We start from the raw sequence: 72,089 nt of genomic DNA, 5'->3' as shown, positions 1-72,089 counted from the left end.
ATTTAATAGGCCTAAGTAGTGTGCATGTTTTATCCTCTAACATCCAACCAAGGTGCTACTCTTTAGAAGGAATTATAGATTTACCAGGGAGTTCAAGTAAAGAGGTCTCCACTGTTTTCCATCAATCTGTATTGAACATAGAAGGACAAAATAATAAACAATTTTTAGAGTCTGAGACCAAACAGGAATCCATAATGCGTCTTCATTCAGAGAAAAGTATTCAAAAGCCACGCAGTGTTGGTTTTAAGAAAACCTCTACTATGACTGTTCAAGATCAAGAGGAGTTATATAATGGGAAAAGCAAGTCAAGACAGCTTTGTAGATCTCAGAGTTTACTTTTAAGAAGTAGTACAAGGAAGAATAGTTATATCAACATGCCAGTGGCTGAAATTATCATGAAACCAAATCTTGGACAAGGCAACACAAGTGTACAAACAGCTGTGGAAGATGAACTCGGAGAGTCTAGTACCACAATCAATAAAAGACTCTGCAAAAGTACAATAGAACTTTCAGAAAATTCTTTGCCTTCAGCCTCTTCTATGTTGACTGGCACACAAAGTAAGGTTGTTGCTTTCCATGCATGTCATACTAACTTTTAGTGTTTACTAACTGTTTTTGCTCACATGGCTTTTCTTCTCTGAAATTGCTTTCTCCACCCCCTTCATACAGAAAGTTCTTACTGTAAAAGACTCTTGGCATGGCATGACCAAGAATTATTTTACTTACCTAAAGCACTTTCTTTTCCTTCAAGTTGACTTATTCTGATTCACTTTATTTGTAGTAAGTATAGGATGTTAATACTCAAATAAGTTGTGAAGAAATTAATGAGAATCTTACCATGCTTTTGAGAAATGTGGGAATTTCTAAGAATAGATTAAATGAAATACTAAAATATTATTTTGTGTTCCTTATATAACCATATGCTGATAGTATGAAAGCAACTAAAGTCACTGATGATATTTTTTGGGGGGTGGGGAACTTTGCCTTCCAGGTTTGCTGCAGCCTCATTTAGAGAGGGTCGCCATCAATGCACTACAGTTATGTTGTTTGTTACTCCCCCCACCAAACCGTAGAAAGCTTCAACTTCTAATGCGCATGATTTCTCGAATAAGTCAAAATGTTGATATGCCCCAACTTCATGATGCAATGGGTACAAGATCACTGGTAAGTTGATTTCTTAAGGAAAGAATAAGCCCTTGTACATAAACCAAAAAAGGAAAACTGAACCATCTAAAAGTACTATTAGAGTGATGTTGTGGTCTTAAAGTCCTAGTTTCTTGGCTTAGAAAGGCTCTTAAAAATCTAACCTTTCCTAGAAACAAAATGTTGTATATTAATCCATCTGGATCTTTATCTTGTCTGAGGACTGTGCCTCTTCACTCATCCTATATCACCACATAGTCAGACCTTATATTGCCCTGGGTCAATTCCGTTTGGTGGGGAAGGAACAGGATATGTAGACACTGTTCAAAGGTAAAGGGCACTAACTCTGAATTAACTAACCACTAACCACAGAATTAATGGAAATGTATGTATAGTGAGAGTGTTTCAGAGATTGTGGTAAGCTTTATTTCATGAATTGTGTGAATTAGGATGACACATCATTGTGGACAAGGAGTTAGAAGAAACTACTATAAAGCGGTCTCATGTTCTATATGAGGATGAGGGCAGAGGTGTTTATGTGCAGAACTGATTGGAAGTGAACTCTTGAGTATAGTATCTCTTTTCTCCTCCTCCTCTTCCTTCTCCTTTCTTCCTCCTTCCTCCCTCCTCCTTCCCCTCTTTCTCTCTCTCTCTCTCAAAAGCTACCTTTTCCTCACAATTCAGCTTCAATTTACAAGAGATTTTTGTAGCCGGGAATTAAGCTCTATTTTTCCTCTTATTAAGGACAGTTCTTTACCAAAACAAACCCAATATAAAGAGGAAGAATTATTCTTAAGTAATTGTAGCACCACATAAAAGCGTAGGGAAGTAACATATTTTGAGAAACATGAGTAAGAAGGATATAAGTTTGGTGTTTACACTTTCTGAGTTCAAGGTTATAGGACATCCAAGAGAAATTTATTGAATATAATGTTGGAAATGTGAGTCCAGTGAAGAAAGGTCAGGGCAGAAGGCAGATTCGGGGGGCAGGTGTTAGTTGGGACCTGAGAGTAAATGAGCTCTGTGAAGCTGAGAAAGCAGAAGAAAAAGCTGAAGACTAAGCTTTGGAAGGAGATAGGAAAACCTGCCTGACGTGCAGGAATAAAACCGAAAATAATTCAGTATGCTTATTATATATTATGTAAAATGCTTAAATAGAATTTTGATAGTCTAATTATTTTAGAATGAGGTAGGTGTGTATGGGTGTTTTACGTAGTTAGTGAGTTATATGGATATGAATGAGAGTAAATGAACTTTGAAACATAAAATTTACCCCCGAGTTTGAAGACTCCTTGTAACCACTAACATTTATGTGTTATATATGCTTCCGGTTTGTGTTTTTGTGGGATTAATTTAATAGTCTCTAATAGTTGCTCTCTAATAGTCTTTAAACAGCATATCAGTATGGTATTAATGAAACCTGTGGCATTTGCTGATGAAATAGTGACAAAATTAAAGAAAAGTCTCTCTTTTATATCCTTTGAAATTATACCAAGGAGCCCTGGCTGGTGTAGCTCAGTGGATTGAGCGCGGGCCTGCGAACCACATGATTGAGGTTCGATTCCCAGTCAGGGCACATGCCTGGGTTGCAGGCCAGTTCCCTGCAAGCCAGTTCCCAGCAGGGGATGCATGAAAGGCAACCATACATTGATGTTTCTCTCCCTCTCTCCTTCCCTTCCCCTCTAAAGATAAATAAATAAACTCTTAAAAAAAAAAGAAAAGAAAAGAAATTATACCAAGGAAATACTTAATACTTCAAAAACAATAATAGACATTCTTACCCCTCTAATATAATAAATTATTTTTCTCATTTTTAAGCTGAGCCTGCTTATCATTTTATCTCAATACTTAAGCATAATGCCACTCAGAAATTACTGATACCCTAATTTACATAAATCTTAGGTTTTTAAATTCCCATCTTTTGACATGTTTTTAGATGCTACACACTTTTTCCCGGTGTGTGCTGTGCTGTGCTGAAGAAGTGGATCTCGATGAACTTCTTGCTGCAAGATTAGTTTCTTTCTTAATGGACCATCATCAGGAAATTCTTCAAGTGCCCTCTTACTTACAGGCTGCTGTGGAGAAGCATCTTGACTACTTTAAAAGGGGCCATGTATGTATTAAGTTCTGAAATTCTCTGCACTTTTCAAGTGGTAAACTCATTTCTAGCCTAGTCAGAAAGGGACACTTGATCAGTTCACATAAATAATCTCTAAAAAGTTACAGACAGAATCTGGGGACTCATATAGCAAAAGGACTGTTTTCATTCCTCCATCTCTTATTTCCAGTTTAGTCCTGTATTTGTCAAATGGCCCTTCACATGACAGAAATATGGCTGATTAAAGCTCTTGAGATACAGACTTAATGTTTGCAATCCAAGGGGGAAAAGGAGCCATCCCTCTACCTCCAGTTTGAAAAGTTCTTAGTATGGACTCTGATTGGCCCAATGTAGATTAAATGTACAACTTTGTTTTTCAAAAAAGGCCAGGATGGGGGAGTTATAATGGGAAGGAACTGTTACAAGGAGAGGAGGAATACTGAACATATACAGCCAGCACATATATTCATGTTTTTTCCACATACACCATTCTAATATTGCCCTGGCTTATAATTATAACTATCCCCTATCATTTCTTTCCCTGAGCAAGAGATGTTATACGCTAAGGCCATGACCCTGCACCTCAAAACAGTAGAAGACTTTAACTGTTACTGTGTTAGAACATTCATGTCTGAAGATGAATTAGAATACCACTTCCGTTTTTATTCTTTTGTAGTTAAAATAATAAGATCCATGATTAATAGTAATGATGATGATAGCTATTGTTATTTAATGCTTTTTGTGTGCTAAGCACTATATACATTATTTCATGTTACCCTGGGACATTTTACAGACCAAGAAAAGTTCAATGATTTATTGAATCAAGACTACTAGTTTGTGTGGAGCTGGAATTTAGACCCTTCTTAAAGTGTTGAGTGTTTGGTGGCAAAATAATAGGTACCAAAACTCATCAAAAGAATACTTTGCCAGGTGCGTACATGACCAGAATTAGTAACTTGGACTATATTATTTTGTTCACTACAGATTAAAAATCTTGGAGATGGACTGATTGTTCCTTTGCCAACATATTCATACTGTAAGCAGATCAGTGCTCAGGAGTTTGAGGAACAAAAAGTTTCTACCTCTCAAGATGCAATTTCTGAACTTTTAGAGAATATTATTAAAAACAAGAATTTGCCTCTAAAGGAGAAAAGGAAAAAACTAAAACAGGTAAGAGAAGGAGCAAGTTCTCATTATGTAAATATTTCCTAATATGTTGTTGCTGAATATTATTTCATAACACTTAGAATTTAATTTCTCATTATAACATTTTGGGTTTTAAATATTGGATATGTAAGCTACCTATGACTACCTGCCTGATTTTACTCTTTACCCTTAAATTTTCATAATAATAACAGGTACAATCCTTTACTTCTGGTGTTCTGTAGGATTACAGTTTGGATTAGAATGGTAAAACAGTCACAAAATTTGAATTATATCACATACCTTTTAGTGACTTATGATTACCATTTAGAAATTTTAGCTCTACATCAAAAATCAATAGCCACATCATTCTGGTAAGTCTAATTTCAGGTCTGAGACACTCCAAGAAATATAAAACATATATACTTGATCTCTTTGACCTCTAGGCTTTACCGGTGGGAAAGGAGAAGATCTGGGATTTGGGGGCAGATTTAGCAGGAGAGAATCCTAGAAGGTTAGTGCTGAGATCTAAGAAACATTACAGGGTACTTTTTATAAATGAGAAAGCAGAGGGAGTGCCAAGCATGAACTGAAAGGATACTCATCTTTATAATGCGTCTTTGAGAAAGGCACTGAATTCTTTTAAAATATTCTGCACTTGCTTCAGCTAGGATAATAATGTTCAGTACCCTCTAAGTCCTCATCTTACTTTTAAGTTTCAGAAGGAATATCCGCTGATATATCAGAAAAGATTTCCAACCACAGAGAGTGAAGCAGCACTTTTTGGTGACAAACCTACCATCAAGCAACCAATGTTAATTTTAAGAAAACCAAAGTAGTATAAGATACGAACTGAATTACAAATTATATTATACTTGTAGTACTTTAGTAAATGAAAACATATCTAAGAATTCCACAACTTTTAAAAAAATAAGTCTGTTTATTAATTAGTTTTTTCTAAATGAAACACATTATATAAGGAGGTGCCAAAATAGTTTTTATTGATGTGAGACTGCTAAGAAACTAGTGGATCCCAACTGAGAGAAAATTACAATAGGTGTTACCAGATATTTTAATCAGAAACAATCATTGGTTTGTTGTACAACTATCTGGAAAAAGCTGTCATGTGTGAACTAAAATTGTATTTACTTGAACTTTGAAAACTGACACGTATTCAGCAAGATTAAGCTATAATTCTGTTTTTGAAAGAAGACATCAGCATGTGTACTTATGTATATTAGCTTAAAGAATTCATTGTTTAGGGTTACTTTTGTGTCTAAGGATAAGAATGTGAAGAATATTTGAAAACTCAGTGAATTTTCAACAGCTAAATATTGCACTCTTGTATATTGTTTGTACTTTTGGTCTATTTATATATGTTTGTGTTTTTTAAGTGTGTATATATAATACTTTGGTTTACTTTAAGAATTTAACGTAACTACTTCATTCTTTTTTTTTCAATGAATATATAAGTATAAGGCAATCATGTGTTCATTCAAAAGATATTTATTTGGCAACAACCTTTCATTATTTTAGTTATGGAGAGACAATGATAAATAACACAAAATCTCTTCCCTAAAAGTATTTATTTTCTAATCATGGGAGATACACCCAACAGATACTTAATAACAATACACCCCCCTGATATCAGGTCAGCTGAAGACTGACCACTGTGACTATGGAACAATTCTCCGGCTATGGTTTTCAAACTGTTGTTTATTAGAATCACCTGAAGAGTTTTTACATACACGCTAAGGCCCTACCTTATACCAATTAAATCCAAATTTTGACAGATGGTATATAGCAGTATTTTCAACCTTTTTCATCTCATGGCATGCGTAACTAATTACTACAATAAAATTCTGCGGCACACCAAAAAAATATATAGTTTGCTGATCTGACAGGAAAAAAAGGTATAATTTTGATTCATTCACACCTGACAGCTATTGTTGTGTTGGCTATTGTCATTTTTTTTAAATTTCACAATCTAAAGGAAGATAAATCAGTGTCCCTAACTAAATAATCAGGTGTTTCATGTTTGGAAAATTCTTGCAGCACGCCCATTGAAAATCACCAGTATGTAGACATCAGTATTTTTCAAACTTTCTCTGTGATTCCAATATTCAACCAGCTTAGAGAATCAGTGCCCAAAACATTTTTTATAAAATAAATGGCAAGATGGTGGCACACTGGCTTTTTTATCAGAAGAAAATACCAGTATAAATGCCTCTTACCCTAATACAGGGTTCTTCTAGTTTAGGTTTGATTGATTTGGCACAAAATTGAAGTCTTTTTTTTCTCCCTTTTACTCCAAGATTGTTTAATACTCATTTCTTAAATATACAGACACACATGATGCCTGGGAGGTGGTAAACACTGTCCAGTGCCAGCTCTGGTTTTTCAGGGTACTGTCACACTATAAAATGATAATGTTCCATTTGAAATTACGGTGTTTCATTAAAAATTTGACATAAAATGATAATTATATTTTGCCCAGAAACCTTAGCTATCAAAGTATTGGACCATATTAGGATTCTTTCCAAGGTGTTTGTGTGTTAAAACTTCTGTTTAAAGGTGTTTAAGAATGTGAATTATGTTGCATGTTGAGAAAAAATTATTATGGGTTTTGTAACAACTTAATTTTGTTTTTATATTTATTGATATTAAATATAACTATTATAAAGACATGGTAAATTTTCATCTGCATTAGTCTTGAGATTACAAAATAAATATGGTATAACACTTTAATAATGTGAACTCTGAAGTCAGTTTTGAATCCTACACAATTTACTATGTAACCTGAGACAAGTTAGTTTCTTTCTATGTCCCAGTTTTCTTATCTGTAAAACAGATGATAATAGTACCTCTCTTTTCAGGATTGCTGTGAGAATTAACTAGAATAATGCATGTGAAGTGTTTTTAGGACAGTGTCTAGTATAGACTAAGTACTCTATAAATATTAAGTTATTAAAATCAGCTAAAATTAAAGTACTATATGAGATCCAGAAAAATACATAGTACTCTCAATTGCTTTGGGTAGAAATGAACCAAAATATAATTGTAAATAGTTGGTTCATTCACAGATAAAGAACAAACATTTCAGAAGTTCATATGGAACCATAAATGACCCCAAATAGCTGCAGCAATTTTGAGAAAGAAAAACAAAGTAGGAGGGATCACAATACCTGATACCAAACTGTATGACAAGGCCACTGTAATCAAAACAGCCTGGTACTGGCATGAAAACAGACATATAGACCAATGGAACAGAACAGAGAGGCCAGAAATAAATCCAAGTCACTATGGTCAATTAATATTTGACAAAGGAGGAAGAAGCATAAAATGGAGTAAAAATAGCCTCTTCAACAAATGGTGTTGTGAGATCTGGACAGGTACATGCAAAAAAATGAAACTCAACCACCAACTTACACCATACACAAAAATAAATTCAGGGTGGATAAAAGACTTAAATATAAGCCGCCACACCATAAAAGTACTAGAGGAAAACATCGGCAGGAAAATCTCAGACATTCCACGCAGCAACATCTTCAGTGATAAGTCACCTAAAGCAAGGGACATAAAGGAAAGAATAAACAAATGGGACCTCATCAAATTAAAAAGCTTTTGCATGGTTAAAGAAAACAGCATTAAAATGAAAAGTGAACCAACTATATGGGAAAACATTTGCCAATGATACCTTGGACAAGGGTTTGATCTCCAAAATATATAAAGAATTCACACAACTCCACTCCAGGCAGACAGCCCAATTAAGGAATGGGCAAAGTCTTGAACAGACACTTTTTCAAAGAGGGCATAAGAGGGCCCAGAGACATAGAAAAAGATGCTCAACATCACTAGCCATCAGAGAGATACAAATTAAAACCACTTCACACCAGTCAGAATGACCATCATAAACAAAGCAACAAATAAGTGTTGGAGAGGATGCAGAGAAAAGGGAACCCTAGTGCACTGTTGGTGGGAATGAAGACTGGTGCAGTCACTGTAGAAAACAGTATGGAATTTCCTCAGAAAACTAAAAATGGATCTACCTTTTGACCCAGCAATTCCACTGCTAGGATTATACTCTAAGAACCCTGACACAACAATCCAAAAGAACCTATGCACCCCAATGTTCATAGCAGCACAATTTACGGTAGTCAAGTGCTGGAAGCAACCTAGGTGCCCATCGGTAAATGAGTGGGTCAAAAAACTATGGTACAATTACACAATGGAATTCTACATAGCAGAGAGAAAGAAAAAGCTCCTACCCTTTGCAACAACATGCATGGAACTGGAAAGCATTATGCTAAATGAAATAAGCCAGGTGGTAAAGGACAAATACCATATGATCTCACCTTTAACTGGAACATAATTAAGAAAAGAAAAAAGCAAACAAAATATAACCAGAGACATTGAAATTAAGGACAATCTAACAATAGCCAGAGGGGAGTAGGGAGGGGATAGTGGAGGGAAGGGTTTTCAGGAACTACTATAAAGGACATGGGGACAAAACCAAGGGGGAGGGTGGAAGCAAGGGAGGGAGGTGGGATTGGCTGGGGTGGGGTGGGGAGTGGTGAGGGGAAAAGGCAGACAACTGTAATTGAACAACAATAAAGTAATTAAATAAAATTACATATGTGGCTCACAAAAAAAAGTTGGTTCAGAGATTTCTTATTAAACCATTTCTTAGTTTAATATGGTCTGATTGTACACTCTGGTTGAAAAATTGATCTACTATAAAGGGAAAATTTGATGAGTCAAGAAAGTGTGTCTCCTTACAATCAATATCCTTGAGTATGTGAAAACATGGAATGCAGCACACAAGTAGAGGGCTTGGCCTTCAACTGGAGATGGCCAGGTTCCATTCCATCAGAAAAAGAGGCAGAGCCGTTAAGCTCAACTATAGAGGGGTCGATTGGTTGCTTTGATGTTGAGTGTTTATAGAAATTCTCTTCTAATTGTTTTTACTTTTCAGCAAATAAGAGTCAAAGTCAACTACTGAGAGGAAAGTGGGATGAGGAGGATATTATTGCATGTTTGAAGAAAAAAGGTGTGAAATAGTCTAGCAAACTTATGGGAATGCACAGGTTACACCAGATCAGATGATATGTTATTGTAACACTTGTGTTTCTGATCCCAGAATAAATTACCATCAAGGATCCCCAATAGCTTCTGCTAATTGTTGTCATATAATGAGCCACCCTTCCTACATACGCAACTCCTCTGACATATGCAGTTGTATGGCGTTTGGTACTGGAGAGTACATGGAATTTTCTATTGACTATCATTCTGTCCTTGGTAAACTTGAACTCTGAGTTTCCTGATCTATAAATATGAGTAATAACATCTACTAACCAAGTTGTTGCAGTAATCTACAGGCAATATATTTAAATTTAGAGTTTAGCAAGCCCATGCTTAATGTCTAAGTTCTTTCCTCTTTTGTTATATTGAGCCTAACAACATCTCTGCTGATTAAAATCCCTTTCCTACCAAATTTCTGTTCTCATATCTCACAATATATTTTCTATTTTATCAATGGTGATATTTTTCATTTCATGTTTGGTAGAATTAATGGTATTTCTGCATTTTATATCCTGATAATTTGCGTATCTCTCTACCAAATGTATCACCCTTTGATTTTGAAGGTAAAGTATGTGTGTGTGTACATGTGTATGCATGTGATGTTATTGTTGAAGTCAAAAATTCCTAGGGAAGAAATGAAGGATTGCCAGATTTGATATTAAACTTAAAATTGACAGAAATAAGATGTCATTTCACCAAAAAATTTAATAGTTCTGAATGTAATAAGGTACAGCAACTAAAAATCTTTTAAAAATTTTTTCCTTATTTAATTATTGTTCAAATACAGTTTTTTGTCTTTTACTAAAAATCTTATTAACTGTTAGATTTTATATTAAATGTTAGCTTTTCTTTTTAATTTAATTTATTTATCTTAAGAGGGGAAAGGAAGGAGAAAGGGAGAGAAATATCAATGTATGGTTGCCTCTCATGTGTCCCCTAATGAGAACTGGCCTGCAACCCAGGCATGTGCCCTGACTGAGAATCGAACCACGATCCTTTGGTTCGCAGGCCCACACTCAATCCACTGAGCTACACCAGCCAGGCCAATATTAACTGTTAGCTTTTACATTAACTAAGAATTTCATTTACTTAGAACTGAAAAAAAAATAGCTATTTTTTTTATTTTCCAAAAAACCTCTCAGAATGCGTACTGAAGAAACACTGAATATCTAAGGGAAGCACAAAAAGTGTTGACTCTTCCTTGTTTTAAGAACAATTTTCGTGTCGAAGCCTAGCCTCAAATACATCACTTGATCTCTGAATTTCCCTTTCTTCCATTAGAAACTGGAAAACCAAAGTATATGAAACAACTGTTTATAGACATTAGACTGAAGATTACGAGGGATTGTGATTCCTGAGAAAAGCAATACTCCTTTGTATTGCTTTCAGACTGTTTCAGTGAGTTTCAGACTGTTCCCAGATTACTGCCTAGAGGCAGTTGCCAGGCCATACTGCAAGGAGGAAAATAAAAATAAAGTCCAGTGTCTCACTGCATTAAACAGCTAAAGATCAGTGTTCAGAATCACTGAGGGAGCTACAAAACAAAACACCTCCAGAGATCTGCAACGTAGGCTAGAGTTTTTTGTCGAGTACTAATTGGCATAAGGTAGGGTGAGGAAGTACTTACTAATCTGCAAGGCTGAGGAAAGAGTGATGGGGGAAAACAAAAAAAACAAATAATTGCTGGACCTCAGAGAGCTGGAAGTAATTCATGTTTCCACCAACCAGCATTGAGAGAGCTTCTAATACTTGAGGCATTGGGTAATATCTTTAGAAGAGCTGAGTTGTGCTTTTGTAGTGGGACCAAATTAGCCCTAAAATAAAAACCGCTGTGCATTCACCCTAAGAAATCATTAAAAATGAGCCTCAAAATGTTCATATGGTAACTTCCTATGATGTGCCAGAACAAAGTTCAATACTTTAAAGAAATACAACAAAATTCAGCATTCAACAAAGTAAAAATCACAATGTTTAGCACCCAATCAAAAATTACCAGACATGAAGAGAAACAAAAAATATAACTCATAACCAGGATTTTTAACAGAGTTATAAAATATATATCCTAGGATATAAAGAAAATCATGAACATAGTGATAGAAATGGAAGAGATAAAAAAGATGTAAATAGAAATCTAGAAATGAAAAATGTAATACCTAAAATGAAAAATATGTGAAATGAAATTTAGAGCAAATTTGATAACAGCAGAAGAAAAGATCTGTGAACTTGAAAACAGCAATAGGAACTATCCAAAATAAAGTATGGAGGCCAAGAAACTGGAGGAAAAAAACTGACCCTCAGTTAGCTATGTGAAAATATGAAACTGGGCAACATGCGCAATAGGAGCCTAGGAATGAGAGAAGAAAAGGAGAGGATATAAAATTTATTGGCCAAAACTAATGGCTGGATTTTTTTCTAAATGTGATAAAGACCATAAATCGATAGAAGCTCAAGTAACCCTTCAACAAAAGAAACATAAAATCTCACCAAGGCAAGTATAATTAAGTTGCTGAAAACAATCGATTAAGAAAAAAACTTAAATGCATCCAGAGAAAAAGCATTTTATACAAAGAAACAAAAATAAGAATTATAGTAGACTTGTAAAAATCGGTTATCCAGAAAAAAATGAGTGCTATTATTTTACATGACTCTCTTGACTGAGTGTTGGTGCCAGTTCACCACCAATAAAAGTTTTGGCAGGGACTATTGTTTCTCTACCAGCCATCAGCGATCATTCCCTTGTTACGAGGCAGCCATTAACTGATCGAGCTACAAAATTTTAGTCAGCTTCCTAGGACTAATCTTAGTTCTGTCCTACAGCACATTCCCCACAATGTTCAGACAAATATTCGTGTATTAGATCTTACTGTGAAGTACACTTGAGAACAATACTGATAAATGATGAAGGTAGGATGGGACTAGAAAGTTGAACAGCCTTGTAATGTCACCAGAGGCCGCAGCTGGCCTCATAGAGGACTCTGCTGGGAGTCCATCCCAGGAGCTGGGATGGTCCTTCAGAATTGTCTCAAATTAAGGGGAGGGGCTGGGCCTTTTATTTCATATAAGCCAATCATTTATTATGGGTTGATTCTATGGAGCGGTGTAACCTTGAGCAAGGCAACCCTCTTCAGCCAGCTGAGCACAGTGCCTGAAGATGCAGCCAATATTACTAGTAGCTGGGCCAGTGAATTAATTACTCAGCTCCCTATGTGCACTACAAGGAATCCCTAGTATTAAAATGAATAAAGAACAACAAAACAGGTTTGTGTTTGTATGAGAGAGAGGGGGGTTATGAGAATGTTTTGGATTATTTTTTACTTTAGTATTTATTGATTTCTGTTCATTAAAAGTAATGTCTATTATAGATGATTTGGAAATGAAAGTTTAAATCACCTATAATCTTACTAATCACCAACAAGCTTATAAAAATTTTGGAGCATTCTGTGTCCAGAACTATATGCCTCCTTAAAGACCCAAGAGAACGTAGCTGTGCTTGTCTATGAATAGAGATTAGCAACAATTTTTCTTAAAAATTCATAATGATGCCCCAGCTGGTGCAGCTCAGTGGATTGAGCGCGGGCCTGTGAAGCAAAGAGTCGCTGGTTCCATTCCCAGTCAGGGCACATGCCTGGGTTGCAGACTGGGTCCCCAGTGGGGGACACATGAGAGGCAACCACACACTGATGTTTCTCTCCCTCTCTATCTCCTTCCTGTGCCCTCTCTCTAAAAATAAATAAATAAAATATTTTTTAAAATTCAAAATGAATCTAAAATACAGTGAAAGACCTGTATTCTTGTTCATTGTGCACAATATCTCAGACTTTTGTATTTGTGGGTTTTCATAAGCTTTCTGATTTACAACTTGGAAATTTTAAAGACTGCACCCATCTTTAGATTTTTAGCAGTCTTGATCTGTCCCCTGACTTAAGTGATCTGATTTGTCAGGCAATACCTTCTACCCAAGTAAAGAGTCCACATATCTTTCTCTTTCTTCCCCAGCTTAACTGATATTCATGTGTCCTCTCCACTCAGATTTGTACACCACCTGTTGCTAGGCTGGAACCCTATTAAACCTTACACTCATTGTTCATTAAATTAAAAATTACATTTTAAAATCGCACCGTAAGTTGAAAGGAATTACACAATTTAAAAACCATTCAAATGTTGGCTGAAACTTAACTTTTGGAATCAGTGTTGTACCTTAAGTAACTGTGCATTTGTCTTTTTAAGTTATTAGTGAGTTAGATTCGGGTTACTCCTGGGCAGCAGTGCCATCTGCAGGCCTTTGCTGCAGCTCTTCAGTGCGTCTGGGGTTCTCTTCCTAAAAGGGATTTGAATCGAAGGAGACTCGACTTGGAGGGATAAACACAACATACACAGATGATATATTACAGAGTTGTACAGCTGAAATCTATGTAATTTTATTAACCAATATCAGCCCAATAAATTCAGTTTTTGCAAAGGGGATTTGAATCTACCAAATATTTATGGCTTTATAATGTCAAGTACAAAATGCTATTAAACACAAGTTTAAGGGTGAATTCGCAGGTACAGATCCCTGTTAGTAATTTTTAAACCACTGGGCTAATGTCAACTGCCATATCCATATTTATAATAAAAATATTAAATGTAATATATAGAATGTAGAGTATATACGGAATGAGCATGGATATTGGAATCATCCAGAACTGGGTTCTAATTGTGTCTTTTTTACTCATCAGTTGTGTGATATTAAAAAATTTACTTAAACTCTCTGAGACACAGTTTTATAAAATAGGGATAATACTTTGTTGATGACATCTTTGAGAGCTCAAATTAGTTGATATGTATGAAGTACCCAGCACAGAATGTACACACAATATGCTCCCTATTCATAGTTCCCTTTCCCCTAATACTTTTTTTTAAAAAGACCTCAAGATGTATTATTGCTTTTATACCTAGTGAGTACAAAGTTATAAAATCTATTATTACCTATTTTTGGAGAAAATGGAGTTTGAAGGAACTGTCTTCCAAGGATTCTTAACCACCTTCTTCTATATTCATTTTGCTTTCAAAATTTAATTATAGTTATACGTGTTGGTAACTGCATAGAATATGTCTGAAAAATAATTACCAAAAATGATAAACAGTTAGTGCTGAATTTTGAGGATATGAAGGAATCTTATTTTTTAGTATGTATGTCCTTGGAACTTTTAATTTCGATCATGAACGTTACTGTTTTTTTCAAATAAAATCACTAATAAATAAACACAAACATTTAGAAGAAAAATATATAGTTATTCATATCTTTTTCTGAAACAAGTGGTTTTATTTTTTCTTTTTATTTTTTTATTTAATTATTTTAGTTATTCATATCTTAAAAATGAAGGATAAGCCCCTACTCCTCTCCCCACCCCCCTCCCCTCCTCTGCTTAAAAAAAAAAATCTTTGCTTCTAAATGAAGCCAAACAGAATGAAGAAAGTTTAACTAAACAATTCAGATTTGGGATAAACTCTTTGAAATCACTATATGTGTACTTGCAAGGGAAACTATACAATTTTTATCGAAATTGATGAGAATACACTGCCTAAGCTCTGTCCTCTCAGGAAGCAGAGGCTGAGCTGGACAGACTTTCCAGCTGTGCCTGTGTAGTAGACAGTGATTTCTATTTGCGGACTTTTATACAGAGAACTCAGAAAAATTTTTCCTGAGGGGAATTTATCATCTCTGTGGAAAGCTGACATAGATGCAGTTACCTTGACAAGTACTACACAAGAAAACCTCCTTTACCTGTCTAAAAATATATACCATATCTTAGCATCTAAGATATGATGCTGTGGGCATTAATTGTATTATGATGATCCATAAAGTCTGGGTTAAGCTGGAAGAGACACAGTAAAATCTGTGGTATTTGGGATATACAAGCTAGGTAATTGGTAGTCCATCGTCTTCTTGTTTCCACAGACCTCTAAATCAAATTAATGAGCCTTTGTTAACATCTATGTCACGTATTACTCACAGTCCCCCCACCCTTCACCTGATTAAATCTATTTCCTTAGTACCTAGCTGAGCGAGGCACCCTCTCCTGAGTGGTTCTTCTCCTTGTGTGTTTCCAAAGACTCTGTGCCTGTGTCTATTACCGAATTTACCACATTTTGTTAAAATAATTTGTTTATATGCCCATTTCGTTTCATTAAATCATGAGCTCTGGAGGCAAGGGGTTGTCTTGTTCGTTTTTGTTACCTTCAATACCTATCACAGTGCCTAGCAAACAAGGGGAATAAATGGCTGGCTGGCTGGATCTGTCTCAGGCCTGGGATACCCGAGCCTCCTCGTGAAAAAGCTTTGCAGACACTTCTGAAAAGCCCTTGTCTATGGTGTCTATGATTTTCACAAAACCAATCGGTATTTTGATCCCCGGCAGGAAATGCAGTTGATGCTCATTATTCACAATTCCATGTTTGTGAACTCATCTACTCACACAAATTTATTTGCAACCCTCAATACCTGCAGCACTGCCACGGCCATTTGTGGACATGCCCAGAGTGGCCTAGTATTTGAATCACCTGCACTGTGTTTCCAGCTGAGGATGAACAAGGCAACACTCTGCCTTCTTGTTTCAGCTCTCATACTGTAAACAAGTGGATTTTCATAGACTATGTAGTGCCATGTTTTCCTCATTTGTATGCTTTCTGGGGGGTGATTTTACCAATTGAAATGAACCCCAACCATAGTGCTGAACACTACTTTTTGTTCCTAATCATAACGAGACTGTGATGTACCTTACAGAGCAAATGCATGTGTTGGGTCAGCTGCATTCAGACACAACTTATGATGCTGTTGACTAAGTCAAGTGTTAATGAATCAAAAATATATATTAAACAATGTCTTTAAATAGGGACACATATAAATCAAGGTTATAGACTGATCAGTTGATGAAAATATTATAACCAAAGACTGAGGGAACCGAATCTGTAATTCCTGAAGGAACAAGGGTTCGGTATTTGCTATTGTGACGTTGTGCTGACTTTTTAGAACAATACTACAAACAATGACAATCAGTTCACTGCCACATGTTTACACAACAGTTCAGACACCGTGACTGACTTTTTCCTTACACATTTCTGTTTCCAAAATTTATTTTCATGAACATGCACTAATACTATCACAATTGTTCAAAATGTATACATTATTGGAGACACAGTGGTATGGGTATAACACAATGATACAGCATTCAGATCTGGGTTTGAGGTACTGCACTGCTGTTTACTAGCAATTGAACTTTGGAAATTCCATTTAACTTTTCACAGCCTATTTCTCCATCTGTAAAACAGGATAACACTACCTACCTTGGGGAGTTTTTCTGAGGACTAGAAACAGTGTACTACCATATTTTTGCATGTATAATGTGTGCTTTTTGCCCAAATTTTTGAGGGAAAAGTAAGGATGCACATTATACATGGGTAGTACTAATTCTGAATCAATATAGATGTTTTTAATTCTTTCACTTATGCTTATGTGTTTAGAGTATAACTCTAGAAAACGATATCCACAAAATTACACCCTGGAATATGACAATCAGTTTTGTTTCTAAATATAAATAAGTAAAAAATTGAATTAAAAAATTAAGATGGGAGAGTTTTTCCTGAAAGTATGGGCCAAAAGCATGGGTGTGCATTATACACAGCAAAATACGGTAAATTGTCTGGCTCAATATCTGGTAGAAAATGGTACCCAATCAAAATGTAACTATTAATATTAATTATCTCCTAGGACTAATTCACAGAAACTGAAGCTTCAGAGGCTTAGAGGTCTTTGGAAAAATCATGATTTTCATCTCGCTATTATCCCCATTCATAAGCACACATTTTATAAATTCCATGCCTCAGCTTATCTCTACTTACATTCGTTCTATCAACTACTTTTTTGAGAATTCACAATGTATAGGAATGATTGCACTGGTGAACAAAACAAACTCACCTTCCAGAATGTTAAATCATGAGATTGAGGGCTTTGTAGGAGAACTGTAGTGACTTTAACTACCACATAATGTATCTATCAAATACCAGGATATGGATGCTGGGACAGTTCACTCTCAAATACAGCATATTCTAGAAATTGCTTCCTTTGGGAATCAAGTCCATCAGATATTTGCTTAGGTACAGCCCCAGCAATTTTCCCTTTACCCTGTTTGATACATGTGGCATCATGATGCTTGATTTTCCTTTTAATGATAACTCTCCAAAGCTTGTTCCACCTGCTCCCTTCTTCATAACATCTCTCTGTCTCTTGACTTGGTTAAGATTAAAGTAGAAGTGCCTTTACACTAAATTAGTCTAAGATTGTTAACTGGATCTGACTATTGTACAAATTTAGAAAATTCCTAAAATGGAAGCCCTATTGCAAAAAGCATTTTTTGAGAAAAGGAGAATCCACATTTCAGATAAATTTAGTAAGGATGACTTAACTTGCACATATTCATGACAGAGTTTCTGCTTCTAAAATTAAACCACACAAATGGGAGTTCCACTGGGCCTTCCATACAGGGAGGGGTGGCCCTGTATTTCTGTGCCTTTTTCTCCCAGTCACAATCTGTCAACAGTGTTGTCCTTTACGTGAGTGTAAGGGTGCTTGAAATGTCGCTGTCTATGTTCCCATGTGTTGTCCAAGAGGCTGACAAAATCCTTCCACCTATGACCACTGTCTCACTGCTGCCATTACTAGTACAGCCTTGCTGACCTCACCCATGTGCTGCTGCCTTTGTGCATTTTTTCTGTTTATCTTGTCCCTGCTTTTATGTTGCATTCTGCCTTCCTCTCCTGCACACTGCTGTCTGTGCATCCCCTGTTTTTCTGCTTCAGCTCTCAGCCATGTTGGAGACACTTTTTTCCTTTGGGAAATGATCTTATTTTGCTGCAGTGAAAACCAACCCCTCCCCAAGTTCTCCTCTAACACACCCTGAATCTTGGAAACAGGAAAGAGTAATTTTTCTTCATTCCAGAACATCCTGGGCCATAGCTACACAGCAGGGATCAAAGCAGGCGCACATCAAAGGCACCCCCACCGAGAGGAGCAGCCCTGCGGCTCCAGTGCCTTCGGCGCTTGTTATCATCCCTGCCTCTGAGACATGTGCATCTCATCTCATCTCTGCCCTGTCGGCTGTTCCTTCTCCAGGCTCAGCAACGAAATCTGCTCTCTACCAAACTTCCTTAACAACTCGAGATAAAACTCCTTCGACTGCACTTTCCTCCTTTCTCCCTCTTACAATTACCTAATAGATAAATAATTTCAGTGATACTCCCATATATATTTGACATTTTTTAAGTCTTTGCTGTGTGCTTGGTACTACGATAGAAAAAACAAATGGCATACTCCCTACTCTCAAGGCGCCTGCAAGACAGACTAAACATAAACATATCATTCTCAGAAAAGGTGATGACCTCCCTGAGTATTTTGCTAGACAGAGTGCAGGGATGTAAGGAAGGAAAATGGGAGAGTAAGGCATTATAGATGGGCAAACCACAGGGGTAAGAAACAGCAGAAGTGTACTTGAAGGATGGATAATAGAAGTAGAACTATGCAGAACTATGTACTTGAGGAAGGAAGTGACTAAAGATACATACGGCTGGGAAGAAAGAACAGAAAAATTTGCCCAAGTCGTGCCCCGGTCAGTGTGGCTCTGTTGGTTGGGGCATCCTCTCATGCACCAAAAGTTCACCAGTTTGATTCCCGGTCAGGGCACATACCTTAGTTGCAAGTTTAGTCCCTGGAAGGCAATCAATTGATGTTTCTCTCTCACATCAGTGTTTCTTTATTTCTCCCTTCCTCTCTCTTTAAAACCAATAAATGTATCCCAAGCAAGGAGTATAGTCAATAATATTGTAATAACTATCATGATGTCAGATGGGTGCTAGATTTATCAGGGTGATCACTTAGTAAGTTATATAACGTCTAATCAGTGGGTTGTACACCTGAAACTAATATAATATTTTAATGTTAACTGTAATTGAAAAAATATTTAAAGTAAAAAAATAAAAAGTGAATGTTGGAGATTAAAGTAATTTTTAATTACTTTGGATAATTGTTTCAAGTGTACACAGGCAGGGCAGATATGGTTCACAAGCTAAAGAAAGATTATGAGAGATTCACAGTGGGGGTAAAGTTGCTTGCAAATCTGACTGAGCATGAATTTCTACATTTATGACTGATGCCAAGAAAAGACACTGTAGCAGGTTCAAGGACTACCTCACATTTCTAATGCACATTTTGTGCCGTTATCAGCAGCTGCAAACTAAATGGCAAAGCTTGCGAGGAAAGCTATTAAAATCTAATCATCTGCTTTTTTACCCCCTCAGCTTTTTTTCCCATATGCTAGATAAGCAGAGGCTGGAAATAACTAATTCAACAAGTCTGACTTAGACATCTCTAATGGGTTTGTTCCTGATAGTTCACCTTTTCATAATTATATTTGATGTCATCAAATGTTTTGCCAAATGTTTCATTATCAGGAAGCTATACCTTGTGCACAGCCACACCACGTTTTCTTTCGTGGGTGGAGTTTCTCCTTTTCCTCCCCTTCGTGCCCTCGTCCTATTCTGCTGATTACACAGAAGAACCATCTGAGAAGCAATTTAACTCTGATAGGGTTTTGCAATCTGACATCTCATTTTATAAACTTGATTGGAATTTGGGATATGCAATCAGGGCTTGATAGCTGAACCTGAGCAAAGCATTATCATGTACAGATATTCTAAAAAACCACTGCTTGCCCATTTGGGCAATTTCCCAAGTCCATTTGGTTATAAACTATCTGTTGAATAGGTAGCTTGAGAAGAAACCTTTTGGGAAATAAGAATTCCCTTCCTAAACCATGGTAATAGCATCCTAATCAGATATAGATATTATTTGAGACACAGGCTTACCTATTGCTATTTTTTCAGCTATTCTCTCAGAGTCGTTTTGTTGATAGTGAATTAACCTTACAAGGATGAGTTGTACATTCAGCCATTTATTCCTTTCTAGGTGTTGTTCTACATGCTAGAGACACATACAAGGTCTCTGTTTCCATGGACACGGTCCGCACAGATCATTACTGTTCTTTTTCTTTACATTGGAAGTTCGCAGGACTATCCTGCCATCTTTCCCGTGTTATGAAGTAAGTGCTGCGTAATGGCCAAGTTGGCACTCTATTAGCTTTTCCACACTTTGAATTTAGACAGTACTACTGCTCACTCTTTTAACTTTGGAGTCGAAAACCTGAAGTTCCCAATAGAATATTAGTACTGAAACTTACTTAAGCTTTGTAAAACACACACTGAGCACTGCACCTACTGTTACATTATGTACACCTTCAGTTGGGGTTGAGGATGGATGTGTCAGCCATTTCGACTGACAGGTGTCATGGCAGTGATCTAAAAGTAACCCAAAAAGCATTTATCCAAAATAACTCCTTTGACAGTCAACCACAGTACAAAAACTTTATATCACTCATTCATTCATACATCCATTTATTTATTCACTAATACATGATATGAGCTCTGCATTGTGCTAGACAATGCAGATAAAAGACTAAGTAAGACACTTCTGATGTAGAAAAGCTTGCAGACTTGTTAGAGAAAGAGGTAAATAAATTGCCAGTTATACTATAATGTAACAAGTGCTATAATAGAAGTATAAAGCTATGAGGTATCATGTTATTTATTGTGCATTTGGGGGGTTATATTGTCTATCTCTTCATTGGAATGAAGTTTGATAAAGGAACATTGTCTTTTTATCTACTGTCATTTACATACTATCTGACACTATTTATTTCTTATAAGTCCTAACCGTAGCTTTTCTTAAGTTTCCTGCCTCTTACATTATCCAACCACCGTATCATACCCACTGCCTTCAGTGATGAAAGTCCATAATATCATTTTCCCACTTCCAAAGATGCACAACACAAGTTCCCCTGGCTGTTCTATATGAAACTTAGGAAGTTCTCTGAAGTATATTTCAAAACAAATATCTACCAATTGGTAGAGTTCAGCTCCCAACCCAAATTAAGCACTAAGGGCCAGATTTGCCCTCTTGCCTGAAATAATAAAATAATGAAACAACAGTGTTTCAGATACTGGACATCAGCCAGTAAAGAACAGCCAATAAAGGACAATGGTCCCTAAACAAGGCAAACCAACTGATTGTACCAGCTTAATGCTATGAAAAGTTTCCAAGCAGCGATGCCCAGGGAGTGAACCTAGATAGTCAGAAAGACTCCCTGAGTTGAGGACTTAGAGCTGAGACTGTGGGGAATGAAGTGACTAGAGTTCACCCTGAATGCTACAGAGGGGAAAATCTACTGAGAGACAACTCTGAAGTTCTGCAGAGTGGCCCCCTGGAGTATTCAGCTGAAATACGTATCAGTTCTGCTGTATGAGCAAATTACTCAAGGCCAACAGAACCACTTATTTGACTGGATGAGAGGTAACAGTGCTAGGCACCCAGACAGAGCTGAGAATAGTACCTATTCCCAACATCCAGAACATTCTACCAATAGAAAACCTCTTAATTCATGAAGAATTTGGTAGAATACACAGAAGAATCTTAGCTCAGTATTGAATAGTAATACTGTATAATACAGTTTCGGGGAAAATTGGCCTTACACTGATCACTGCTTCAATTCCATCTAACAAATCTTAAAAGCAAAACCCAAAAGGATCGAACTGCTTCTGGTAACACTAAGTTCCAGAACAGAGCTCAAGAATTTTTACAGGAATACAGAGAATCCCAGCACTCAATGAGCTAAAAGTTAAAATTTCTGCCAACCAATAAAACATTACCAGGCGTGCAAAGCAGTAGCAAAACATAAGCCATAATTAAGAGCTCTAGAAAAAGCTACTAGAACTAATACATGTGTTTAGAAAAATTACAGGATAAAAGATCAATATACAGATATCGAATCCATTTACATACACTAGCATCCAGCAAGCAGAAATTCAAATTTAAAAAGCAATACAATTTAAAATAGCCCCAAATATTTAATAATTACATAACAGGTGCTGGCCTGTACATTATAGGAACAAACAGGGACACTGCCTTCAAGAAACAAACATAAAAGCAGGTAATACACTCTGATAAGTAGAGGAAGAAAGAAAAGTGTGGATATTCAGCCAATTATTATTAACCTTCTCCTGTTAGGAAACCTGTTTTCTCACTGTCTGAGAATGACCCATAATAATTCTGTAAACTCGATCAGCAAAAGCAGGATTCCTAATGCTCTTAGAATAGCACTTTTCCTGATGTTCATGTGCCTGAAGTTAAGAGGATAAGTCATCCCTAATTCCCATTTGAAGTTCCTTTGTCCAGTAAGCCCAGAGAGGGGGCCCAGAGAGGGGGGTAAAAAGTCTGTTCTAAAAGACTTCAGCCGCTCATTCCTCTTTGCATTTGTACCAACTAGCAGAACTTAAGAACTTAAAAGTGTACTGAGACCCTCAATTGCTGAGGCACCATTAATCAAGCAGGCCTGGCCCAGATTCTTCCTTTGTGCTGTTTTTGTTTGTTTGTTTTTATTTTTGAATCAAGAGTTGATTAATTAAAATAAGAGCATAATCAAGAGTTTTAGTAAAATATTTCAAATTCTTTAGAAAAAAAATCCAAATCCTTAAGCACTCATTTATAAGCACAATTTTAGAATTATTCTTGTGCACAGTTAAGGCAGTTTTTCTAATGGCATCTACTAATTTGGTTGAATACACAAGTTTTATTGGGTTATTGTACTGAAATCCTGAGCATAATGATGCAAACCTGTTACAATAAGGCTGCTGCCAGGCTCTACCTTTTTTAAAAAAATTAATTAATTTATTTTTAGAGAAAGGGGAAGGGAAGGAGAAAGAGAGGGAGAGAAACATCAGTGTGTGGTTGTCTCTCACATGCCCCCTACTGGGGCCTTGCCCACAATCCAGGCATGTGCCCTGACTGGGAATTGAACCAGCAACCCTTTGGTTCGCAGGCTGGCACTCAATCCACTGAGCCACACCAACCAGGGCAGGACCTACTTTTTTAAGATATCAGATTTCAAAATACATACACCCAAGCCAGAGACCACAGATAATTTAAATGTTTGTAACTCACACTGGTGTATGTAAAGCAAGGGGGATTTCCTGAGTGAGAGGTAGGACGCACCAGCAAGATGGCACTGATGTCCCCTGGAGGAGAAGAGTGAAGAAACAAGGCATGCATTCTCAGGGGGACAGAGACTGGGTCTGTCCAGAGGTATCCAGCCATGTGCTATGAAAAATAGAGATATTTATTGAAGAAGATACAAGATACAAGAAACATTGTACATAGGACAATGACACTGCAGTCCCCTTCAAAGTAGGCACCTGTGACCACACACAGTTCTCCCAATCATGATCAGCTGTCCAGTCATATTTTCCTGAATATCACTGATGTTCTGAAATTTCTTCCAAACCTGGGCAATGCTGAGTCACCTGTATGATGTGATATTTTGACAAAAAACTGTGTGAGACATGATGCATGAGTGGGTGAGTTGTTATGAAGCTGCCAATGACCAGTTCCCCACAGCTGCAGCTTTCTCAATCATTGAATAGTTTCCATGAAGGAATATTCAAGCTTAACATGAAATTCGATGCAGATTTGTTGGTCTACTAGCTCAGCCATGTTGAATGTGATGGTCACACAGTGCACATGCTCATTCGATGGCATCTACTGCCCCCACTGAGTAGTACAGTGACATCGTCATTGTTGATGCATGTGTATTCCAGTCCACTCTCCTTAGCAGCCAGTGCCAGGTTATATCAATGTCGCACAAACCACTCTCATTATATTAACAATAGCTGGACTAATTATACATACACACACACATACATATATTCTTTGCCACAATATTTTTGTTGATTTTTTTAAAGATTTTATTTATTAGACAGAGGGGAATGGAGGGAAAGGTGAGGGAGAGAAACATCATTGTGTGGCTCCCTCTCACTTGATCCCCCTGGGGACCTGGGCCACAACCCAGGCATGTACCCTGACTGGGAATGGAACCAGCAACCCTTTGGTTCACAGGCCAGCACTCAATGCACAGACCCACACCAGCCAGGGCAGCTCCCATGATATTTTTGAATGATGCCGGGGCAAACTAAGTTTTGGTGGTAGTGGGGACACAGAAAGGCTGGAGGTATTACGCCATGTGTAATTTATGGAATGCAGCAGGAATGCAGAGCTTTGCTAGTCTGTAAGTTTTCACCTCGGGTCGGGAGGGGCAGGGCTGGCACTGGTAGGGTGGCTGCCAGTTTTCATCTTGACAGGTGTAGAATGATTTAGCTAAATGTCACTGTGCTAGGATGACTTCATTCTACCTTTCTACAATAACTAATAAAGACAGCCATGCTAACAAATCAAACAATATAATGTGATATGGACAAAACCAACAAATATGTTTCCAAACAAAGTACAAACGAGATCATCCTGTCTGAAGCAACACAGGAGGGTGATGCTCTGTCAGGGTTGTGATGGAAAGTAGGCATTTACCAGATGGGCAAGGGAAGGAAAGGGCTTCCAAGCAAAGGATCTAGACTGCAAAGAAAGGGAAGCATGAAATGGTGTGAAATCAATGGGAAGCAATGAACAGCTTGGTACTGCTGGAGTTCAAATGAAATGGGAGAGGGGCAGATGACGACACTGAGAAGTGGGCATCCTACAGCTGCGCCACGTGCTTAGACTACCCAGTTACTAATTCAGATTGCCTGCAAGGTCCTAAGTGTAGAAGGGACATGGTCTGCCTTTCTTTGAAAAGGATAGACTGACATTATGTTTGGGGAATGTTGGAAAGCTTCCAGTAGCATACACAATATGCACAAGGAACATGGAGTGAAGTAAAGAAAATAATATTTACCAGAACTTCCATATGTGGATGAAAGTAATACTTTTAAGAACACATACCCAGAAATCAGACTACATTGGCTTGAATCGACCTCCACTGAACACACTCCTTCAAGGCAAGGAGGATCAGAGGTATTACACAGGAGGGAAGAAGAATACACAAGTAACCTTCATGGAGAACATCTTAAAGCATCTTAAATTTAATTGGGAACTCTTGATATCCCCTTTTTCATTCAACCATCACTCCCTTAGTTGTAAAGAATAGTGTGGCACTTATTCAGTAGCTCAAGCAAAAACCTTAAAATTCTATTCGATCGTCCTATGTACCACGCTCCAAAAATGGCCCCAGTTCCTCATCCTTCCCTGTACCCGTGGCATTGCCATGTGACACTGCAGGTCTCACTAAAAAGGCAGAGGCTACTTTCACATCCTTTGGAATATGGACTGGCCTTGTGACTTGTGTTGCCGATAGAAGGTTGCAGAGTTGTCAGTGTATCCGTGGTGAGCCTGGGCATTAAGCTGCTTTTGAGTTTCTACTTGCTCTCTTTCATCTCTACCACTGCCAGGAGAATGTGCCCATCGCCCTACTGGACAGGAGATATGTAATAAAGCCTAGTTACCCCTCAATCCACAAGAGACCTAGATCAGCCAACAGCCAGGCAAAGTCAAGTTATGAGAGAAAGTCTACTAGGCGACCACCCAGGCTCATCTTCTTGTACAGCACTAGACTCGGTGTTTAATCTCCATGCTATGATATTAGTGATAGATAAGCTAAACACCCCATTCCCCCATTTCCTTACATCCCAGAAATGTTCATTATATCACACAGGTCCTATACTTTTATCTACAAACAGATCTGCCATTCATTCGCTTTTTTCCCATCTTCATTGCTCCACTCTGGTTTAAAAGCCCTCATCACTTCACCTGAGCTACTACTGCTTTCTCTGTTTCCACTCCAGACACTTAGAGTCCATTCTTCAAACGTCAGGGAGAGTGATTTTCCTCCCAGATGGAAATCTGATAACGTCAGTCATCCTCCAGCTTAAAACTCTTTCATATCTTCTCATTGCTCTCAGGATACAATCCAAACTCCTTATACTCTCAGAAATGGTTTATTCAAAGAAAAGGGAAATCAGTTCTTATTTAGAAATCCCTGCTTGAAGAAAGGTGTTTTACTGTTTTGATTCACAGAGTATTATTTTGGTAAATGCATCAAAATGTATCCAAATGAAAGTTTCTTTTGGAGATCTGATTTTACTAAATAACAAAAGATTAGGTGGGAAACAAGAGGAGAGGCTGGAAGGAAAAGTAAAGCCACACGGGAGGTCCAGGGTGTCACGGCGACACAATGGACGGTTACAGATACACCTGAAAAGGAAGTCTGCTTTTGGGGCCTTTGCATCTAAGAGGTTAAAATGGATGCTTTAGAAAGGATATAGCCCAGCTTTGTTCTGGTTTTCTAGTAACAAAATAATGGGGAAATGTGTTTCCCCTGAGGTAAGAGGTATTAGCTGAAAGGTTAGACATGAGATCAAACTCTCTGAGAATGAGCACATTGGTAAGTATTACTTTATATTTTTATAGAGTACTTCCAGCTAAAAAAAACCATGCTTTTGCCTATTTTCTCCATTTTATACCTGAAGAACTCGGAGTTCAGTGCAGGTCAGTGCCCAGTGATTACTTTCCGTCCTGACTGTAATCCGGCAGGCTAACTTGACAGCTGACAGGAACTCTGAGTCTGTACATCTTTCAGGAGTGAATTGCTTTGTTTTGTATTTTTTAAACAAAGAGCCCTCAAACAGCTGACCTCCAGGTTTGAAATAGGGTGACAAAGAAAGGCTACCAAAGATGCCAAAATCACTAAAATCAGTTCCTGGTTTTAACTGTGGCTGCAGCTCCAGGATCCCGAAGGTGGCACGGGCACACCCAAGAAAGGCACTCAGTACAGTGGTGGCACCAGGAAGATGGTGTTTCGTCTCCTGGGAAACAGTTGTTAATGTAAAATGCAGCTTGTCCGTGCCCGCCACTCAGCCAGGGCGGATTTTCTGGCTGCCACAAGCTTTCTCCTTCGGCCCCTTGTAATGTGTGGTGCAAGTAAAGAAAAGCTGGGCCATGGTATTCCTGGAATTTCTCCTCAGCGGGCTGCCAGAGCACTGGTACCACAACATGGCTTATAAGTTTACTCACGGAGAAGAGGCTCCTCTGAGAAAATAAAATCCAGCAGAATCATACGAGAGATAGAAAAGTCCTTCAGACACGTGCCTCCCAAGTTGCCCAGTCTGTCTTCTCGCTCTGCTCCCTTCACCAGAAATTTTCTCTCCATCTTCTCTGTGCACACCTTGCCAATCCCTCGGATTCCAACTCATCCCATGTCCCTTTGAAACCTTCACACTATTACAGCGCCCAGTGGTGTCTTTCTTTAATAAAAAGTAGCACAATCAGAGTTCATTATCTCTGAATCATTGAAATATCATGCTCACACACACAAAAACAGAAACACACCCCGAAACAGTGAGAGCTACCTCAATGAACCATGCCAGATTTCAAGCCAGAAACCTAGTGCCCATCCTTTCCTGCCTTTTAGTTCCCCAGTGCCTTCTCCAGTCACAAAGCTTGATCAGTCTTCCTCTGAAATATCTCTTGAATCTGACCATCATGTCCATCCACCCCCAGGATAACCCCTTATAACAGCGACCTTTGCTTGTTCGATCTCCATCTAATTTAACTTCCCCAAATCTCCTATTCCAACGTGTTATCCAAAATTTAATCAAAGCGATCTTAATAAATTGCAAGTCAGATTGTATCACTCTTCCGAATAAAACATTTCAGTGACTTCGTTTGTTCTCATGTGTCTCAACTTCTTCACCTGGCTTACAAGGCTCTGTGAAATCTCTAGCTTCATCTCCTGCCATTTTGCCAAATCATGCTCACTACCAGACTTTTGTAAATTCTACAAGCTGTGCCTGAATACTCTTCTCCTTGCCCATTGACTGGCTAACTTTTACATATTTTTTTCTAACACAGCTTAGATACTACTGCCTAAAAAATGCTTCTGGAACCTCCATATACCAATATAGATGTTCTTCCTGTGTGACAGTCCTCTATAACCATTATTTTATAGAGACAGAGCTCTTAGTTGCAAACAACTAAAGCAAATCTTAGTTCATCAAACTAATACACAAATATTTTAAATATTAGAATCTGGAGTGGTTAAAGAATGGGGTTTGGAGATTACCAGGCCAGTGATGGTGCTCCCAGAGGTTCCACTATAGAATGATTCCAGTGCAGGAACAATTGCCTTGGATGTGCAGAAACACCAGTGATGCTGGGCTCTGAGGCTGCCACTGAGACCCCTGACCTTGCTTCCGATTGGTAGAGCTCAGGTCACATGCCTGCACCCTCACTTTAAGGCAGGCTGGGAAAGTTCCATCTTCTATCTTGAGGAGTACTCAGATTGTTATACAGTTTTGTTAAAGAGTCCTGGCGTAGGTAGCCATAACCATTTATTAATTTTAAAGTGCTTAATGAGTTTCTCAAAAACTGTTAAAATTGTTAGCTGGTATAGTATATACCAGCTTTTTTGTTTCTGGGGACTCCTTTGGGAAGTACCAAGTCTGTGCTGGCAAACAATTTAGGTCTAATAAAGAAGGGTGGAAATATAGATAAAATAGTGCTATGTACTCTCTGAGTGCAGAACACATACAAATGGACAGGAAGGTAAGATGGAGCATTAGTGACAAGCAAGGATATGAACAGGGTTTTATCTTCAGCAAATTTAAAGGCTATGGCTATAGTCTTCAGCCTGGTGGGAACTGGGGCACTGAATGGGGTCAATAAGGTGACTGGAGAGGGTTACAGGTGCTACAGTGTGCTTCTATAACACTCCACATTTCTCTGGTAACAACACTTACACAATTTTATTGAATAGTTTATCAGTTTCCTATTACTCAAAGAGTTATAACATCTGTGAAAATAGGGAATGTGCCCATCTCTGGTCCATAGACAATGTGTAATAAATATTTTTTAAATAAGTGAGTGAATAAATGAATGAGGGTGGAGGTGAGAGCACAGAGAGGGTGGAGGGCACTGGAAACCAGAGAACAGTGCGAGGGTCCGCTGGGGTGACCTGGATCAGCTCAGGCCTCATGCTAGCCACTCCCACACAGCTCCTTTCTTTCTAATCCACTTCTCCTTCTCTTTGGGAAGGATTGAGGTCTCTGGAAGACAGCCCAAAAAACTGTTATGGGAACGGCAAGCACAAATAATGCTCGAGCATCAGAAGAATCTGAATGCTGAAAGCCGCTTCTGTTCCCCTTCCCTCAGCTAAGGGGGTGTGGAAGGGTTCTCAAAGTCATGACTCCCTTTGGGGGGACTTAAAAGGCATATAAAGGGCCCTGGCTGAGGTCTCGCTTCCTCATTCTGCAGCTGGTGCCAGAACGTTCCATCTTCCACTGAAAGAAAATGTCCATCCAGTAAGTATCGCAGGGAGATTCCGTTTAAACACTTTAGTAGGTTGGTGGTAAATAGGCCACTTCAAAAGCTTCTGAAGAGGACTGACAGCTTATTTAGGAAAGGCCTTGGGTCTTGGTGAGGGAGTTTCTTCCTATTTATATATTGAAGCAAATATCTAGAATTCACGTATAAATTATAGTGGGATCTGTGTGACTGAGAATGGACCATGGAAGCAGTCGAGAACATGAGGATTTCAATAAGGCAGACCTGGGTTCCACTTCGTACCCAACCACTTCCTAGCTATGTGATCTGGGAAAAATCAGTTAACGCTTTAAAGGTGAGGGTGTTCCATTCATAAAAGGAGTACAACAACAGTACTTAGTCCATTGTGTTGTTGTGAGATTTAGATGAGCTCATAACATGCAAAATTGTTTTTATGGTGTGTGGCATATAGTAAGCACTTCATAAAAGATAACTATCAAAGTTAAGCTGTCTGGTCAGAACTCCCACTCTAAGAAGTTATAAATGGAGCCAAAGTGAGGAGAAAGAAAATAAGCAGAAGTGGAAAACTGACTAATTTTAAAAAGTACTGTAGCTCTTAGAGATTGGTGAAGACCTGAGATGACAGCAGGAGATTTTGGTAAAATATGGTGAAGAGCAAAGGATGAGGTCCTGACCCATAAAGCTGTCTTCTCCACCCCTCATGGGGGAAAGAGACGAGGTTGCCTGTGAGGCAAGAGAACCCAGGTGCAGCAAGCTGGTGTCAACGGGGCCATGCAATCCCATGGGAGGGACTCTGTCCGGAAGAGAAGTGATAGCAGCAGGTTTAGTTGATCTATCTTCAGAAATATGGGAAAACTGCAGAGGGCAAGACCAGGTTCACTGTGACATTAAAAGGGAGGTTATTTCCTGAAGTTAAAGAGGAGAGCACTGACCTGGGCCATCTTGCAAACTTGAGTATGTTTTTATTCCCCCAAGCACCGTGCACTCCCTTAGCAGAGGCTGGACTGGTAACATGTATTGGCCTTGAGCCAGAGAGCACCTTTTGCCCTGGAACTCTGCCTCTGCCTTAGTGCACTTCTTTGACTATAACATGGGCTTCTTCCTTATTATTCCACATTTCAGAGTGGAGCATCCTGCTGGCGGCTACAAGAAGCTGTTCGAAACTGTGGAGGAACTCTCCTCGCCACTCACAGCTCATGTTACAGGTCGGTCCCACCAGGCTTGAAGCCATCCTCTCTTTTTCTTCGAGATCGCTCTTCTTTCTTTCAATTCATTGGCACCTCTCTTTGCTGGCTCCCCTATTGGCTACAGAAGTAATCGGCGGGGGGCTCAAGATTTCTATGCCCAGAGCTCACTTTCTTTCATTTACCTTTATTTCTCTAATGGAGAAAAATGCTACCTACTTGGAATTCCTTGAGGATGAGGACTACACTTTTGTCACGTTTAAAATGTCCATGCCATGCCTAGCTCAGTACCTGGCACATAGTAAAGGCTCCATAAATATCTGTTCTGTCTCTGTAGATGAATGAGGGCCTGGTGACAAGCATCTGGAAATATGACATTCAAGGGTGGCAGGTTTTCTGTCCATTATATTGAAGAGTCTTGGTTTGGAGTTGGGCAAATGCAGGTGCTAGTGGCAGCTCAGTCATTTTAGTAGCTGTGAATCCTACAAGTTACTTAAACTCTCTGAGCCTAAATTCCTTCACGTATGACAAAACAAGTTTTACCTCATGGGGATACTGTAAAGAGGAAATGAGATCATGTAAATGGAAAGATTCATCCTGTGTCTGAGACAGAGTGATCAACAGATGGTAACTCGTACTCCTGTTATCATCATCCAAAGACATCGTATAATCCATACGCAGCCTTGCCTGGACATGGTGTCATGGAAGGGCCAGAGCCTGGGCGAGTCTCTCTCCTCCCAGTTTCCTCTTCTGTAAAATACGAGGGATCAGCCAAATGCTCACTAGATTCTGATGCAAACAATCCAGGTTCTAACAGTTAAATTAATGCTGTACTTTTTAGTTAAGTCACACTTTCTTAAAGATTTTATCAGACATATAAAATCTTTATCAAGTAGGTTGCTGAAACTGAGCTATAAAAAATAATCCACTTGTTTTAAAAAAAAGGTAAAAACATTGGCAAAAATTAAGTAAACACTGCCAAACACTGCACTTTTTAAAGGATAAAAGGGCACAAATGTAATTTCTTAAACTGAAAGGCCTTGAGGTCCTTCTTGTGTACCCCCCCATTGTGCAGACTGAGGCCTGGAGCATGTACGTGGCAAATCCTGAACCAGAATCCAGGTCTCTAACATCCTGCCCTGTGCACCTGCTGCTACAGCAGGTTGACTTCACCTGGACAGTAGCATATGCCCTCAAAAAAGTATAGTTCTAGATCTTAAAAAGCCAATATTCTTGTTGTAGTATAAATGATTTCTTTCTATACACCCATCCTTGTTTAGTGTCTTAATCCCTGCTCTTAACCCATCCTTCCTACCCGTATTTTATCAAATTATATCAAGAAATTTGAAATTCTTCTTAAAAATGAGATGTTAGAAAAAGGTAAATGTATTGGTATTTGGGGAAATCTGTTAGTTAGAGAATCCCATTCCCCTCAGGATGCTTTCCCTGTCTTCTTCCAGCTCTGCATCCAAACTCTGAGGCATTGCCACATTTTCTCCTACTTGGTCTCCTAGATTCGGGACCATCACTCGGCAGGCATTGCTTAAGTGCTACCCAGCCTGAGAGCTGGGAATAAAACCCACGGCCAGCCTTACAAAGAAGAGGCTGCCCATTCAGGCTGCTGATATCATCGCCGTGCCTGAGCAGGGACAGCCCAGCCAAAAGTGGGAGAAAGAAACAACGTTGTGTGTGTCCCATTCATCACAGGCAGGATCCCCCTCTGGCTCACCGGCAGTCTCCTTCGATGTGGCCCAGGACTCTTTGAAGTGGGGTCTGAGCCATTTTACCACCTGTTTGACGGGCAAGCCCTCCTGCACAAGTTCGACTTTAAAGAAGGACATGTCACATACCATAGAAGGTAAAGGAACCCTAGGCCCCAATCCCCCTACCAGGGGCGGGGCCTAGCTCGGCTCTACCTCCCATTGGCTTTTCAAACTCCTGAACCCAAGAGGGGACTTACAGTCCCTTTTCAGAATCCACTTGGGCAAGTGCATCTCACAGACACCTGGGAACTGTGCTATGGGATAAAGAAGAACTAAGAACTAGGCCTTCGGGGTCCAACATGCCTGGTTTCAAACCCTGTATCTATCAGATATCTTTGACAACCTTTGGCAAGATGTTAATATCGATATCTAATTCTTGCTTTTGTCACCTCTTAAATGAGAAATAATAGAATCTAGTTATCAGTTCATTACAAGGAGTAAATAAGAACATAGGCCCAGGACATGGAAAGTATTCAGTAATAAAATTATTATTGTTATTATTGTCATTGATTCTCTTGACTACTTACTTTTTTTATAAACAAAAGGCCACAAGGAAGGAGGAGGGTGCCAAAATGGAGTTAAGGACCAAATATGTGATAATGATACAAGAAAGAGAACTTTTCAAAAAATAGCACATTGTTGCTGAAAGGCTTAAAGGCCGAACTAAGCCAACGACTTCCCCCCAGTGTGCTGGCACAGCGTTGTGCACAAGAATGTTGAAAACATGCAGTACCTGGCTGCCTAGTCGGGGGCACTGACCTCTTTTCCCTTAGACTGTCAAATTAAAAGATGACAACAGCCAACACAATTTTGAATAAAGCAAAATTATACTTGTTTTTTGTTACATTGGCAGAAAATATCACATATTTTTTGGTGTGCTACAGAACTTTAGTAATCAGTTTATGTGTTCCATGAGATGAAAAAGGTTGGAATCACCGACCTAAGCCATAACTCTAGAAAGCACGTATTAATGCCACAATAAAAATTTGCCTCATGTTGTAATATTCTGGCCTGGGAGTGGCTTTGTTGACCACCGCTGACATCAGGCATTTGAAAAAGACATTGAAAGGAAGAGTAAATGGAGGCTTAAAGCAGTCAGGATAACTTGGATGATGGTAAAAGAGAAACATCGTGTGAAGTAAAAATTTAGCTACCAAAAAGCATGTTTTGGAGGTCAGACAAAGCTCTCATATGCCTTCTAAAGATGTTGGTATTTTTTTCATCTTCATGACTTTGTCTCCTTATCTGTGAAATTTTATGTCTATGAAATTATTATGTGGATTGGAGGAAGGGTAAAACTCTGATTTTCGTTGGCTCCCTGTGTGAGAAACACTGGACGACATGTGCCATCTGGTCTGGGATATGGTCCAGGCGGTCTGCCGGTGCGGGAGACTGCACCGAAGAACATCCACTTTAAAGTAGCAAAATACGTTTTAAAGTTGAAGAAAATACAAGAGGGACGCGAGGGAGATCGAGTGGAATACAATTCAGCACACCATGTCCTGTATGTCCCTCTAAGTGCAGGCTGGTATGTTACAGGCTGCAGGAAGTCCCATGTCCTACGTCAACTACCATGGGGGCTGCAGAGTGTGATATGGAAAATGCATGTTTGCCAGATGTGGCCAACTTGAGTTATAACCCAGCTTGGCTACAAATGCCAATCACTTAACTTCTCTGAGCTTTGAGTTCCTCACCTGTCACTGTGAGATTTATAAGACATAAATTTACACTCATGGCACATTGTCTCTCCCTTGGTCACCAGGAGAAAGTGACCTGACAAAACTCTTCATTCTTTGTGCTGTGAACATATATTCTGATTCAATAAGGGCATCCAGAATGACCATTCTAAGCTCCTCATGGACTACTCCGATTGCCCCTGTCTATGACCCTTTTCCTGTGTCTCTCCTGTCCTCCAGGTTCATCCGCACTGATGCTTACGTACGGGCAATGACCGAGAAAAGGATCGTCATAACAGAATTCGGTACCTGTGCTTTCCCAGATCCCTGCAAGAACATATTTTCCAGGTTACTGAAACCCAGCTGCATGTTATGAAAGACATTTTATATTATTCCCCTTTTATCTTATGGTTTGTATGTTACTGGACTAAAAACTCCATTTGCTTCTGCAGGTTTTTTTCTTACTTTAGAGGAGTAGAGGTTACTGACAATGCCCTTGTTAATATCTACCCAGTGGGGGAGGATTACTATGCCTGCACAGAGACCAACTTCATCACGAAGATTAATCCCGAGACCCTGGAGACGATTAAGCAGGTAGGATACAGTGCTCAGGCGACATCACTCAAGAATTTAGAATTGCAACTTAGAAGTAAACCAGCTGTGCAATTTGGCAGACAGCACATGAGAGCCAGACTGATTTTCAAATTCTTGCTTCATCATCAACTATTAGAAATGCGACATAGTTCAAATTTTGTTTCTTCATTAGTGAAATTTTAAACTTATTATATGGATTGAAAGAAAATCTGATAAATGAATATATTCATTTACTCATTTGTGACACAAGTATTTTTTGAGTCTCCAACATGTACCAGAACTTATTCTGGGTGCAAAGGATACATCAATATGTAAGACAGCATGTCCCTGCCTTTTAGAAGATAGCATGGACCTGGCACACACTAGGTGTTCAAAAAAATTACTGCTATTAGTATTGAAAACCCTGCTGTCCATGATTAGAAATAAAGTTATATTTTAAATAAAATAGCATAGATAAAAATATGAGCAATATTAGAAAGTGATCAATTTTGCTGAGAACTTCAATGCAGCAGTCAATAACATAGATCCACATTTTTGATCAATATTTATTAAAGTGTAACTATTTGAAGGCATTGTTCTAGTCTTCAGAAAGCTGAACATCTCAATGGAGAAATCAAACAAATGCACGAGCTAGCTCTAAGAGGACACATGATGCGATGAGTCCTTTAGGAAAAGGAGAACCTTCCACGAAAGCACAGAGAACAAAGAGATTACTTCTGGCAGAAGCTGGGGAATGCAAAGTGGCCCAGTCAAGGAGGATTAAAAAGGCTTGCATTTGAGTTAGAAGTTAAGGAAAGAAACAACTTCAATGAATTTGGAAAAAGGACATTTCAGGTAAAGAGAGTGGCATAATCAAAGGGTTAGAGGAAGGAAAATAGAGGATATGTTCATGGAAATTAAAGAATAATTCCTTTGACTAGATCAGCAACATTTCTCAATGGAGGGGCTAGTGGCATTGGGCGGGACTGTCCCACACAGTACACAGGCGCCCCTGGTCCCATCCAGTAAAGGCCAGTCATTTCCTCAATCCTTGAGGAAACCCACAACGTTCCCAGCATTTCCAATCATTCCCCCAGGGGGCGATATCACTCCCAGTTGAGAACTAGTGATCAAGCAAGGTCAGGGAGAACAGTGGGACACAGGGTAGGATAAAACTCATGTTTGAATAATGGACAAAAATTTGAAATAAGTTGCTTACCTAAAGGGAAGGTACTAAAAGTGTTTACTCAGCTCTTTGGTCTCAGCGGCGGAAGCAAGATGACGAGAGAGCCATCATGATTAAGCAAGCGCCGCAACAAGACACACATGCTATGCCGCTGCTGTGGCTCAAAGACCTACCCCCTGCCAAATTCCACCTGCACAAGTGTGGCTACCCCACCAAGCGGAAGACGAAGTGTAACTGGAGTGCCAAGGCTGAACGACGAAACACTACTGGGACTGGTCTCAGGAGGCACCTAGAAATCGTGAACCACACACTCAGGCATGGATTCCGCGAAGGAACACCACCTAAACCCAAGAGGGCAGCTGTTGCAGCGTCCAGTTCATCTGAAGGATTTCACTGACGAGTCCCACATAAATATTCTGGTGTCCAGAAGTAAAAAACAAAAGTGTTTACTCAGAAAAGTGATATAAGCAGAGCTGTGCCTCAGGATATTTAATCTGCCATGGTTAAGCTGTATGGGAGGGCAAAATAGTTAAGGAAGCTAAGAGACAGGTGGAACTCAAGACCAGAAATTTAGTGTAGTAGAAACAGAGAGGAAAAATAGTTCCAACACTGGGTCTCAATGTCATAAGCTGATTTATAACCCTCAGCAGACTTTACTAAGGCTTGGCATACTCTCAATAGCTCTTCCTTCATTTGTGATGTATGTTTGTAACCACATATGGGTATGTGTGTAGCCCACCTAGAGAAGGACCGAAGGGGACTCTGATAGTGAATTTGTATTCCAACTGCTGTGTGATTTCATTGGAAATACAAACTTCATGATATGGCTCCATGATAGACCTTGGTAGGGATCAGGTTCCATTGTGAACAGCACTGTATTTTGACTTCATATAAAAAATATATTATTAAAACTTTTTTTTGTTTACTAAGATAGCCTCCCAATCAGTACCTTTGCTTCCTGCCTGTTTTCTTTCTTTTTTTTTAATATTAAATTTTATTTAGTTACTTTTCAAGTACATTTTTTTTATCTATTTCTCCCATCCCACCCCACCCCCCCGCCCGGTCTCCCCCCTCCCTCCCATTCCCCCCCCCCCCCCCAAGTCCTCATCTCTGTGTCTTTCATACTTGTTCCTCAAAATCCCTCCCCCTTTTTCCCCTTAAGTTCCCTTCCCTCTCCCCTCTGGTCACTGCCCACTTGTTCTCTATTTCAGTGTCTTTGTTTTTTTTCTGCTTGCTTGTTTGTTTTGTTGTTTAGCTTCCTGTTAAAGGTGAGATCATATGGTATTTGTCCTTCAATGCCTGGCCTATTTCACTCAGCATAATGCTTTCCAGTTCCATCCATGTTGTTGCAAAGGGTAGTAGCTCCTTCTTTCTCTCTGCTGCATAGAATTCCATGGTGTATATGTACCACAATTTTTTGATCCATTCGTTTACTGATGGGCACCTAGGTTGCTTCCAACTCTTGGCTATTGTAAATTGTGCTGCTATGAACATTGTGGTGCATAGGTTCTTTGAAATTGATGTTTTAGGATTCTTGGGGTATAATCCTAGCAGTGGAATTGCTGGGTCAAAAGGCACTTCCTGCCTGTTTTCTTAAATATAACTTTCTTACTTCAGTAGGAGCATTTTTTTCTAAAATGCAAGTATGGATGTGTTACTCCATTTAGGGCACCCATAGTTTCCAAGATAAAATCCAAACAAGGGCCTTCATGCCTGGCCCGTTCTTACTCTCTTATTCCCTTTCCTATGCATGCCTTTCATGGCCGCCACGTTGCACGACTAGTAGTTCCCAAACAGCACGCTATTTCACAACTCTGGGCCTGCACAACAGGGTTCCCTGGAACACACTCCGTGCCATCCTTCTTTACCTGAATAACTTGGATTTCTCTTTCAAGCATTAGTTGGAGTCATCACCCTTGGGAAGCCCTGCCTAATCTCCCAGTCCGGATTAGACTTTTCTCTACAGTTAGACTTTTTTCTCTACAGACAAAGGTCTGTATGGCCTTTCTCTACAGTTACCATCTTATGCTGACCCCCCCCTTCTACACACACACACACACACACACACACACACACACACACACATCAGCTTATTGGTCTAGCATAGTGCTATCAAATAGAACTTCCTGCAATGGAGGGAGCGTTGTATGTATGCATTGTCCAAGTGCCACTGTGCATTTGAAATGTGGCTAATGTGCCCAAGAAACTGAATTTAAAGCTTTATCTACTTGTAAGTAATCTATATTTAAGTTGCTACATGTGGCTACATTGGTCAGTGCAAATCTAGACTGAACTTCTTGAAAGCAGGGACTGTCTCTTTTGCTAGACCCTGGTGCACTGTATAGCATATAATAGACGTTCAATAAGTACTTGATGAATGACTGGCAGAATGAATGAATGAATGTCTCAGCTACTACTGAAGATATTAAAAACTCCCTATGCTTTAAAAGATATTCTCCTAAACAAAGAGAAAAAATTTAGTTAGACAAATATACACTCCATCAATTATTCATTCAAAAAATGTTTACTAAGCAGGTCCCAGGCAGAAATTCTAGTGTTGATTTGTCAACATACAGCTCTGTGTCCATGAACAAGTCACCTGATTTCTCTGGGACCTCAATCTCTCCTTCTGTAAACTGAGAGTTTTGTGCCAGATTTGTGACTCTGAATTTTTTATGAGACTACAAATTGAATTAAACTGCTAAGTCCTTTCTCAAAAATATTTGCATTTAGCCCTGGCTGGTGTAGCTGGGTGGATTGAGCTCGGGCCTGAGAGCCAGGGGATCTCAGTTTGGTTCCCGGTCGGGACACATGCCTGGGTTGCAGGCCAGTTTCCAGGGGGGATGCATGGGAGGCAACCATACATTGATGTTTCTCTCCCTCTCTCCTTCCCTTCCCCTCTAAAGATGAATGAACAAAATCTTTTTAAAAATATTTGCATTTAATTTCAGGAGGTTCATGTTTCCCCTGAAAGATTTCAGGGGAAATCTGTCAAACCTATTTAGGCTGAAACTTTCTACAAAAGCCTTTCTTTGGAACAAAACCTTTCTATACTAGATGAATCCTAGGGTTCCTTACAATTCCAGTTTCCTATTCTCTGTAAGACCCTGGATTTGATGTTTAGGTTGTTCCATACAAAATTTCTGTTTTTATATAATTAAAATTATTAAGTACTAGCAACTTCATACAATTTATCTAATACAATGAAGAGGAATATAAAGAAGTCCCAGGATTCAAATTTATCATTGTTTGAGGACAACCTGCACATACAAAGGAAAAATAACTAACCTGAGCAGTGTACACCATACATCGGTTATACTGCACGGTCAGGGAAAACTCCCAGATTTCAGAGGCATGTGGGGTCAGCATGGAGGTGAGAGCAGAGCCCTGCACTAAAGGTGGGAATTCAGGCAGACTTCAAAGAGGGTAGGACCCAGAGGGATAGAAAGAAAGAGAAAGTGCACTTAGAGTGAGGGTGCAGCAGTCACAGTGAGGGTGCAGCAGTCACGGTGAGGTCAAAACTAGGGACCAAAGATGTCACATGATGCTTCTCTTACCATGGATGACCTTTACTCTCCTGCCATAGGTTGATCTTTGCAACTATGTCTCTGTCAACGGGGCCACAGCTCACCCCCACATTGAAAGTGATGGAACTGTTTATAACATTGGTAATTGCTTTGGGAAAAATTTTTCAATTGCCTACAATATTGTAAAGATCCCTCCGCTACAAGCAGGTTAGTTTACCAATTTGACTTTTCTTAAAACAAGTGTCTATATTGTATGAACGTTGCTGGAAATACAAGTGCCAGATCAGAATATCAGGGTAGCACAAAATGCACGGTTAGATTACTCTCAGATTTCAGGACAACTGCCCTACCCTTACCCTGCCAATGATGAAGGGCACGATAGCAGGAAAGGACAATACATAAAGCAAGTGGCCAAGTTCTATTGCTACATATTTCAAAGATGTAGCATATATGTGTATTTGGTCATATAAGATGTAGAATCAAGTGTAGCAAACATTTATTGAGTGCTTATTCATGATCCAGATGAAATTAAATTTTTATTCAAACATATGTATATGCATAATAGCATATACACATATATGATAGTGTACTAAGTATTTTGTGTTTATTCAATTCACAAAAGAACAAATCTACTAATTCATATTAATGCTATAGCTAAATAGTATTAATAGTAAATTAATAAATAATAGTAAAACAAAAAAGGGAGTACTCTTTATAGAAGTCTACATTCATTCTCCATTCATTGCCATATATTTGATAACCATCTTGATGACAGAAATTATTTGAATATATATAGGTTTTTGTTTAGTATTGCTTAGTATAGTTCTCAAAGTATAGTTCCATTGGCAGCATATCCTGGGAACCTGTTAGAAATATGAATCTTGAGCTCCACTCAAAGCCAACTGAATCAATAATTCTGGGAGTGGGCCCACTATGAGTATTTCAAGAAGCTCTTTATGTGATTTTGATACACGCTAAGGTTTTGAAGATGAGGTACTTAGTAGTAAATAAACTTTACTGGGCATAAGAATTACTGTGCGATGCTATTGACACAAATCCACCTATACTATACTCTGTTGGCAGTTTAAGAAGTTGTTAAAGGTATTGTGACCATATTAAAGCTTTGCCTTAATTCCTTAAGAAGCCACCTCCCATGGTAAGATGTGCCCCCACTGTGCTTTGCCTGCCATAGTGCTGTTAGAGTGGGCTTTTCCAAAGCTGCACAGAGTCTGCATTCTCCCAGATGATTGCAGCTTTTCATGAAACTTCACTGAGAAATGCCAATGCCTAAGAAAATTAACATAAGTTCTGAAAAATCAAAATCTGAAAATGTATTTCTTCACTTGCATAAGCTGTTCTAAGTGTTTTGTATTAAAAAATAATAATAATGATTTTTAAAAGGCTGTTCCAAAGCCTTTTAAAACCACTTTATTTCAGACAAGGAAGATCCAATAAGCAAGTCAGAGATCGTTGTACAATTCCCCTGCAGTGACCGATTCAAGCCATCTTACGTCCATAGGTAATCTGGAAGGCCTGCTATGAATCTTCAGGAAAACTTTATATTAAAGATACGTCTACTTTTTATATCAATACTGATCAGCCTCTCACACAAACCTAAATGTAAATGCAATTAATTTCACATAGGCATTGTTGATTCACATAACCGAGCATACTTCAGGTATACACATTTCTTTGCGGTTTGAGAACATGTCCATTCCATTTACAAGCCCATTTGTGTTTTTGAACAGTTTTGGTTTGACTCCCAACTACATTGTTTTTGTGGAGACACCAGTCAAAATTAACCTGTTCAAGTTCCTTTCTTCATGGACTCTTTGGGGCACCAACTACATGGATTGCTTTGAGTCCAGTGAAACCATGGGGGTAAGTCTTACATTTATTGGTCAGATTTGTGATCTTGAGGAAGTGAGTTTCATCATGCTCACTTTTTCCTTTTAAATGCATCAAAATAGTTTTCTCATTTTCAAGGTTTGGCTTCATATTGCTGACAAAAAAAAAAGAAAGTATCTCAATCACAAATACAGGACGTCTCCTTTTAACCTTTTCCATCACATCAACACCTACGAAGACGAGGAGTTTCTGATTGTCGATCTCTGTTGCTGGAAAGGGTAAGAAAAGACAGTGGATAAATGTTACATCTCTACTTGCTCCTGGAAATTAGGGGCCCTTTTCAGAAACGACGTTTTCAATATTTAACCTGAATTAGGTTCTAAAATGCAAGAAGTATGCTTCTCTTGCAGGATATCACTGAAAAAGCTGTAGAGAGTTTGAGCAATCAGAAACACAAACTGACCTTCAAAACCATGCTTAATAATTCAAAACTGATCATGCACGCACATAAACCAGAACTAAAAAGATAAGGTTCCATAACCTGATAAGCGACTTTAAACTCAACTTACTTAACTCGACAAGATCCCTTGGGCAGCCTTGAACTCCACCCACTCTGGGTTTAGGAAAAAGAGGCCTGCTTTCTTCCAATTAGCCAGATTATTAAAGACAGCAGCCCCTAAAGACACAGACAAAATAGTAATTGAGAAGCAGAAGCTTCCATTATTTAAATATATCTATGAGGCAGTTTGTTTTTGTTTGTTTTTTATCCAGTGTGGGCAAGAAGAAATGGGTTTAGTATGCCTGGGTCATTAGCAGTTTCTTGGTTGAGGAATAAAGAAGAGGCAGGCATGTGTGCTTTTAAATATCTTGTATCATCTCTGTAAAATTATTTGTAATTCTGTGTGCTATGTTTGACCTCTCATTTTTTGCAGGTTTGAATTTGTTTATAACTACTTATATTTAGCCAATTTACGTGAGAACTGGGAAGAGGTGAAGAAAAATGCCAGAAAGGCCCCCCAGCCTGAAGTCAGGAGATATGTGCTCCCTTTGACTATTGACAAGGTAGCCATTCTCTACGCATATTTCAGATATAATCAGAAGATTTCATCTCTCCCAGGATTTGTTCTCCTGCTTTATGTTCATACATACAGTCCTGACATTTCAGAGCTGGAAAGAGCTTTAAAAATAAACTAATCCAACTGCCTGCATTTCACCATTGAGAAAACTGAAGCTCACAAGAGTGATAGGACTTAGCAAAAGCCCCCTGCAGCAGAGCAAGAATGAAAGCCAGATTTACGATCTGTGTAAGTCGTTCATTTAGAAATTATCTTTAAAATATACTTTCTCAGTGAATAGTGTAGACCACTTATTCGCAGAAAATTTTGCCAATAATATAAATAATTTAATTTAAATGATTTGAAATTCTAGAGAGGTATAGCATCAAAAAGTAGAGAAATCAGCCCATTATTTTGATTATCTAGAAATCTTCTAAAAATATTACTAGAGGATAAAAATTATTAATAGCCTTAAACTGTCATCTTTTTGTTTCCACTTCTTCTCTTTAATCAGACATGATCTTTTTAGACTCTCAGAGTAATGTCAAGAATTTTTAGTGTGATGGAAATGCCAGCCAAAATCAAAAATATATACATATATATATATATATATACGATTTTCACAATCAGTACATAAATATGTACTCTCATTTGTGTATGTATGAATATATACATAAAAGTAGTAGAAGCAGCTACAAGGAATATAAAACATTGTATCCAAAGCTTAGATCAGATGTAACAGAAATAAACCCAATTTAGAGCCAGACATTGCTGCTTTTAGGCAAGCTTTTAAGCTCTATGAAGAATGAGAGAGAGGGAGGAGATTAGTGTGGGACATTGCAGTTAGATGAACAAGTTTCTACAGAGGCAGGAAGGAAGGTTTTTTTAAAGCAAAACTTCATATGGAAATGTAAAGTAGTTGATAGATTCATTCAGAGCATAGGGGAGATGTACATTGGGCAAGGGGACTGGAAAGATAGGTTGGAATGCTGTTGTATGGGGCTTTATAGCCTTTGGATATTATATAAATGATAAGAAGCCACTGAAGCATTTGAAGTGTGTGTGTCAGGAGGGGTGACATAATCGAATCTATGTTTTAGAAAGGTTACTCTAGTGCATCATAGAGAATAGTTTGGAAGGTGGAGAGTCTACAAGCTAAAAGCTCTGTTAGATGACTAATATTATAGGGCAAAGAAAAGAGGATAAATGTCTAAATGAAGAAAATGGGGACTGAGAGATAAAGGAAGGTGCAATGTTGAGAAATATTTAGGAGGTAACATCATCAGGAGTCTGATTGCAGGTCAGGGCTTAGGGAAAGAGGAAGGAGCTGCAGACAACTGATTTCTGCCTTGAGCAGTTGAGTGGATGCTGGTACAATTGGCTAACTGGGGACACAGGTCTAGGAGGAGTTTGTTTACAGGAAAAAGAGTGATTTATTTTATACTTGCTGAGGTTAAGGTACCAAATGGCCATCCCAGCATAAATGCTCCCTGGGCAGCTGGTGTATATGAATCTGGGGCACAGAAGAGAAATCATGGTGAGATATCGGTCTTGGTACCTTAAACACTCTGATTTTTCCACTATGTCTTTCTCTCTCTCCACATACCAATCTCCACATATCAGTCTCTCCACATTTCAAAAAGAAGAAAAAGGATTTATTTAAATGCGTAGTCATCATTGCCTGAAGAAAACCCAGCCCATTATAGAATGGGTAAATTCTGTGATAATGAAAAATGTCTAATATCACCCTGGATGCTGCCTTCTCTTTCTTCCAATAGTTATTATCACTATAACACCATGTTGTACCAATCGTTTCCGTTGGTACATTAATAGGATATACTTTTTGTTCTCATGGAACTCATTACCTAGTGTAGTAGGGTGAAGAAGGGTGATTCAGTAATGATAATGCATATCTGCACAAGATGAGCATGGTGTTTATTACTTTTGTTATTTTTTTTTAATTTTTTTTTTTTAGATTTTATTTATTTATCTTTAGAGAGGAAGGGAAGGAGAGAAACATCAATGTATGGTTGCCTTTCGTGCGTCCCTTGCTGGGAAGTGGCCTGCAGGGAACCAGCCTGCAACCCAGGCCTGTGCCCTGACTGGGAATTGAACCGCAATTGTCTGGTTCACAGTCCCACACTCAATCCACTGAGCTACACCAGCCAGGGAAACTTTTGTTATTTAGAGAATGAAGCAGCCACAGTTATTTGGGGGAGATTCACACATCTCAGTCATTGGCAGTATTTTGTCAGAAGAGATGGGATCAAAACAGACCAGTTGAAGAGAGGAAGAATCGCTTGAGGAAAGACAGAAGTGGGAGAGGGTGGAAAAGCTGAGGGATTTGTGACACAAATCAGGATTCGAAGAAAAGAACTGATAGTTATTGGCATTGAAATGATGATCAAATATAAGAACAAACAGATGAGAATGTGAGCAGTAAAAAAAATCATACTTTAAGTTTTCTAAAAGAAACACAAATTTCTTTATCTGAAAAGTGAGAAATTTGACAGCCAGGAAATGCTGACAGAAAAGAAATATGGCCAAGAACAAAAGTTTGGGAAACATCCGGGGACAGAGAGTAGTACAAAAAGAGGAGCCAGAAGAAGAAAGAGAAAAAGTCACCAAAAAGCCCTAGTTACGTCTAAGAGAAGGCGATGCCAACGGACAGGGCAATCAAGGGTTTTGTGGGTACCCACAGCTACTGGCAAGGAGAAAAGGAGAAAGACTGAGAACAAAACACCAGGCTTAGTGATCTCCAGGGGAGAAAGTAAGAGCAGCAGAAATCAGGTTTTATGGCACTAAAGGCGAGCAATTGGTGAGAATGAGGGAGTAGGTACCAGAGTCTGTACTTTTAAAAGTTTGGCAGTGAGAAAATATAGGCCATAAATTAGGGGAGGGAAAGATAATAAACAGACTGAGGGAAGAACTAAAAAGAGAAGAGACTCTAAGATGACTGAAGCTTCTAATTTGTTGATTAAGAAAATGGTAATAGCTTTACATATATCTTTATTATTTTTGAATGGCACACTCAAATGGTCAAAAATCAAAACAATATGAAAAGGTCTACGCTGAGAAGTTTCACTCGATCTCTATCAGCACCTACTTCATTCCATTTTCCTCCACTACTGTGCATAACTTTTAATGTCTTTACTTCTCCTTTGTTTATGCAAATATAAAAATACATATATATAATTATTATTTCACGTTCTCTTATGCAAAAAGTAACTTTCTATATCCACTGTTTTGTTCCTTACTTTTTTCATTTCACAATGTACACTGAAGATCTCGCTGTTTTCAACTGCAGTGTCCCTTTTGTGAGCATCCCTCGCTGCTAAGCAGCAGAGCTGTTTCTACAGATAACGTCCCAAGGAACACCTCCGTGCGTGTGCTGCTTCATACCTGTACAGCTCTATTCCCAGAAGTGAGATTGCTGGGTCAAAGGATGAATGCATCTCTTAAAAAAAAAGTAGGGAAAGAGTCAATAGCAACATACAGCTTTTTGAGGAGTTATGGATTTCTTACATTAAAAACCTAATTTAATAATAGAAATAATAAGATAGAACAGGATAACACAATTAAACTTACAATCACACATGCAGTAAGTTACACATGGACTTCTGAACTTACTGTGTGCAGACATAATATGTTTACATGCACACACGACCCTCTTCTTCCCGACATGACCAACGGGTGCATTTCGCAAAATCTCACAAAATCCCTTCCTCTATTTGCTCCTCACCTCTAATCCACTTCCCTATCCTGAAAATCCTCCACCATTTCCTTTTGATTCATAATATACCATCATCCTCTTCTCCAAATGTCCCCTCCACCCTCTTTCTTTTATAAAAATCTGACTCCCAAGGCCACTGTTCTCTTCAGCACCAGGGGAGGCCGTCTCTCCTCCTACGGCCCTTGTACTGCCGGGCCCAGAACTGGGGTAGGTGTCCTCCTTGTTCCACTTTGCTGCTTTCTGACCGTTGTTCCTTCCATCCATGCTTAAAATCTCCCCATTTTAATTTGATTTTAGCTCAACCTGTAGCCAAGTGGTATGTACACATATGTGTATATACACTTCTCATTATTGTGACCTATTAACCACTACTCCCCCTCTTTCTGGCTCAAGGCCACACTTCCCAGATAGACTCCTGGATCTGTCATTTCAAGATACACATCAGGGGTGATTCTTCCAACATCCTGGCCTTTCGTTTCCTTGACTTTTCTACTGATGCTATCTTCCATTCTTTCTCAGCCACTCCTTCACCATAAGCACGCCTTTGATGTGGGTATTACCTATGACTTCTATGTGCTTCATTCATAATCTTAGATTCATACTTGAAACATTCTGACAACCATGTCTTACCTTTCAAGATCACTTGCTTTACTGCAGTTCCCACCAGGAACTTCAATCTCTTACCTTCTTACAATCTCTCACTCCCTTGAGGACTTATCCTTCCTTCCCTACTCAATTAAAATTCCATGGTCAATAATTATAATGATACTCTTATATATAGATCCTTATTTCTTGGGCCTCTTTCTTATTTTATCAAACTCATTTGTCAAAAACACAAGTCTAGTTAAATCAAACTCTTAACCCACTTCATGTACCCCTGAGGCTGAAATTAAGTGTTAAAAACACACGATAGTGTTAATTGGTCTGTTTTTAAATACTTGACCACAAATCATACCACTCATTTCCCAGCTCCATTTATTCTCCCATGTTCCTAGTTAAATATTTCACACCCTCCTCTCTTCAAACTTCTAACACCTCCCACCTCCGCACTCATTTTCAGCTGACAGCTCTGCTTCCTATTTCACTGATACAAATGAGAGAAATTAGCAAAGAACGTAGATTTCTGCCACATCTACCCACCCACCAGCATCTGTACTCATATTGAATTATCCATCGTCTTACCCAGAACTACTCGTTCCTATCCTCGCTCACCCACTCAGAGGACATCACTCTAGCAGCTCTCCCCCCGCTTTTCAGTATTATTGCTCTTCTCCCCCTTTCACTGGATCACCTCTATCATGCTGTTATGTTGCCCTCTTACAAAATTGACTCTCTTGTCCCCACCAGCTACCCCCTCATTTATCTTTTTGTAGACCTCTTAATGTTGGGGGACACCAGAACTAAGCCTTTTGTCTTATCCATAAATTCCCTCCCTTTCTAAAGACTCATGCTATAAAGCACCCCACATATATATATATATACGTTTTCAACTTTCCTTTTAACTTGGGGGTCATATATGCTGCTGCCAACTCCATGTTTCCACTAGACATCATAGTTTAATAAGACAAAACCTAAGTTTCCCCTCTTCCCCACCAAGAATTTTACCCACCTTCAGTAGTTCCCATCTGTTTTGTGGCAATCTTTAATAGCTCAGGGCAGACACCTTGGAGTCATCCTTAACTCTTCTGTTAATTTCATTCCTCTTCCCACCCCACATCCTACGTATGAGGAAGTCCTCTGGGCTCCATCTTCCACTTCTCACTGACTCCATCCAGTGTTATTGGCCTAGTTTGAACCAGTGTTTTCTTTTGACCAGATGACTGCAAAACAAACTGGTTTCCCTGAGTCTACTCTCGCATCCCCACTCCTCCCCAATCTCAGCAGAGCAGTCAGAACACTGCTAACTTCCTCATCTCCTACAAGTTTTTCTCAAATGCCACCTTTTCAAAGAGGCCCACCCTGACCACCTATTAAAATTACAGCTCACTTCTGGTCCCCCTTACTCTGCTCTATTTGTTCTCCCCATATTTATGACATTTTATACAATTTTCTATTAATTATATTTATTGCTTATATCCCCAAAGTGGAATGTAAGCTTCATGAGGAGAGGGGACAGTATTCTTTGAACTATCCCAAATACCTAGATAGATTCTAGCACAATACATGTATTGAAGTATTCGATACAGGTATTACTAAATGAACATATTCTTAGAAAGAGGGTTCATGGTGTTTATTTCTTTTTCATAAGTCATCCAAAAAATCATGTGGGTGTGGGGCAGGGAACGGATCTTAGAAACATCTGTTTTTCCTATTTGCTACTTTTTAACAAAAGAACTAAAATGCTGTTCAAATAAGATCAAGACATACCCTAAGTATAATAAAGATGAACACTGTAAATGGGTCCCTAAGGGGTTGAAGCCTTTGTTGTTCTGTAGGAAAATGCTTTCCTATTGTTTTCCGGAGGCCCTTGCTCAGAGGCCTTTTTCTTTAAGGACAATCTCATTTCACAGAAGAGAAGATTAAAGGCCTAACAGGTTTTGTGACTTTCCCACCAACACAGGCCCAGACGGCTTTCCCCGTGTGCACCTGGGCTTTCCTTTCCAGAGTTTCTGGCACTGCTCCTTCTACATGTCAACTTAGGAAATAAAAAACGCAGGAGACAAACCAAGGGAAGGCTGCAATTATAGTTACTAATGTTTCTGCCCTGCTCGCTGAGGTTTCTGTTGTCCTCTTTCTCAGGCTGACACAGGCAAGAATTTAGTCACACTCCCCAACACAACTGCCACTGCAATTCTGTGCAGCGACGAGACCATCTGGCTGGAACCTGAGGTTCTCTTTTCAGGGCCTCGCCAAGGTGAGAGGATGGAGAGAAAAGCCTGGCATGAGAGGGTACAAAATGTTCCATTCAAAGAAATGAACTGGGTTTTCCTAAGCATGTGCTTTGTTTTGTAGCATTTGAGTTTCCTCAGATCAATTACCAGAAGTATGGTGGGAAACCTTATACTTACGCATATGGACTTGGCTTGAATCACTTTGTTCCAGACAGGGTAATTAACCCATCCTCCTGGTATTAGAACAGTACTTTAAGTCATATGCTAGTCAAGTAAAGCATAAGGACAGATTGATGGATTGATTGATTTTTCTTTCTTAACAAACAGCTCTGTAAGTTGAATGTCAAAACTAAAGAAAATTGGGTATGGCAAGAAGCTGATTCATATCCATCAGAACCCATCTTTGTTGCTCACCCAGATGCCTTGGAGGAAGATGATGGTAATGAATGCATTACATGTGTCCGAATGTCCTCTTTTTACCGGAGTTCATGTAGTTAGTTCACTAGGAGGGCAGTCACATAATTATTCCCTAACATTCAGAAACAACCCTTAGTATTACTGAATGCAAACTTAATTTGAAAATAAGTTTCACCCTGGCTGGTGTAGCTCAGTGGATTGAGTGCAGGCCTGTGAACTGAGGGATTGTGGTTCGATTTCCAGTCAGGGCACATGCCTGGGTCCCAGTGAGGGACACACAAGAGGCAACCATACATTGATATTTCTCTCCCTCTCTCCTTTCCTTCCCCTCTAAAGATAAATGAATAAAATCTTTAAAAAAAAGTTTCATCTTGTGGTTGGATCTTCTGGATCACTAGTGGAAAAAATGCCAAAGCACCAGCTGGTGTCCTGATGGAACACCAATGTCTGCTCTAGATGAAGGAGGGAAGGAGGAGGAAACAACAGCATGAAGTCTTAAGTGTTTGCCTTTCTCGACTTAGATACATTTACAAAAAAGAATACAGTTCTAAGGGAAGTGTACTCAGATAGATCAAAGAGAATGAGACTGTGGCTTTGTGGCTCTAGTTTTGTCTCTTTAGAGACAAAGCTGGGGCCAGAAAGAGACCCAGAGATATTGCCTGTACAACAGCAACTCAATTATAAAACATCAGTCTTAGTGAACTACTGATTAGCTGGGATTAAAATATAGGAAACCACAGAGGAATGAATAAAATGAAGAATTGTGGAGGCATTTCATGCTAAATGATTTTACAGCCCATCCAGTCAAAACTTCAAAAGCTTTGTTCTCATTTTGTTTGATGGGGGTAAACTTCCAGCTAAGTCTTAGAAATTATAGAAATAATATACATTACTGTTGTCACAATCTTTTAGTATACACATTTTTCATTTGTCACAAGACTTTTTCTGCCATGGGTAGAGCAAATGGTATATTTTATGTTACTGATAAGAACACAGATCAACTCATTCAATATGGACTTAATGAACACCTCCTAAGTTCTATCACTGTAGCAGGCTACCAGGATGTACAGTGGGCAAAACAGATGGTCACGCCCTTCCTAGAACTTACAGCCTAGCGGACATGAAGAGTTTAAAAGGCCTTGTTAGGATGATCTCACAGTGGGGTAGCTGAAGAGTCAAAAATCTAAATATCAAGTCATATGTTCTTTTTTACTTGCCAGTGTAATCCTCCTGTATTATTTCAGTGTCATTTAATCTATGTCCCTGGACACTTTAAAAAAATCAACATTGCCTTATTTACTTCTGATTAACAGGTGTGGTTCTGAGTGTGGTGGTGAGTCCCGGAGCAGGACAAAAGCCCGCTTACCTCCTGATTCTGAATGCCAAGGACCTGAGTGAAATTGCCAGGGCTGAAGTGGAGATCAACATCCCTGTCACCTTTCATGGACTGTTCAAAAAATCCTGAGCACATTCTAGCAAGACATGTTTCTGATGACAAAACCAAGAAAAACACAGTCAGGTCTGCTGTCTGGGTCTGTTCAGTGTTAGCCTGATATCTTATATGGTTTTAACTTGCATATGCACACTGTTTAGCAATGTTTTACAGAAAGCACAGAACTGAGCAAGCAATTCCTTCTAAAATAAAGTATGTGTTTAGAAAATCAGACTTTCTCTGTGAGGCAGACCATAACCAAAAAACTCCTTATATAGTTAGCAATCAAATAGAACATGAATGAGCATTTATTAAACTTTTTTATTCCTATTATAGAGGTGTATTTTAGGTACCTATCTGCCACAATAATTTTTTTAACATTTAAAAGCCAGAGTCATCAACACCTGAATGCAGCTTTGCTGACTCAAGGCAGTATCGTGCAAAAGGCTTAATTATTAAATGTCAAACCAAACCAGGGATAATCATTTAAGAGTAATCATTGTAATTGTGTGTGTGTGTGTGTGTATATATATATATATACACAAAGGTTCTCAAGCTTTATGAACTTTAACATCTCCATTTAATATAGGCAATTACTATTATTTCTGAATTTACAATGAGGAAAACTCTAATCAGCTGAGGGCACTCCACCAAATAAAATGTCAGAGATCGTTCCCTATTAAAAGCTCATATAACCTCAAAGCAATTACATATAGTAGTGATTTTAATGTTTTGAAAAACAAAGCATAAAATACTTAAAATTTAATTTCTACTTAAAATCGGAGTATGGGATAATGGTGGGGAGTTATGTACTTTGTGGTCTCTTCTGCTTAATTGTATGTAAGCACTTTGAAATCACCTGACTGAAGAGAGAGAAAATATTAAATCATCAGTATTCAGCATTCAGATATGAATTCATTTTAAGCACTTTTGTTTTTAATTTTTTTCTCTTCCATGCTGTATGTTAAAAAATGGAGGTTGACAAAAATTTCTGTTCTATAGCTTAATCTGAGTGTCTATTTTATGCTCAAAATTATTACATGTGGCTGTATTTAAGATGATGGGCATTGTGTTTGACTATATAAAAACAGCCTGAAGGGACAGGCGACCAGGGCACTTGATGTATCCACTTGATTTCTTTATTTAGATAAAATGCAAAAATCCATTTTTTAAATTATACTCATTTACTTTTCAAAGGAAATCTAAAATTACAGAAGAGTGGGAATTATAAATTAAAATCATGCAGCGCTCATCTAAGCTCAACTACTATTAAAATGTGGGTATTTGTTTTTTCCATCATTATCCTCCTTGTGGATTTTTAATGTAATCATTATTTCTTTGTGGGTAATGCCCAAATACAACTAGAAATCTCAAGGAAGAAAAGAGAATAACACAGAATAGGTAACTACATAAACATTATGTAATGTAGGTAATGTACATAAGGTAGTGTACATTACTTAACAATAAGTAATGTACATAAACATTTATATCTCTAGACATGGAGCATGAACATAATTCCACAAAGAAAGCTGTTTATCCATTTCTTTTAAAAAGGCAGAAAATAAATTACCAACATACACTAAGTTTTATCTTATTAAAGAGTCTAAATTTAAGAGAACTCCTAAAACCTGTACTTCCTATACTTCCCAATCATTCTTTGCCTACTTTCTATTTATTTTCTATAAGCAAGTCCTGTAATTTGGTTTGTCTATCTCACCTCCTGCTTGTTGTAGGACCTCATTCTGAGCACTGTGCTCTGTGGAGATCATGAAGAAGAGAGAAGGGCAGATCTGACCAAAACAACATTCTACCAACACCATTGCACCAAGATGGACACTCTATATATAATCATTGCTAAGACTATACAAGAAGCTTAGGAGCTGCTTTTCAAGTCCAACAATGGAATGTATGTTTAAAAAAAAACTTAAAATAAGAAAGATTTCAGTCAAGCAAGAGGAAGTAACTTGAAAAGTCATACTGAAAAAAATTAAGGAATCTGCTTTCTAAAATCCAGAGCTACCCACTTAAGAGAATCTAAATAACAATGTGACATTTATAAACAAATCTGTTTCAAGGGAAAATTTTAATTGAATTAAAACAAGTAAAACTGCTCATAAGTATTTACTTTTAAAAATAAGTTGCTTAGAGTCCATTTTTTTTCCATCTTGGGCACCTTATATTTATCACAGCCAAGAGAAAAGGATAATAAAACCCTTAACAATATCAAAAGGTGATTAATGACTGATAATTACTTCATGGCAAACAATCTAGGCAGACTCCCTATACTATATTCTAAATAGAAAAGACTAACAGAAAACAAAGACAACCTACCTTGTGCTCAAATAATTCTGTGGCAGTTATACCACCATCCCACACTCTGACTCAAGAATAAAATGTCATGCTTTCTTCTACAAACCAGGTACAAATGATCAGTGATTAGGATTATAGAGAAAATATCCCCTAAGGAATTCCCTATGGAAAACCAAATCTCACAAGATTCAGTCTCAAGGGGAAAACAATCTCAGAAACACAGGAAGAAAGAAAATTTTCATTTATTGAGTGCCTTCTAATTTCACAGAAAAGTGGAAATTACATCGAATCCTACACCTATCATGATGGTATTTTCACCATTTTGAAGAAGAGGAAAGGGAGGCTAAGTTACTTTTCTAACAAGTAGAAACACTTACTAGGTATAGTTCCCCCACTAAAATTTAGGTTTCTGATAAATTTTTAAATATTCTGACTAATTTAAAATTTCATTTCAAATCCAACCACTGTCATATACTACTTACTCATAAAGTCTGAATACTAACAAAATCTTCAACTATTCACTAACTCTTACTATTGATTAGTAAGCCAAAACATTTCTTGAATGATACTGACCATGTACCAAGCATTTATTATGCAAGGGATTCCACTAATTATTCTGTATTAAATTCTGTGTATAGATTTAATGACTTGATTTTGCAGGTAAGGAAAACAAAGCTCAAAAAAGTTAAATAACTTGGCCAAGTTTATATAAGAATGAGGATCAGATTGCATATACCATCTGTATCTGTTGGACACTGTGAACTACTACTTTGAGGTAGTTCACAATTTCAGCATTAGATCACTGCATTCCTTTTGATGACATCTTAAAGGGCTAGGTTTTCAGCAGTTGCTGTTAAAATGCAAGTACCATGTAAAAATTAATGTGGAACACAAAATGATAAATGGCTGTGTCCAATCTGATTCCAAAGTTTGAGAAGTTCTGCAATGTCCAAAGGCACCAGGCTGTTAGAACAAAGACATGTATTATGCCATTTGGATTTAACTATGTAATAAACACAGGTGTCAGGCATTTCTTTTGTAGTGACATAAAAAAGTTACTGAGATGTTAAGGGCTTTGTGAACCAAGAAAATTTGAGAATCTCTGTTTAAAACTCTGGTTTTTTTAACTTAATAGGTAAAATTCTAGCCTCACTGGACCACAGTTTGGAGTACTGTGATTTAAGTAACTTCATATTTTGACTTTAGAGAAAATAATTTTATATCAATTATTATATTAAAGTAACATGAAAGAGCTTTACTTAACTTTTAAAAAAGATGAAGGAATCATATGTAATATTTTAATGACTAGTCTGTTTATGGATATTTCTTATTCTAATATTTCCATAGTATTATATTACATGAACAATAAAATATGTTTAAGAGGCTACCAACAAAAATCTCAGAACTCACTGTTTTTCAACTTCCTTTAACATGGATTCGTCCACAGACATATCTTCATCTCCTTTCAGAAGGTAAGCAAAGGGGTATCTCTCAACTACAAAAGAAACATTAGCATTGGCCTATAGGAATAAGAATTCAGAATCAAAAATATCTCCCCCACTAAAAAAGAAAAAGAAAGAAACAGGAATTTCCAGCCAAGATGGAGGCATAGGTAGACACACTTTGCCTCCTTGTACAACCAAAGGACAACAAATTTAAAAATAAAAAACAACCAGAACTGCCAGAAAATCAAATTGTTTGAAAATCCAACAACCAAGTAGTTAAAAAAGAAACATTCATCCAGATTGGTAGGAGGGGCAGAAATGAGCACCTGGGGTGGAGAGGACTCATGGCAACACAACACTGGAGGACTAGGCAGTCTCACATTGGCATGTGGATAACCAGGAGGAACAACCGTGGAGCAAGAGAGATAGCATAACCCAGGGTTCCAGCATGGGGAAATAAAGCCCCAAAAACCTCTGACTGAAAAAACCTGTGGGGGCTTAGGCAGCAGGGGAAACTCTCAGCCTCACAGGAGAGTCCGTTGAAGAGACCCACAGGGTCCTAAAATATACACAAACCCACCCACCTGGGAATCTGCACCAGAAGGGCCCAATTTGATTGTGGGTAGAAGGGGAAGTGACTGAAAGCTGGCTGAAAGCTGAGCAAGCAGCATGTTCCCTCTCTGACCCCTCCTGCACATATAATGCAACCACATAGCAACATGGGTTGCCCCGCCCTGGAGAATACCTAAGGCTCCTCCCCTTACTATGTAACAGGCACACCAAGATGAAAAAAAATATGGCACAAATGAAAAAAACAGATCAAAGTTCCAGAAAAAAAATACAAGTAAGCGATGAAGAGATAGCCAACATATCAGATGTATAGTTCAAAACACTGGCAATCAGGATGCTCACAGAAATGGTTGAGTATTATCCCAAAATAGAAGAAAAAGTGAAAGCTATGAAAAGTGAAATAAAGGAAAATGTACAGGAACCAAACAGTGAAGGGAAGGAAACTGGGATTCAAATCAATAACTTGGACCAGAAAGGAGAAATAAATATTCAACTGGAACAGAATGAAGAAACATGGATTTAAAAAAATTAGGAGAAGCTTAGGAACCTTAGGGACAACTTTAAATGTTCCAACATTCAAATCATAGGAGTGCCAGAAGAGGAAGAACAAGAATTTGAAAACTTATTTGAAAAAATAATGGAGAATTTCCCCAATCTGGCTAAAGAAATAGACTTCCAGGAAGTCCAGGAAGCTCAGAGAGTCCCAAAGAAGTTGGACCCAAGGAGGAACACACCAAGGCACATCATAACTACATTACCCAAAATTGAAGATAAGGAGAAAATCTTAAAAGCAGTGAGAGAAATGGAGAGAGTTACCTACAAAGGAGTACCCATAAGACTGTCAGTTGATTTCTCAAAAGAAAACTTGCAGGCAAGAAGGGGCTGGAAAGAAGTATTTCAAGTCATGAAAGGCAAAGACTAACACCCAAAACTACTCTATCCAGCAAAGCTGGATTTGGAATCCAGTTTTGGATTATTCTATCCAGCAAAGCTATCATTTAGAATGGAAGGGCAGATAAATTGCTTCTCAGATAAAGTCAAGTTAAAAGACTTCATCATTACCAAGCCCTTATTATATTAAATGTTATCTAAGAAACAGAAGAAAATAAAAAATACAAACAGTAAAATGACAACAAACTCACAACTATCAACAACTGAACTAAAAAAACAAACAAACTAATCAAACAACTAGAACAGGAACAGAATCACAGAAATGGAGATCACATGGAGGTTATCAGTGTGGAGGGGGGAGGATGGGGGAAAAGGTACAGGGAATAAGAAGCATAAGTGGTAGGTACAAAATAGGCAGGGGAAGGTTAAGAATAGTATGGGAAATGGAGAAGCCAAATAACTTATATGCATAACCCATGGACATGAAGTAAGGTGGGGGAATGATGGTGGGATGGTGGGTATAGGGAAGAGGGGAATAAAGGGGAGAAATAAATGAGACAACTGTAATGGCATAATCAATAAAATACATTTTTAAAAATCAAGTTTTATAAAATAGCTCAGAATAATATTTGAAAAAATTCCAGCACCTACCTAGAGTCAACTCTGGAATTTTATGGAAGATACAAAATAAGAACTGAGTAAAGAAATATACTACATCCTAAAAAGAAGATTCAACTTGAAAAACTGGTTCAAAACTTCATCTGGGGGAAAAGATATTGAAGAACAGCCTAAATATTACACAGAAGAGTAAAAGGAAGAGGAGAAGACAGAAGGAGGAGGCAGAAATAGATGAGGAAGAGGAGGAAAAAAGAAAAAAAGAAGAGAAGGATGAAGGAGGGAAGCAAGGGAAGGTAGAGGAGACAAGAAGGGGAAGAAGAGAAGGGAAAGAGGAAAAGAAAGCGATTTGAAGAGGAGAGAGTGGAGTGAGGAGAAAATGTGTCCTATTAGATATCAAAATATACCAAAAAAGTCAATAATAATTAAAACTATGTGGTATCCAGTTATTGATAGAGAAATGGATCAAGGGAGTTGAACAGATAGTTCAGAAATTCCTATTTAAAAGTAGATAAAAGTAGTACTTCAAATCAGTGGAAAATGTTCCTATCTTTTGAGAAAAAAGAATATCAATTTCTACATCCTATAATACAAAAAATTCTGGATGGATTAAATATCACAAAGAAAAAAATTTATTTTTATAATACCAGAATAAGGGCTTTTCTATATATGACAAACTCCAGAAATCAAACAATAAGAAAGAGAGAGAGAGAGAAAGAGAGAGAGGAAGGAAGGAGGGAAGGAAGGAATGAATTTGAGGGCATAAAAAAATACTTTTACAGGTGAAAAATACCATAAATGAGTTTTTTTAATGAGCACATGGTAATATTTGTAGACTATAACAAACCAGCAGTTAATATCCGAATTATACAAAAAGTTCCTGTGAATCAACGAATAACAATCAAAATGAACTAATAGATGAGTGGACAAAAGTATAAATATATACTCTATGGGATAAAAATGGAGGTATCTAATAAACATATGAAACCTTATTTCAATATAAAAAATGATTTTAAAATCATAATATACCAGTGGGGCTTTCATTGCACTTAAAAGTTCAGAAAATAAAAAGATTAATAACGTCCAGTGTCAGTAAAGAAGGAAAAAAGTTGGCACTCTTCTTTAGATAGGGATGCATATTTATTTGTACAATGTGTTAGGGGACAATTTTGTACTATCTACTAGTAAAATTTGTTATTTTTTATATTAATTTCATTTTTCATGGAGATATGGCATATATACTCTAAAGCATGTAAAGTGTACTAATATAAATGATGCAATTTCATGATTTTTATTGACATAAAATATCATGTAACCAGCACCAAGATGAAGGTAGGCAATTCTTGTTGTTACAGATTAGTTTTGCCTGTTTTAAAAAAACTGAACAGTTCATATTTTTTCAGTCTGATTACTTTCAATACCATGTCCGTAAGATTCTCCACATAGGTGAGTGTATCTGTAGTACAAATTCTTTGTCAATTTCCAGTTGATAAACATTTATTGATACATTATTTCTAGTTTAGGGCTGTTGAGAATAAAGCTATTGTGAACACTCTTCTACATGTTTTAGTGAACATATATATTCAATGCTCGATTTCTGGGGCATAGAATATATTTAGGTTTAATAAATATTTCCAAACAGTTTTCCAAAGTGCTGTAGCAATTTACACTCCCATGAGCAATGTAAGAGAGTTTGGCCAGAATGTATCCTTCCCAACATTTGTTATTACCAGTCTTTTTCATTTTAGCCATTCCCAAGGGGGTGTAATAATATTTCTTTGTGGCTTTGATTTGCATGTTAATAGCGTGAATAATATTAAGCATCTTTTCATGTGTATACTGGTCATTTGAATACCCTGTTTTGTGAAGCACTGGTTTCTAATAAAATTTGAAATGCATATATACCTTAACTCAGCACTTCCACTTCCTGGAATTTATTGTACAAAAAAAATTTCCACAAGAAAAATATATATTGCAGCATTGTTTATAATACTGAAACATTGGAAACAATCCACATGTCTTTTTAGGAAACAATAATAACCTTGGCAGCTATCCGTATAATGATGCAAATCCATGAAAAAAGAGTTTGAACACTTTTCTTGCCCTGGAGAAGATATGAAGCACAACCAGAGACTTTTCATTCATCATTCATATATATATATATACATATACATATACATATGTATATGTATACATATATGTGTGTGTGTGTACATATATGACAATTTCCAAAAAGATAAATGCCTTTACCATCAATCTCACTGATGTTTTTAAACAATTACGCATTCCAGCCTCATCGCCCGTCATCTCCCCTGGAGTGCTCTCATCTGCTACATTGTTCTGCTCTCAGTTTGTCCAACATGTATGCTCTCTGCTCTCTTGCAAATACTTCACATATTTATAATTAGTTATTTAATCTGTGTCTTCTCTACCAAAATATAGGCTCCAAACACACCTACTTTATTCATCGTTATATCTCCAGCCCCCAGCACAATGCCTACCCCAAATGAGATACTCAAAATATTTGTTGAACTGAGTTAAATGGATTGCAGATTTTCAAACCAGCAAAAAATTATTATATTGTCATTAGTCGCCACACATAAAATCAGTGATATTCTTGAAAAAAACAAAAACAAAAGATCCCAGAGGGAGATAAATTAATGTCTTTATTAATTAGTTTCATAGCTAAGAATTAGCATGTGACAGAGAATATCATCCGTGTTCCAGAGTTCAAAAATTAAAAACTTCCTGCTATGAGTGAAGATTACCTGTGTTTTCCAATGATAATCATTTATATGAGTCCATAAAGAAATCAAATGACTACTAATTCATTTCTATTATTACCTGTAGTGGCAAGAATGGTCCTCCACTATCGACAAGGTACACAGTTGCAAGGCAGTTCTTGGATGCAATGTCTTTTGCTTGAAGTTGTTTCTTCTCTGTAATCAGGTGTAGTGACCCGCCTCTCACCGCTGCATCTTGTGCCACTAACATACTCCAGACTCCACATAGCTTTCCAGTTCCTGAATGAGAACATGGAATTAATTGGATCTTAGAACAAGAAAAATGTGTGTGTTTATCCACAAGTTCTGACATCTATCCTCCCTTCTCTCCCTGTCTGTGTTTAACTTTCTCTCTCAAAACATTGGAAAGTTGGCTCAGGAATTAACCCCTGTTGCATAAAAAAACTTCTGGGATAACAGTGATTTTTCAAGCAGCATGAATCTGTTCCCTCTAGTCAACTCTTAGGATTTAAGTCCAGTATACTTTTACACTAGGCACTTAACGAAAAGAGTATTTTCTTTTCATTAAAACTGGCAAGCAATTCTCCTTATCCCAATATCTATACCCTTTTGTGATGACCCAGCATTGCCCCTCCCTTTGAGGTGGAGTCCATTTCTCCACCCTCTAAATCTGTGTTATGTCATGTGACTTACTGTGACCAGTGGGATTTTAGCAAACATGATGTCACTAGAGGCCTGAAAAGTGCTTGTGTATTAGGGTTTTCTCTCTCTTGCTGCTTTTAGGAACACTGTCACCCCATGTGAACAAGCCTGGGCTAGCCAATGACCCATTAGCACCCAAAACCCCTGATGACAGTCAACGACCAGCAAGTGAGGCTCTGTAAGATTGTAGCTCCCAGCAAATGTGTGAGTGAAACTACTCAGACCAAATTGCCAACACACAGAAGAGTAAGCAAATACTGCCTTAAGCCATCAAGTTTTGGAGTGGTTTACTGTACTACGATAACAGCTAACTGATATATAGGATGGGTACAATAAAATGAAATAAACATACTTAACTGTATGTAATCCTACATTCTCAGCCCTGGCCCTGGGTGGAATGGCCTATGGGTCTGGGTGTCACTCCCCTCAGAGTGATACAGTGTTCACAGAAGCAGAAGTCACAACGGCTCTGTGGTTTCCATGTGTCTCTCCAAGCCCAGCAGGAGCAGGAGAAGGGTTGGCTCACAGAGCAGCATTTCAGTGGAGTATGACCATAACACCGAAGATAAAGACATTACTTTGGTAATACTGATCTCTCTGAGAATATGATATCAGAAATGAAAGGGATTATTTTTCATTAATCAATAAAGAGTTCCAGAATATGCACCCCAAAACATGCCACTTTGGCTTAATGATTCTTTTGAGCTGTCAGTACTTGAAAAACAGTAAATGCAGAGAGAGGCTTTGTTTGAACTCCCCTTATCTGCCCAAAGGCAGATCCTTCAAAGGTAACTCGGTCATCCTAGAGCCCCCTAGTATAGAAGAGGAAACTAGAAGTCCATGCCGCACCCAGCAACAAACTCTATCCCAAACTATTACACCTTCTAGCTATTCTTCTAAGGGTCCATTCATCTCTCCTAAAAATTATTTACTTTCCCCTAAGAGGCCTATATCCACCCTCCCCTTTCCCTATTAAGATGGTATTTAAGTCTGAACTCTAAGCCACCTCACAGAGTTATTTTTCTTCTTCTTAGTGTCTCTCATATATACATAAGTGTGGATGAAAAACAGGGGAGGGACTGTTCTACGGGAAGGAACCTCACAGGGTTGTCTGGTCAGAGCTTTCTAACTGGGCAGGTCATGGTGGGTGCTCCCATCCCAGGCCTATAACTTCTTAGTGAAAGGTTTAAGCCACCCCTGCCCATTGTTTGTGTGTATCTAGGTTAACACACCTTGATAGAAAGGCCTTTTCCATGTATTCTAAGCCTAAATAACTCCTACTAGTTTGTCAGAATTCAGCTCAGCATCATTCTCTCCAGAACTGCTTAGGAATTCCTCTTCTACATACTCATAAACATTTTTACATTGTATTAAAATGGTCTGTGTTTCATCTGCAAGATTGCATGGATTTATTCACTCATTTAAAAATATTTATATCTATTACTAGTCAGGCATTCATTCAGCAAATACTTACTTAGTCCCTCCTAGGAACCAGGCAGTTGCTCTCACTGTTCAAGATACAACATTAAATAAGACAATAAACTGCCTTATGAAGGTGGCATTATTATGTAAAATTTCAGATGATGATTTAAGTGCTATGAAGTGGGGTAAGGGCAAGTCAGGGACTGGGAATGGGTGAGCTGTAATACAAGACATAAGGTGGTTGGAAAAGGCCCCTTTGAGATGATGATTGAGAAGAGACATCAGTGAGGAACAAGATATGCCATGGAAAGCATTTCCCTGGTAGAAAGAAGAGCAATTTTCCAGGTCCTAGGAAGGAATTTCTATATTCCAGGGGCAGTGAGAAGAATGATATAGGTGGAGGGGCCTGAACAAGGCAGGAAATGATAAAGACGAAGTTGTTATATAGGCAATAGCCAGATTATTTAGGACTCAGAGGAGTTTAGATTTTATTCTAAGTGAGATGGGGAGTCCCTGGTGATTTTGGCACAGGTGGTAACTTGATCTAATGGTTTTAAAACATTACTGTGGTAGCTGTATCAAAAATAGACCGAAGGGAGACAAACAGGAAAACTGATGGGGCAGATATGACACCCCAAACTAGAGATGCAACAACGGGCAAGAAAGAGACTTACACAGAGGCACACGGGAGGGGGACGAACCCGGACTCAGGCAGTTCTACCTGGCCTTAGACCCCCAGGTCACCCATCTCATGCCCCGTGACTTTGGGCAATATAGGTCTTTGTTTCAGTTTCTTTCTATATAAAAATAGAGTTTCTATAAATATTAAATGAGTTAAAACATTTTTAGTGCTTAGATTCAGTGCCTGGCCCAAAATAAATTCAGTCAAATGTTAGCTTTAAGCATTATAGACCATGGAGGAGGTCACAGATAGATGAGATGGCACTGGAATTGATCGTTTATAAGAACTACAGTATTAGTACAAGGGAGGAGTTCCTACCCAGTCCTGGGGAGGCAGCACAGTGACTGGGTACAAAGTAGGTGCACAAGTAAATACTTATTATGGTCAAATTCCATGGTCTTTCCTTTTCAGATGGATCTTTTGGGTAACGATTTTAACTGAACAATGCTATTACTGGCACACAAGAGTCACCAATCTCTGGATTTGTTTGTTATAGTATAAGTCATTTTCATGTTTTGGTATTTTTTATTAGTATTTGCTCTTAGGATCTTATAAATTAATTTAAGCCTAGTTATTCTTCTAAGAAAAAAGTTATTTCTTGATAACAATAGATACTGAGAAAGATGCAATGATCTCTACAGATCACAGAGTCGTGAATCTGCAGCAGAGATCTGCTAAATGTACCCCACCTTTGGCCTGAAAGCATCATTGCCTCCTGATTTATTAGCCATGAGTCATTACAGCACAAGAGCATCACACAGATTGTAGGTGGGAATAAAATGGACTAAAGAAAAATGGCTTTGTAGGAAAATGTAGTAAATGACTGTGTAATTACCAAAATACCACCACAGGGGGGCCCATTGTCTTTCCTTGAGTGCAGTGTGTTCAAAAAAAGACCTCTAAGCCTCATGGCTCCCAAGGACAAGCATATAAAGATGAATCACTTTCCAGTTTTCATCAGTGAATCACTGTTGAGATCACCACTACTTAATTTGAGCTTTCCAAATGTGTGAGTCACCACACAAGTCTCTGCATTCTAAATGAGAATGAGAACAGATTTTGTGATCTTCAGTCAAGTAGCTGTAAGGGGTCTTTCTTCCTGGAACCAGGGAGGTTTGCCTGAACTGGAAGAATGGGTACACAGGATGTCAGATGGATTCCAAACAGCCACTTCAGGCCCAAATATACTATCCTAGCAGATGTCTCGTAATGGGCCTGCTAGACTCATGTCCTGAGGTCAGAGGATAGGAAGACTCTGCCAAGGGTATGAGCAGTGAGCATAATGGCTCTGCTGAAAGACACTCTCGGGCATGGGAATCCTACCAACAAAGTTCGGGTGTTTCCTTCTCTTACTAGAGGTGCTAGCACTTATTCACAGCTGTCTCTTCTAATCCAAGCCACTCTGTCATCCCAGGAGAGCTCCATAGGCACATGGGTCACTCACCCACTCTCCCAGCCAATGACTGGGAGACTTCCTCCCTTTGACCTCCTTCGTGCTAATGACCCTCATCCCACGTCTTCCCTTCCTATCTCTCATGTCATGTGCATCCTAGATTGCTATAGTCCTGGCACTACATGGAACTATTCCCTCTCTTAAAGTTGAAATCCAAACATTTTACTCACTGCCACCTTCCTCCCAAGTCTCTCAGTTATGCTACTCTATTACTTCTTCAGCCTTACCATGACTTCCACATATCCTCTTTTTTCCCAGTATCAGACCCTCTTGTCTTTACTTCTTTTGCAACAATAATTGCTACAGCAGTAGTAAAAGCAGTAACAAGTACTAGCAATTTACAGGAATAGCAACTAACACTTCATCAATTCTTAGTTTATGTCAGGCACTGGCATTAGGCACTTTTATGACTTATATCATGTAATTCTTAGGACTACTATGTGAACTAGGTGTTGAGGGTCTGAGCCAGGCCTTCCAGGCTAAGTCCTCTTTAGGTAACTGCATACTCCAGATGCCTAGCCATCATTCTAAAACCTAGGACAATGTAGCAAGAAGGCACTGGCGGCTTACTAAGGAATTGTACCTGCAAATTATGCTGATTAGAAACAGGTAATGGGGTTTGCTAAGGGAAGTTTTCTCAGACTTATAAAGTAATTACACTGGAGTTTGGCTATGGCATATTTGGGGATATAAGAGGCTTGGTCAGCTCCTACTCAGGGCTTCCCTCAACCTGGCAGGACCTCATCCCACACAGGTGAAACCCCTTCTCCACCCGCATAGGCCATTGTTCTGTTAACACCTAGGAAAAACTGAGAAGCCACACTCACCTATCTTAGGTGAGCTATCTGGGTATCCTTTGCTTATAATATATCCTTTGCTCTCATAATGTTTACACACTTTGGTGTCAGAGTTTGCCAAGCTTCTGGCCATGTTGTCTACAAGATTATCACAGATGAATTATCCCCATGTTACAAATAAATAGCATAGATTTTATCACTTGTTATTCTCTTGCCAACAATTTCAACTCCCTTCCTCAATAGTAATTTCACAGCACCCCTGTACCCAAACCTCTACCTACCCCAGATTTTTCTCCTGACTTTTACAACAACTCTCTACTTGACATTTCCCCTTGGCAATGCCACATACACCTCACACCACCATGTTCAAAACCGAGTTCATCTCTGTCCCCAAACTGCCCTCCCTCTGGGTTTCCATCTTGTTAGCTGATGCAGACATTTACTTGGCCTCACGAGCCTGAAACCTGGACATTAACCTTTGCTCTTCGCCTTCTTCACAGCCCAGGTCCAAACAGACACATGTTGGTCTCATCCCTGTTATCTCTCATGTCCATACTCGCTCACTCCTCTCCATTTCCACCCCATTCCCACCATCACTCGGTTCGAGTATCTCCAACTTGGAAGAGTTTGGTCAGATCTCCTTGCAATCTAATCTTATTCCCTACAGTTCATCGCCAAAAAACCCCACAGATGCTTCTGAAGGAAAACCTTGATAATGTTAATTCCTTCTATGCTTACTACTTTTAATGATTTTTCCTATAGTCCTCAGAATAAAGTTCAAATTAGCATGTAAGACCCTTGATAACTGGTCCGTATTTGCATCTTCATCTCCTTCTGGCCACTTCCCTTTTGCACTCTAGTTCCAGATATGCTGAAATACTTATAGACCTATCAAATCCTCCTGCACCTTCAGACAAATTTTATACATATTTCCTTTGCTCCAAACATGCCACACACACACATACACACCTCACTCCTCCACACCTGTACATTCATGGATAACATACCCCTACTTGGTTGTTACCTCCTTGCTCCTCAAATCTGGGACTCCCTTATTACCACCCCTCCCGAGTCTGGACCAGGTGATTTCCATATGTGCTCCTGTATTATTTAATTATAGTAGTTAACATACTATATTGACATTACATATTTACTTGACTATTTCCTGCATCCAATATGAAGCCTCTAGAGAACAAGAAATATTTATTGTTCAATTGCCAGGGCTAAGCCCAGTGTCTAGTAGAGCATACAAGGCATTCAACAATGAGATCTCAACCCAAGAGTACATACTACACAGGTATGTATAGTTCTCACAGAATCTCTCAGAAGAGTAAAGAAACAAAACATTTAAACATAGAGCTAAGACTCTTGATTAAGGGCTTTTTAAAAATTATTAGAATCTCATGTATATTATAAAATTCATTTCATCACTGCCCTATAAGATTTTTTATAAATCTCTAGCTAGACTGCTTTTATGTGGTTTAGTAAAAATATGATCCATTTTGCTTAAGGGAATATATATACATGGAAATATTCACACACACACACTGGCCTGTTGATACATAACAAAATACCTCAAACTTATTGTACAATGTGAACAACACAGTTTTATTATCTCACAGCTTTCAAGGCTCAGTGGTCTGTACACTTTAGCTAAGCTCTCTGTTGAGGGTCTCAAAGTTTGAAAGAAATCAAGATGTCAGATGAGTTATGTTCTCATCAGGATGTTCTGGGGAAGAATCTGCTTCCGAGCTCATTTACATTGTTGGCAGAAGACAGTTCTTGTGAGGCTGTAGGACTCAGGTCCCCATTCCACCACTGTGGGTAACTGGCCAGGGGTCATTCTCCGCTCAAGGGTCACTCATATTTCTCAACGTGTGGCTCCCTCTATCTTCAAGCCAACAATGGAATGTTGAATTCCAGTCATGGTTTGAATCTCTAACTTCTACTTCTCCAACCAGTCAGAGAAAACTCTCTTGTTGTAGGGGTTTCATGTGATTAGGACAGGCTTACCTGGATAGTCTCTTTCTTATGGTCAACTGATTGGTAACCTTCATTACATCTGAAAAATCCCCTTTCTTATAATACAGTAAAAGAGTGATGTCAGAGGACAGAATTCAAGGGGCCATTGTAGAATACTTAGAACACTGTCCAATTTCCCTTCTTTTTAAATAAGGGCATGTTACTAGATTAGCGCCCACCCAAATCCAGCAAGACCTCAACTTAACCTGATTACATGCACAAATACCCTAAGTCCAGATAAGGTTACATTCATAGGTTCCAGGTAGACATGAATTTTGAGGAAAAACTGTTTTTATATTTTCCTGGCCTGAATTTTATGGTGTTTCATTCCATTAGGTAGAAGTCATACCCACAAATCTTTTTGAGATGGTCTCCTCTCCATCTTTGGTTTCTGCTGAGACTGCTGATAAACAACAGTCCTAAGCTTCTGAGAGACCCTCTGGTTTGACTAATGGGACTTGTGGGTCACACCCACGATCTCTAAGAAGAGCTTTTTTTTATGACTGAAAACTTTGACTTTTTGGTCTTCTGTTGATTTTGTAAAGAGCTGGATAGTCACCCAGTCCTTTTTGCCTCTATGCCATGATTTCAGAACCTGTCACTGAATGCAGGCCGGGCTGCCTGCCACTTTGAAAGCCAATATTCTAGAGACAGGTGCAGATGTAAAGGAAAGAAAGAAAAGTGGTTTATTTTCAGGTGCTGACAACCTGAAAGATGGGGGACTCACTTCTCAAAGCCCATCTCAACATCTCAGAGCCAGAGGTTTCCATAAGAAGGGAGAGGGGAATAGAACAAAGAGATGGAGGGAGGGGTTTGAAAAGTTCTCTATGTGAAAACAAACACAGTCCATCCTATTAAGGCGAGCGATGGTCTCATGTACGTCATCCTGGTTTAGTCTTTCTGGCTTCACATTATCCCAGCTGCACAGTTGAAGGTCAACATGTCTCCTGGAGCTGTGTTGCCTGAAGGTCAGAGTCTATATCTTTTGAAGAGAGTTCCTGGGATTCCTATACGAACATGCTGTTTGTCTACAAGCTACATGTTAGTCAGAGTCAGCATTTACAGAAACCATGTCAAAGAATGGTGGGGTGAGTTTCAATTCCCCACTGTTACAAGGCCATTTGTGATCATAGCATCTTTTACCATCTGGATAGGCTGAGAATTTTTTAAATGATTCAGAATTGATCCCTTTATGTTTATCAGTTTTCCTCTCCAATTATTTTTTTCTTACATTTTGGTATAAGCAGCAAGAACAAACATACCAGTGCCTACAGCACTTGGCTTGGACATCTCCTTAGCTATACCCATCAATTCTTTCTTTGATATAAGGACAGGTCACAATCTTTCTAACCTTTCTGCCACCACACAACAAGAATTCTTTTTCCTTCAGTTCCCATGTTTTACACTTCCTGTTGGGTCCTTGTCAACGGTGTTCTCAAAGCCTAAATCTCTAATAATGGTCTATTCATGGTGATTTGGGCTTTTCTCTAAGACACCTGAAGTTTTCTCTGTAACTGTCCTCATTTCCTTCTGAGCTTCCACCAGCTGCATCTTTAATATCCATATTTTTGTTCACAGTGTGTTAAAGCCAATCAGGTTTCTTCTATCATGTTCCCCAGAATTCTTCCGGCCTCAGCCACTGCCTGATTCCAAAGCCATTTTCACACTTTAGGCATTTGTTTCTGTGGGGCTATCCCACTTCTAGGTCTCAAAATCTGAATTAGTTTTTTATTGCTTTATAACAAATTATGAGAAACTTAGCAACTATAAACAACTCATACACATTATGTTGCCATTTCTATGGGTTAGAAATCTATCCATTTCAGCTATATCCTCTGTTTAGGCTCTCAGAGGCTGAAATCAAGGCCTTGGCCAAGCTGGAGACTTTGCATAAGAATTTGCTTGCAAGTTCATACAGGCTGTGGGAAGAATCCAGTTATTTTTGTTTTTGCTGTGTTTTGATTGTAGGATAGAGGTCTCCACGGACTTACTGTCTGTTGGCTGGGAACCACTCTCAATTCCTAGAGGTCACTCAGATTCCTCGGTTTGTGGCTTCCTCTGTCTTCACACCAACAATGACATGTTGATTCTTCTCATGCTTTGAATCTCTAACTTCTCCAGCTAGCCAGAGAAAACTTGGCTTCTAAAGGGTTTGAATGACTAAATTAAACTCACCTGAATAATCTCCTTATCATAATATTAACTCACTAGTAACTTAATTATCTCTGTGAAAATCCCTTTTGCCCAGCAACACAATTACAGGACTCACCTAGGAGGACAGAGATCATGGAGGCCACCCTAGAATTCTGCCTATTGCACATTTTTTACCCTGAAAATACTCTAGAAACATATTAACAGTGGCAAATTTAAGTTTTCAGTTCTTTCTGCTTTTTCATTTCTACAATAAAAAAGTGTGTGACTTTACGATCAGGAAAAATACAGCGTGCTACCGTCGTTCATTTAGCTCTGATCACTGTGGCCTTACAGAGCCTTGGAGCTATCTGCTGGCCCATTTGCAGTGATGACCACTGCAGGATGCACTGGTTACAGAAGATAGAATGGTAAATTTTTAGAAAACTGGCTCTGTTACACTGCAAGGTTATTCTGCAAACACACACCCACATATGCCCAGACACCTTTTTAACAGAACAAGTTTATTGTTAATGACAAGCTTTGAGAGTAGGTGGCTTAGAGGTATGCCCAGCTTCTTCCTGTACCTGCTTTTATAGCAAAATAAATCAAAATGCTAAGGTCCCTATAATCATCTAGCTCCTTCCAACTAAACGGCAGAGCAGGATTGCAAAATGCAATTGGCTTTCAGCTTCCCCACTGACGTCTAAATGCTTATGAACTTCTAGTATACGCCAGGCAGTTTGGTACAGGGATACAGATGGTACAACTCTGAACCCAAATGAAGAGCTCAACATGTCTCATGTTGCCCAGCAGGCAAGTTTCTTATTTCACTTAAATATTTATATTTAAATATGAACGACCAGAGTCTGAAGGGCATTTGAAAGATACCCAAAAATCTTCACAATTAAACTAAAAGACATCTGTATTCTGATCAATGTTTATTCCCTGCTTCTTAAAAAAAAGTGATATTTCATAAAAAGAATTTGACAAACTAATTTTTCTTCAAACATGACCTTAGTCAGGCATTTTCTTGACCATTTTGACAGATAAGAATCAGGAAAAAGATCAAGGTCATGCATCTTTAAGATCACATACCTTTAAGGTCACATCTCTGTCAACATTGTCTGTTCTTTGGAAACGTATAGTAGTTACCTCTTAAATGCCACATACTCTGAAAAGATCTTCTCCACTTAACCTTAACTTAACCCAGCCAACCCTACAAGTCAACCCAGCACCAACCTGGCAGACCTTGGAGAAATGAAACACCAGGCTGTCCACGGGCTGTTTCCACCAGTGCAGACCACATTGGTAGGCAAAAGACGATCAGTCATTTAGAGCCTGCCCCTTGAGGAGTGAAAGATTGCAATTCTGCCTGACATTTTAACATCATTTCAAACTGCTTGGCTAAATGAATTTCTAACCTTTACATTCAATTGCTGTATTCCTCCTGCTCCCAGTTCCTCACCCTGCGCCGCAACCATTCTGACTGAAATTGGCACAGGTGGGGAAGGACTAGAATGGAAAACACAAAGGAGTTCAGGGGCCTGGAGTTGAGGGGAAATGAGGAGAAAGTCCAGTCTGACAGGAGGAGGTTTTCTCTATTTTTCTTTTCTATTCAGCTTGTAGCATTAAGCTTTTTTTTTTTTAGCCATTTAACTATCTTCCACCATCTTCTTTCCCTTTCTTTATCTGAGAGAGCTCTGTCACCACTAATTCTCAGACACTGCTCAAAGAACCCCAACTTCTTATGATTTTACTAACATTTTCCCTCCAGGTGCTAGATGCAGTCATGCTGTGCTTGCCATGACTAAAAGTTAAAAGTCACAGGCTTCCAGTAACTTGCCGTTCACCTGTTCATCCATTCATTAAAATGGCATTTGCTAAGTACCCCCTAGGGGTCAGCCCCAGGGCTGGGTGCAGGGGCTAAAGATGGGAACTGTACCTTGTATGTCCCCTCAAGAGGCTGGAGGAAACATCCTGCACACAAGGGTCTATAGGATATTGCACTAAATTTTTATGCAAGAATATGGAATATAGGTGGATTCATTCTCAAGTGGGGCATTAACAGAGCCTGAGTGTTAACACTACCCCCACTGAAAACCTACCTTCTCAAACAAAGAAACAGACAAATATTATCAGTCCAACCTAGGAGTATACAAGACAACTACACCCTTCCAAGGATATCTTCGTGCTGAACTGACAGTGTTTGCTTTCCAGGGGATGGTCACAAGTGGAACAGGTACACAAGGTCTGTCCAGAAGGTACCCAGCCATGTACTATGAAAAATAGAGTCTTTACTGAAGAAGATACAAGGCACAAGAAACATTGGACATAGGACAATGACACCTCGGTCCTGTTCAAAGTAGGCATCTTGGGACCTCACACAGTTCTCCCAATTGCCATCAGCTGCCACATTAGATTTTCTTGAATCTCAATGATGGTCTTAAGTCTCTTCCCTTTTGCAGGTGATTTTAGTTTGGGGGAAAGCCAGACATTGCAGGGTGCCAAATCTGGGCTGTAGGAGGCTGATTCACCTGGATGATTTCCTGTTTCACAAAAAAACTCTGCATAAGACGTGATGCCTGACTGGACGTGTTGTCATGATGAAGCTGCCGGTCACCAGTTGCCCATAGCTGCGGCCTTCTGAACTCACCAAAAAGTTTCCACAGAGGAATGTTCAAGCTTAATGCAAAATTTGATGCAGATTCATTACTCTATTCGCTCAGTAATTTTGGATGCAATGGCCAAACAGTACACATGCTCACTCAATGGTCTACCATCCCCACTGCCTAGTACAGTGAAATCATCATTGTTCAGCATGAATATTCCAATCCACTCTCCTTGGCTGCCAGGTTACATCAATGTCGAGTAAACTATTCTCATTATATTAACAATGGCTGGACTTTTTTTAGACAGGCCTCTAGAAAAGAGGTTTGTATACCAGAAGAAAGGGAAATGAAGTTTGTGAAGTGATGCAGTGCAGGGGTATTCGGGATATACTGTGTACCTGTTTATTTTGGTAAATTCTTTTTCAGACAAAGAAGAAAGCACAAAATAAACTTAAATTTACAAACGTGGAAGGCAGACTGTGCCCCAAGCCATTTTTAAGTGCTTATCTTGGCTAAGAATAATGCAGTATGGCCTTTTTGCAAATCAATAAGTAGAACCACAGAGACAGAATTGGCAAGACCTAGAGGTCAACCCCTTTCCTAACATCCTTGTAAAACTTTTGATAAAAATTTGATATTCCCTGGCAATGTTATAAAGACCACTCTGTATATGATATTATATGACCTTTCCCATA

General features: G+C 38.7%; 2 protein-coding genes and 1 pseudogene across 4 annotated transcripts in view; all 3 read left to right on the top strand.

Annotated features, from left to right (window-relative positions):
* DEPDC1 (DEP domain containing 1) overlaps positions 1-7,065 on the top strand; it is a 20,062-nt gene extending 12,997 nt beyond the window's left edge. The window contains exons 8-12 of one of the 2 annotated variants that reach the window (XM_037145308.2): positions 1-558; positions 992-1,164; positions 3,080-3,256; positions 4,226-4,411; positions 5,101-7,065. The exon at positions 1-558 is cut by the window's left edge and continues 294 nt beyond it. In XM_037145308.2, the coding sequence (XP_037001203.2) occupies positions 1-558; positions 992-1,164; positions 3,080-3,256; positions 4,226-4,411; positions 5,101-5,223 (1,217 nt within the window). In that variant the 3' untranslated portion in view covers positions 5,224-7,065. The remainder of the gene's footprint in view (positions 559-991; positions 1,165-3,079; positions 3,257-4,225; positions 4,412-5,100) is intronic. The other variant, XM_037145309.2, reaches the window with a different exon arrangement.
* Positions 7,066-29,731: 22,666 nt separating this feature from the next.
* Positions 29,732-51,332, top strand: RPE65 (retinoid isomerohydrolase RPE65). Of its 2 annotated transcripts, XM_053655408.1 has the most exons (14): positions 29,732-29,791; positions 30,897-30,979; positions 32,666-32,816; positions 34,638-34,745; positions 34,850-34,991; positions 39,743-39,890; positions 41,121-41,202; positions 41,432-41,564; positions 41,670-41,809; positions 42,464-42,593; positions 49,059-49,173; positions 49,272-49,366; positions 49,478-49,589; positions 50,881-51,332. In XM_053655408.1, the coding sequence occupies exons 1-14, from the start codon at positions 29,781-29,783 to the stop codon at positions 51,030-51,032; spliced, it is 1,602 nt and encodes a 533-aa protein (XP_053511383.1). In that variant the 5' UTR covers positions 29,732-29,780; the 3' UTR covers positions 51,033-51,332. The 2 variants fall into 2 exon arrangements, with proteins under 2 accessions (XP_053511383.1, XP_053511384.1); XM_053655409.1 differs by lacking the exon at positions 32,666-32,816 and having other exon boundaries at positions 29,738-29,791.
* On the top strand, positions 36,249-36,553 carry LOC119049334 (60S ribosomal protein L37-like; annotated as a pseudogene).
* Positions 51,333-72,089: the final 20,757 nt, after the last annotated feature.

The sequence above is a fragment of the Artibeus jamaicensis genome, unplaced genomic scaffold (assembly GCF_021234435.1).
Source record: "Artibeus jamaicensis isolate MK-2021 breed Jamaican fruit bat unplaced genomic scaffold, CSHL_Jam_final scaffold_1019, whole genome shotgun sequence".
NCBI lineage: Eukaryota > Metazoa > Chordata > Mammalia > Chiroptera > Phyllostomidae > Artibeus > Artibeus jamaicensis.
This window is presented reverse-complemented; position numbering and strand designations above follow the sequence as displayed.

What these genes read in the sequence shown, in the direction of transcription:
- RPE65 (XM_053655408.1), top strand. An exon ending in CCCTGGAGACGATTAAGCAG is followed by an intron (nt 34,992 to 39,742) that starts GTAGGATACAGT and finishes CTCCTGCCATAG; the next exon opens with GTTGATCTTTGCAACTATGT. An exon ending in TCCCTTTGACTATTGACAAG is followed by an intron (nt 42,594 to 49,058) that starts GTAGCCATTCTC and finishes CCTCTTTCTCAG; the next exon opens with GCTGACACAGGCAAGAATTT.